This window comes from Bolinopsis microptera, chromosome 8 (genome assembly GCF_026151205.1).
Source record: "Bolinopsis microptera isolate Bmic1 chromosome 8, MBARI_Bmic_1.0, whole genome shotgun sequence".
NCBI lineage: Eukaryota > Metazoa > Ctenophora > Tentaculata > Lobata > Bolinopsidae > Bolinopsis > Bolinopsis microptera.
Genome location: NC_087079.1, coordinates 9,743,063 through 9,813,061, shown reverse-complemented (window position 1 = coordinate 9,813,061; position 69,999 = coordinate 9,743,063). Strand labels below are relative to the sequence as shown.

At 37.4% G+C, this 69,999-nt stretch overlaps 7 protein-coding genes across 12 annotated transcripts in view; 3 read left to right on the top strand and 4 right to left on the bottom strand.

The window, feature by feature from the left end:
• The window catches only part of LOC134819837 (uncharacterized), a 9,327-nt gene extending 307 nt beyond the window's left edge, over positions 1-9,020 (top strand). Inside the window, exons 1-6 of one of the 2 annotated variants that reach the window (XM_063829985.1) lie at positions 1-2,956; positions 3,925-3,995; positions 4,196-4,267; positions 7,472-7,666; positions 8,417-8,569; positions 8,749-9,020. The exon at positions 1-2,956 is cut by the window's left edge and continues 307 nt beyond it. In XM_063829985.1, coding sequence (XP_063686055.1) covers positions 2,806-2,956; positions 3,925-3,995; positions 4,196-4,267; positions 7,472-7,666; positions 8,417-8,569; positions 8,749-8,820 — 714 coding nt within the window. In that variant the 5' untranslated portion in view covers positions 1-2,805 and the 3' untranslated portion in view covers positions 8,821-9,020. Of the gene's footprint in view, positions 2,957-3,347; positions 3,649-3,924; positions 3,996-4,195; positions 4,268-7,471; positions 7,667-8,416; positions 8,570-8,748 lie in introns of those variants that run through there. The other variant, XM_063829986.1, reaches the window with a different exon arrangement.
• Positions 8,819-13,333, bottom strand: LOC134819836 (shaker-related potassium channel tsha2-like). The gene is made up of 5 exons (XM_063829984.1): positions 12,890-13,333; positions 11,110-11,166; positions 10,595-10,851; positions 10,322-10,445; positions 8,819-10,167 (listed from the first exon to the last, which is right to left on the bottom strand). The coding sequence occupies exons 1-5, from the start codon at positions 13,204-13,206 to the stop codon at positions 9,357-9,359; spliced, it is 1,566 nt and encodes a 521-aa protein (XP_063686054.1). The 5' UTR covers positions 13,207-13,333; the 3' UTR covers positions 8,819-9,356.
• A 1,054-nt stretch (positions 13,334-14,387) lies between these two features.
• Positions 14,388-26,921, bottom strand: LOC134819501 (uncharacterized). 3 transcript variants are annotated; one of them, XM_063829460.1, is made up of 24 exons: positions 26,755-26,921; positions 26,357-26,470; positions 25,907-26,020; positions 25,618-25,782; positions 25,274-25,432; positions 24,900-24,981; positions 23,190-23,297; positions 22,332-22,450; positions 22,097-22,215; positions 21,647-21,779; positions 21,076-21,197; positions 20,818-20,926; positions 20,508-20,629; positions 20,254-20,386; positions 19,973-20,091; positions 19,747-19,864; positions 19,532-19,639; positions 19,237-19,371; positions 18,929-19,059; positions 18,695-18,818; positions 18,361-18,456; positions 18,066-18,185; positions 15,638-15,759; positions 14,388-15,147 (listed from the first exon to the last, which is right to left on the bottom strand). In XM_063829460.1, the coding sequence occupies exons 1-24, from the start codon at positions 26,855-26,857 to the stop codon at positions 14,971-14,973; spliced, it is 2,952 nt and encodes a 983-aa protein (XP_063685530.1). In that variant the 5' UTR covers positions 26,858-26,921; the 3' UTR covers positions 14,388-14,970. The 3 variants fall into 3 exon arrangements, with proteins under 3 accessions (XP_063685530.1, XP_063685529.1, XP_063685531.1); XM_063829459.1 differs by lacking the exon at positions 26,755-26,921 and having other exon boundaries at positions 26,357-26,640; XM_063829461.1 differs by lacking the exons at positions 25,618-25,782; positions 25,907-26,020; positions 26,357-26,470; positions 26,755-26,921 and having other exon boundaries at positions 25,248-25,339.
• Positions 26,922-32,259: 5,338 nt separating this feature from the next.
• On the bottom strand, positions 32,260-63,903 carry LOC134819981 (bromodomain-containing protein 1-like). Of its 2 annotated transcripts, none has more exons than XM_063830141.1 (25): positions 63,745-63,903; positions 63,394-63,621; positions 63,102-63,217; positions 62,846-62,956; positions 62,512-62,663; positions 62,099-62,335; positions 61,788-61,927; positions 61,468-61,596; positions 61,205-61,333; positions 59,284-59,433; positions 58,973-59,101; positions 58,576-58,784; positions 58,245-58,407; positions 57,958-58,042; positions 53,951-54,112; positions 51,070-51,140; positions 50,707-50,849; positions 50,331-50,437; positions 49,375-49,493; positions 48,939-49,095; positions 42,278-42,333; positions 34,090-34,158; positions 33,721-33,857; positions 33,164-33,313; positions 32,260-32,952 (listed from the first exon to the last, which is right to left on the bottom strand). In XM_063830141.1, the coding sequence occupies exons 1-24, from the start codon at positions 63,769-63,771 to the stop codon at positions 33,235-33,237; spliced, it is 3,105 nt and encodes a 1,034-aa protein (XP_063686211.1). In that variant the 5' UTR covers positions 63,772-63,903; the 3' UTR covers positions 32,260-32,952; positions 33,164-33,234. The 2 variants fall into 2 exon arrangements, with proteins under 2 accessions (XP_063686211.1, XP_063686212.1); XM_063830142.1 differs by having other exon boundaries at positions 32,273-32,952; positions 48,981-49,095.
• Positions 40,192-42,169, top strand: LOC134819983 (uncharacterized). The gene is made up of 3 exons (XM_063830143.1): positions 40,192-40,706; positions 40,914-40,974; positions 41,117-42,169. The coding sequence occupies exons 1-3, from the start codon at positions 40,299-40,301 to the stop codon at positions 42,019-42,021; spliced, it is 1,374 nt and encodes a 457-aa protein (XP_063686213.1). The 5' UTR covers positions 40,192-40,298; the 3' UTR covers positions 42,022-42,169.
• On the top strand, positions 45,808-48,560 carry LOC134819984 (uncharacterized). The gene is made up of 4 exons (XM_063830144.1): positions 45,808-46,011; positions 46,164-46,323; positions 46,474-46,627; positions 48,124-48,560. The coding sequence occupies exons 1-4, from the start codon at positions 45,834-45,836 to the stop codon at positions 48,520-48,522; spliced, it is 891 nt and encodes a 296-aa protein (XP_063686214.1). The 5' UTR covers positions 45,808-45,833; the 3' UTR covers positions 48,523-48,560.
• Positions 63,904-65,347: 1,444 nt separating the features above from the next.
• Positions 65,348-67,890, bottom strand: LOC134819283 (juvenile hormone epoxide hydrolase-like). Of its 2 annotated transcripts, none has more exons than XM_063829130.1 (6): positions 67,765-67,890; positions 67,519-67,621; positions 67,102-67,311; positions 66,811-66,961; positions 66,427-66,573; positions 65,348-65,697 (listed from the first exon to the last, which is right to left on the bottom strand). In XM_063829130.1, the coding sequence occupies exons 1-6, from the start codon at positions 67,792-67,794 to the stop codon at positions 65,601-65,603; spliced, it is 738 nt and encodes a 245-aa protein (XP_063685200.1). In that variant the 5' UTR covers positions 67,795-67,890; the 3' UTR covers positions 65,348-65,600. The 2 variants fall into 2 exon arrangements, with proteins under 2 accessions (XP_063685200.1, XP_063685199.1); XM_063829129.1 differs by having other exon boundaries at positions 67,111-67,311; positions 67,765-67,885.
• Between the last annotated feature and the right edge of the window lie 2,109 nt (positions 67,891-69,999).

Below are 69,999 nucleotides of genomic sequence, written 5' to 3'. Positions count from 1 at the left end.
CGAAGTAGTAGAAATAAGATTAAACATTAAAGTGAGACTTTGATCTTCGGACTCCTTTTAGTTCGAATACATTTAAAACATTCCGAAAGACGAAAGTTGGTTCGCTCAGTCCTAAATTCCACATTATATTGTCAACGCTGCTGTCTGTAATCTGATAAGACAAAATTCCTGAACTGATTTGATCTGAAAATATCCGGGATCAGCTTGCCTGGATTTTAATTTTCGCACATTATATTTTCTAAGTACATACTTGCTCGGCCGAAAGTAAAACGGAAGTTCATATTAAAAAAATGCAATATATTAGCTATTAAATAAGTATTTCCTTAGTTAATATGAAAGCCAGTCTGGGTATAGTTTTTACAAGTTATATAGTTTTTACAAGTGGTATACGTAATTCCCTCCCTTATTAATCAACGATCTACAAATCAAAGGTCGAAATTAATTAAATACCATAGATTCAAAGTAAACACGGATATTACCATATTTCTTAATCTAATGTATCTATACAAGTGCAGGGTGGCATCTCGCTATGGTTAATGTTATATTTCAGTATTTTATGTTGAATGATATTTAATTTTCCTGAAGTTTATTTGCATATTATTTGTTGATTATTCCTGTTGTCAAGGAGTAATTAATGGGTAGATGAGTAAGAGTCAGATTACTAAAACTGACTAACATCTAGTCTTAGGACACGAGTATACTAATTATAACCATCTTTAATGACAATTTTCAATATTACTTGAGTTATATTTTATCATGTTCAGCTGAGCAAGTGAGAATAACACGGTTATAACAAGTGAAAGGCTTAGTTGAGGTTCACAAACTTCAGATTCTGCATTGGTGACTTAAACTAGTTTTATGCATGCAACTGTCATCTTCCCTCAAGCTTTTTCCTAATAAAAATAATTTAAAGTTAAGTAAAAAGTAAAAATATGAGACATTAGCTATAACTTTATAGAAACTAAAACAACTGAAATAGTGTAAAACCAAACCAATGCCCACTACTAATACAAGGTACAAAATGTAGGGCATAAACATAACAGAGTGAAACGGGCCAAATAAGAATAACAATAAAGCTCTTCACCCCAGCATCTAGCATGATGTAATACCACGTTACAGTGTAACGTTACACCGGACTTGCCAAAACGAAGGTACCAGCAGTAATCTAATCGTCAAGCAAGTAGTCCAGTGTATCAATCATAGTAAATTTATCTTTAAAGCCATGCTTCTGCGACATATGTCGGTATCTACTACTTAATAATTTCTTTTTAAATCCTAAATTAACGAAAGAGTTAAGCATTATCTCAACCAATCTTTTAAAACCATTAAAATTATTGCAAATCCTAAAAAATCTAACGAGTTGAGAACCAAATACTCCAATGAGTACATGTTACTACAATAAGGAGAATACTGAACGATTTTGAACGGAAAATCGTCCCGTTTAATCATAAACTCTAACTATAAAGTGCCCCTCTTCTATAGATATATCCAAATCTAAAACAGGAGCCTTGGTATATAACGTGTTAATAGGTAGACAACACCTGATCGATTAAAAATTTCAAAACTGGATTGGTTTTAACTCTCTCTCTTACATCTGTTAATCATCTGCGGTTATGAACTGTGAATGCTTCGTCTTCACAGCAGAAATGAATTTTATAAACATTTTGTAATTACTCACCATGACAAACCACAAAGTTGAGTCGTGCGACTTTTCCACATTTTTCAACTTTTTCACGTAAATTGTTTTAAAATATTTAATTTGGTGTGAATTTTAATAGATGGTATTTAACTGTTATTCAAAAGTATGAAATTTGAATTTGAAGTACAAAGTCAGATTCTCAATCAATCATATCGATATAGTTTTTTAAGTAACTTATCGTTTTAGTTGACTAAACTTTTAATCTGTCAATTATCAGACTAGGCATTCAAGAGCAATCATAAAAGTATGAGTTATAAAGTTTCTGTAACTATTATTTCGCGGTCAACTAAGATGATCATTGATCCTTGATTCAGACTTCTTTGCCGGCAGTGATATGTAAACATCACGTTTCCAGAATCAATCGAGAAATCATCTGATCATGATGAATCATCTCCGACTGTTCTAATCATTTAATTGGGCTCCTCATGCTTATTATTTGTGTGCCCTTTGAAAGATTGCCGTCGTGATTCTGCATGCTCAGCAACGTAAATATAACGGAACGATCACTGTTTTACAGCAGACATGATCATCAATACCATGCTCGCCTGCATGCTTGAAGTAGTTTTACTGATTTGTAAAAACAACGCGTATAAGTCACAAACATGTGCCCCACAACGCCAGTCAAGCACACGGAGAGAGAGCAGTAACTCCCACATTACCTCTTTGTACAACGCAATCAAGTTATGTGTCTTGTGTCTTGTGTACACATGATGTTTATTATTAGTCCGCTAGTTGAAGGTAGCTCTCGCTCTTAGCTTGGTCTCTGCAGTGTTGTAGTAGTTCTCTTCTTTGTGTGCTCTTTAGCTCCGCTCTGACATCTGTATTTGTGTTATTTGAGCCGAGCAAATTATCGGCTTTTTACTTTTTGTAAGGGTGGGTAATTTTGGTAACCTGATAATGAAATTTACTGTGATACAGTATTAGTTGCCATGGTAACATATTGATAGTAATGTAACAGAGACGTGATCTCTATGTATTCTTTGAACAGTATATTTCGTATTTCTCGTTGTTTTGTCCTGATTTGCTAAATTATTTGTAGCATGTAGAAATTTAGTGATGACAGTGTACAGTAACTAATTCCACAATGTAGACTGACGAACTACTGAATGGGATTATTTGGGCGGAAGGGGTTTGGCAGCAAAGCCGATGGGCAAGATAAAAAGGGCGGGGGCCTCAGTTGGCTGGAGGCTATTGCGGAGGCAAAAATTAAAAACGCCAAGATGAACGATCTCAAGAATATTTACCATGATAATCAGAGTGAGTTTTATAAAATTATGTGGTTTTAAAATGCTTCTTTTTAGCTGGTGGTTTTGAATAAAACCATTGTCAGCGATAAACGACCTTAATAAAGCAGTATACGTTTTAATATATTATATGCATTTTGATATAATATATAATATATATCATTATATATGCATGCTCTTCCTTCATTCGTTCTCCCACTGTTTTTGAATAAAACCATCGTCAATTGTTGCCTGACCTTACAAAGTTAAAACATAAGTTTTAATATGCATGCTGTCAACTCTGAGAAGCACACTGTTACTCGTGGTTAATGAAACCTAATATTCCAACCTCTTCTACTTCGTCGACGAATTGCAGTGATAAGTTAAATCACGAGATTTAACTCTAAACTATAAAATAATCATGCACTTATCGAACTTTTCGAATGCTGCAATTTGTGAATTGTGATATCATAGCCATCAGTGGCCTTTATAAACATTTCGTGAGTTCTCCAATCTGACAAAAGTAGTTAAAATCGGTCCCCAGCTCGCACTTAGCATGTAAGAATTTTATGAATGTCACTACTTGCACTACGGTATCTCCACTTTCTTTGCTGTTGACTTACTTTGTTGAGTACGGGGTAATGGAACTGGAACGCCACACTAAGTTTGTATCGCCTCCCCGCTGCAAGTTTTTAGAGCTCCAGAAGATTGTGAACTTACACAAAAGTACTTGTTCTTCTGTGTAGTACTTTTACTTGTACTTGTTCTTCTGTGTGGTTGTGGTTGTTGTTAAATTAGTTCGCTTATATCCTTCGGTGCTTTGTCTGTCTTTTTAATATTGTCCGTTTGAGAAGCAGCGTTCCTAATTTAATTTGGAGAACAATTGTGAAGGATATTTGATTGTTGATAGGGAGTGTGCTGTATTTTTAACATGCTCAGCTCACATGATTTTATCTGTTTCATCTATAATTCCAGGAGCTCACATTATTTTATCTGTTTCAGATTCAGGGGCGCATATGGTGTGGCAGCACTTAAGAGATCAAAGTGGCAACAAGATGGAAACTTCGTCCAAAGTATGACATTTGTTACTTAGAAACCAGCATATCATCAATTTTAACGTTTCGCATTTAAAGACAGAAAAACTGCAATTAATTTTCTGAAACGTTTAATTCAAGAACAAAACGTTTCGATTAACTCTACGATTTATTGTAAAAGTGGTTTGTTTTTAACTTGCTTAACCACTATTAGTGGTACTGTACTACTACTTGCTCAGAACAAGCCGCACCACGAACATTATGTTCAGAGGGCTCTAAAGAAGGCGGCACAAAACGAGAACTTTAATTCGGTACGTTCTATTTAATATCCTTACATTACATAGTTACAGTCCCTCGTAAATATCGACTATCGATGTCAGGTTTTCTTTGCTTTAACTTTTTAATAGTTCTTTGTTTTTACATGTTACAGAGCTTTTAGGTACTTGATAGTTGATGGGTTTCATGTTCTTCGTCACTGTGCTGGATCCTTGTACGGTAAAAGAGTGGGGAAGTTATACTGCAAAAATTTCAAAAATGCTACATAATATAATAATCAATAGGTACTACTACTAGGTAGGCACGATGATAAGCTAACACATACGTGGTATTCACTATTCAGTTGACAGATATCTATAGTGCGTGCTTCGTTAGCTGACTCATTACTTAGTTGATATCATAATGAGATAATGATCTCGTACAAATTGTTATGATCTAGATAATATCTAGAGTCTAACTTTTGTTGATGCTTTGTCGATTAACGATTTTATTTTGTAAATGATGACTTTTTCGTGAAATTAATCGCGCTATCAAAAGTTACTAGTGAATACTGGTGTGTTGATCAAGAACAGTATTATTAGTACGTATGCTTAGACTTATCAAATACTTGTTTAGCACCGACTTAAAATAATAACCCCTAGCTGCTGTGAAATACCGAGTCTTCAGTGTGGATTGACTTTCCCTGACGAGAACGAAAGAGTCCCTAAACTCTCAGATCGAAAAGCTTAAGAAACTGTTTGATTTTGAGATTAAGCCCTAATGGGTAATTTCGTCGCTTGGTGGGATATTGGAGTTCCCATTCTGACATGGGCTCTCCTTTGTCTCCTCCTTGTTGTTCCACCTTACTACCGGTTCATTCCATTAATTTTCTGGCTAACTCCCGCTATACTCGGACCTCATAGATCAACGTGGTTTATTAACCTCCTGCGAAGGATATCTCAACGTAAGAAGTTTCAAGTTTTCAGGAATACCTCTCTGCCGGAGTCACCCTGCATCCTTGCTATTCACCCCCACGGCCGCTACCCCATGTCCTTATTTCCAACATTTCAGGCACATCCCCACGTTTTCGGAGAGGACAACTTCGTGATGGCTCAGAGTTCTTTCGGGAAGTATGTCCCAACTGTGGGTTATACGACCATGCTTGCTGGCAGAGTTATCGACGCTACATCAAAAGAGATCACCAAGTCGTTGAAGGAGGGTAAACACGTTGGTATAATACCCGGAGGAGCTCGAGAAATGACTGTTTGTAATCCTCGGGAGGCGGTTATTTCCCTCGTTCCTCATACCGGCTTCTTGAGGGTTGTCTGGAAGATTACAAACAAGGGCCAGGGGAGGGTTCGTGTTGTTCCGGTGTAGTTCCAGCATTTGTGTTTGGTATGTACGACAGCTATTGGACTCCATTTTCAGGAATAGATAGGGCAGTGTACGAGGCAACTGGTTTGAATATTCCGTTGTGGTTACCCACGTGGGATACTATATTAGGGGAAGGAACATGTTTGGTAGTGAGGAAAAATCCCTTGCACCCAAAAAATTACTCAAATTTGGATGAATTTGTCGCTGGTTACTTTGACGCCCTAGAAGAGTTGTTCTATGAACATCAATCACTTTTCCCAGCATACAAAAACCGTGAACTCTGTTTCGTCTTCAAACCATCAACCACAAGACCTCACTCAAGGAGAAACGTCGATCGAAGCAAGATGGTCACCTATCTCAAAACTACGTTTCTGCTTATTTTTATCTGGATTTTTCTGTCTCAAGACCGTTTGGCAAAATTTTCAACCGGCGAATCATTTTCATCACTCGAAATTCAACTGATAATCCATATTTCTGCTACTCTGGCTTGGACAGTTGCCTCTGGAAACCTAACTATAATGGGGTTCCACCGTTACCATCGTGTAATCGGGTATACAGCATTGCTGTCAATGATCGTTGTATCTGGTACTGCAGTCTATTTGGTTATTCAGAACTTTCAGACATCAGTAATGGAACACCTTGGCTTTTTTCGGACACTTCACGTTATCTTACATTCAGTTTCAAACCTTGATATCGCTATTATTGTGCCGGTTTTTATAGGGCACGGATTATCAGCTGCTCGTTGTAAAGACAGTAAAACTCACTCAAATATCATGTCCACAGCACATTTTCTCGTCGCCGTGAATATATTACCTCGTGTGTTAGCAGTTATCCTTAGATGGACATTTCCCTTTCAGTGGATGGATGGGGACATGTCGTTTTCACTTGCTTGTCTCATCCAAGGTATAAATGGGATAAAATCAATCAGAGGGTGTCGAGATGAAGGTCTCCGCAAGTTTCTTATCGAGGCAAATACAGTGTCCCTCTGCCTGTGTTTCTTAGTTTTGGTATGCGAATGGTATTTTGGATTTCCTGAGAACTACAGTTTTCTAGCACCTGTTATGGCTTTAGTTTTAGGATATTTTTTATAGAATTTTCATTTTGTCAGGGAGTAAAATGTAGAACTTTCTCGGATCTAATAATTACCAAATTAGTTAACTGAGTAGACACTCGATAATTTTAGAATTAACGGAGATGTTTTATTATCTTATTGCACATAAACTGCCCATGTTTTTACTGGCCCTCAATATCTGTGCTCTGGTGAGCATCAGATCTTTTTTTCGTTTTTCAGTACATTGGAATTTCAGGATAATTGGGTAAGCTCGTTTAAGCAAAAGTAATAAATGTATAATATTATTTTAAACATCGTCGCTATTTTTAAAACCATTAAAATCAATTCTTCCTATCCCTGTGTTTAATTAACCTAGTACATTGAGTCATCTACAACTTTTTCTATACCTATAAAGTCCGGTTAGAGAGAAAATTTTACCTCTCATCTTCCGGCGCGATTGCTAATAAAAGTTTACTTCCGCCTTTAGCCTATCCAACCTTTTCACTACTGTTAAAATCATTTATTATACTATCTCTTCTTCTTAGCAAAATAAAGAACTTAAGGAATTACCCACATGCACATTTATAAGTAAAAGGTAGAGTGCAAATCACAACTACAGCTAGATTTGTAATCAAATGACTATGGAAGATTGAGCTTGCTCTCTGACTCGTGGGTTGAAAACATCGTGTACAGTACTTCGTGAGTAGTACAGTACTTCACAACGATAATCCGCCTCCCCAACCAAATCTTAAATATGGAAGATAATATATCTTAAAAACAATTTAGGAAATAAAATGATATGAAAGTTTCCTGTCGTAAAAAATGTCAATTTCAGAGAGACAGCAACTTCATATCTACAAGCAGCCGGGATCAAGTTTTATTGATGTACAGAGCAGCTCAGAAAAACAAAACAAAAGCAGGTCAGATGCTGGTTGGGAAAGGGAGAAAAGAAAACTTGAACTATTATCCAGGGATGCTGAATAGTGCATTTAATGATCATAGCAGCGATACAGTCATCACTGATTACGAGGTTTGCAATCCTATATTATAATATTGTCAAAGGACCGTGGATAAATCTAAAATTTCATCTTTATTTTTGACCGCTGCTGGAGGTGGGTTGGGGTCTTCATAGAAAATTTAATTTATTTTCGTCAAACATTGATGAGTCCTTGTTTTGTTTTTATTTTATTTTCACGCCTGGGCACCTTGTCTGTCGCAGATATAATAATATAGAAGTTAGTTTACGTAACGCGCGTTGCATATTTTGTCGTATCATGGCGCAATACCACATTGTATCTATGGCAACAGGCGATGACGCGCCAAATATGGATTTCGATTAGCCATGTGCTTGCAGTTTGGTATGCACTATGCAATTGCAAGTCACAAGTGCAGCATTTAACTCTACCAAACTTTAGTCAGACTGGCATCTGTTACACCTAAAATTTTTTTTCATTGTTCACTGTCCGCCACTGGTGCGTGTTTCGAAGTTCCTACCTACCTATTGAACCTATTGAGACAGTTGTCTGTGAAGTCGGAGATTTTCAAAAGATCATTGTGTATTCTGATTTGTTTATCATTTCCGGTTATTCAAAGTTACTGATGACTGAGATGATTCTCACAAATCTCACAATAGGACACAACTCATTGTCTGACTGTTTCTAACTATGAACAAATGAGTACTTTAAAAATATTCCCACGTACGTTAAATCAAATCAGCCCTTAAAAGAATGTGTCTGGTTTATCTTAGGCTTGATTTCTTTATAACTATAGTCTACACCAGGCGGAAGATGGAGATGAAAATAGTAGGCGGACACCAAGTGAGTCCAGCACGGCAGCGTATCAGAAGATCCACGTGGAGCCCCTGGCTAAGTCCTCCAGAGACGTTTCCAGAAGTTCGCACTCGTGGCAACCTCTATCCATGACTGCTTTACAGGTAGTTTCCAGACAGGGAAGGTTGAGTATGTGTTTGTCTTTTAAACACGCCCAATTCGTTCTAACAAATGGTGGAATTATGCATCTGTATTGTTTAATTCTGATTTCGTCAAGGAATTCCGGACAACCAATTAGATTGACGTCGGAATGTGTCCAGTTGTTAACGCTGTTTTTCTGCAGGAATATTCCCCGCAAATAACTGTGACTACAAAAGCCGTGACAGAACAAGAAAAAATGTGGAGAGTTCTTTGAACAGACTACAAAGGCGTATATTTACTACAATACATACCGAGGGTGAAAATACAGATTTTTTATTAAAGATTTCCCTAGATCTTTACAGATATTCTAAATCGAGATTAAAGTAAAAACAAGATTAAACTTAAGAAGATATGCTGAATTTTTATTATATGATAAAGTTGTTTTGTATATTATTTCTATTTTTGTCATTGTTATTCGTTAGTTTGATGTCTCAAAAATTGCATTTCAATCATTTGAACTTCAATACCTGCTGGTTTCCGGACTTATTGAGACGTTCCTAGGTCGCACTCTTTTCTCCACAGCCTTGACTTTGGTTTACCACCCTAGCTCAAATAGCATATAGTCTCTTCAAGACTTCTCTCGGTCAAACTCAATACTGAACTTGGTCACAATGATCGTCATGGGTAGGGCCAGACAGATAATTCCCAGACAAAGAACCACAGAACCGGCGAACTTACCGGCAGTTGTCACCGGATACATATCACCGAACCCAACCGTCGTCACGGAGACCAGGACCCACCAACACGACATCAAGATGGAAGAGAAGGGGTGTTGGGACGGGACCCTTCTGGTGGCATCTGATCCTCTGGTACGTCATGTTCTAGATAGAACATTATCGAGCCGAATGTAATGACGAAAAGGAAGATGGATACAAACAAAACGAGGAGCTCGTGTCGTGCCTTCACCACCGCCTTCAGAATCACCATCATACTTTCTGAGTGACGCACAAACTTGAATACTCTCACTACCCGTATAAGTCTCAAGGCTCGGAGAAAATCGTAATTATTATCAGATTCGTTAGCTGTCGCCAATTGAATGAGCTCTATGTAGAACGGTGCAACAGAAAATATGTCCAGCAAGTTCATAAAATCCTTCCAGTACTCAATAAACTGTGGCCATGATACCATTCTTAGCATTATATCTACGGTAAACCATCCGATAGTCATTGCATCTAATGCAAAAAGCCAAAAGTTTATCCCATAACTGTCGCTTAAATGCCCTAACGTTAATTGAAATTTGTCTTTAAGAGTTTCTTCAGATTCCAAGATGAACAATACCGTCGCCAACGCAATCATGGTTATATCCGTCGCATGATATAAAGATGAGCAGATCGAGTTCGGGGGATTAATCAGAAATTTGTGGATCTTTAACCTACTGCTATGTGGGCAGCAGAGACAGGAACTTTCCTTCATCCTGTTTTCTCTTATCTCGATCACCGTATCACGGGACCTCTTCAGACCGTAAAAATCTTTCTCAGAATGGTAGATATGTAGGTCTATGTACGGTGGAGGGCATTCAATCCCAGTTTGATAAAACTGAAGGATGGACTCGAAACACGCCCTGTAGGATAATAAAATAATAACGCTTATAATTGTTTTGCTGACTGGTTATCAGTTTCTTAATTAAAGCAAGGATACACATAGTTTAGCGCAAATATTATGCCTTGAAACCCGAATTGCTGAACAAAAAGTGATATTCCTATTCGAATAGTTACCTGTGTCTATCGAGATAGTAAGCGTCCAGTTTTTGTGAATAAAGTGCTTGTCGTAGTTTTGCATTTCCTAGTAACGAATTGGGAAATCTACTTAGAGTTTCTTCTGTGGTTACGTAACGGAAACCTGCAGATAATTTTCGGTGACGTTATACATTTTATCTTTAGTATCTTAATTCTTAAGTCTAGTTTAATAAGGTTACATATTATGCCAATATATCAGATTGCAAAGGTTTTAAATGCTGTGTTACTGTAAAAGTGTCAAATGGTTCCTACCAGAACAATTGATGAAAATGAGGTCTCCATCAGGAACATTTCCGTTCATTGACAGGAGTTCTGTACACATTTCATCTTCCGTCTCGTTCTCATCAAGCCCCGGGTCCTCGGGTAAAGTATCCAGGTTGAAGTCGAGCGGGTTTATAGTTCGAGGTGGTGTATTTTGGTTGTTTACGACTGGTTCGGGAATGGGCTCAAATGGTGCAGTGTGACTATGAGCACCAACGATGCTTGATCTTTTTATACTTGTTTTACGTCTGGTAGATTAACAGTCATTAGAATTTTACTTGTGGCTGGTAGAATGGTGTTATTTGAAAAAAAATTTCAAAATACAAATTAAAGTTGGAAGTACACTTAGTTGTCATCTATTTGACTTCCCGTGCATATTTATAGTATAGACTTCAGAATAACACTTGGTCGGAAAATCCTAAAATCCCTTCCCCCCCCCCCCCCCCCCCCCCCCTTCCAGTTCATTCTGATACGCAGTAAAACTACAAAAACTCCCCATTTCTTACGTGCTTGAGAGTTCTAGTTCCGCTAGGACTTTAGAGGGTATGTGATTCTTTTGTCTCCTGAAAGTGAAAATAGTAACCGTTTAAGATCGAAACCTGAACAAATGGATGTTTTGATTTGGAAAGAATTAGACCAGCTTTTTTTAAAGACCTAAGACTGTCTCTTAAGATTGTAAGACCCAAGTTGACCGGTGACTTTTTTAATGGAACATGATCTCATAGTGATATAATTATTGGATGTGTGGTGCTTATGCTGCAACGAACTCATCAAATTGCTATAGTCAGCAGATTATTCCTTATTCTTTGAGTGTGAGTTTAAGAATGTACATAAAATAATGCACTCGGAGATTTTGAATACTATGAACAATTTTACTTTCACTCAAAGAATCTAAATGATATTAATAAAGCCAAATGTTATTGATAAAATGTGATATCAGTTAAGGAATAAACGATGAATCTAGTGACGAACGAGCAGCACGCTCTGCAGACTGAAACTCGTCAGACTTTAATCCAGCATACTTGGCAAGTACTGATGGACAATGGTAGAGTCCACATAAACACGTTAGCAATATATTTATAGCAAGTATGCGGAAGATGCAACGGGGGTTGAAATCTATAGTCTAGAATCTAGTCTAGACTTAAATTCTATAGTACGTTTAAAGTACGTACTCGTCCATTATTGCAGGTGAACTATCATACAATGCACGGATCAGGCCATGACAGATCGGCAATGCAAGCAAACTAATTTGCCACCGTCTAAAGAAGAGACTTTATTTCATAAACTTGGCACATATAAACCATAGACACCAGACTCCCAGTCTCCGTAATTATAACTCTTGCAGAATTGCTTCTCAGCAGTCCAAACGGAGCCGTTTCTTCCAAATCACCCCCACATAACATTAAAAGGACCGTTGACAAATTACTTAAGCCAATCTAGGCGAGGTGGTTTGGAAAAGCTCACACTGGTTTAATTTCTACGCACTAGCCAAGAGTAACTGTAAAGGTGGGAGGGGGTTTCTAAATGATAACGCTAGTGTAATTTTATCACTATAGCTATGAGTGAAACTGAAAAACTGAATACTAATACTATACGGAGCTTAGGGAGGCAGGATGGGGTTAAAAATTGGTCAAAAAGTGATTACGTATTATGTACTTAATTGCAATAAATTTCAATCACGTGACATGACCATATTATATGAAATTGGGCCACATTTTCAGCAATTATTCGGGTTTATGTCGGTGCGTGGTTATGTATAATTTTAGATTTTAAACAATACATTAATGTTACCTACAAATAAATAAGAAGGTAGCCACACTCACATGACAGCAAGCGTACACTTGGACTTGGAGTGATTTATCATTTTTCTATTGATGAACTAGCAATTTAAAAAGTGCTGAACTTAAGAAACATGACATACCACTAATCTGACACACCACGGATCACCGATGGCACCATTTCAATGATCTCATTAAGCAGCTAATAGTAATAGTCATAGCGCCATTTAAGTGACTAACATCGGTCACGCGCAGTTTTTAGTATTGATTAATACACTGTGCCACTGTCATTTTGAGATTTCCGGTTCGGGATTTAATTCCAGGCAGATTTTGAATATGGTAAATACACTTTCGAGAAATGAGTCTTGTACTGCGGATTGAACTTACTACGGATGGGTGAAATAATTGTGGAATAGATTTTCACTAACTCTCTTGCAGAAGTTATGAAAATGTGTTATATCGAGCTTTTTAAGGCTACTTTTTACCATAATTATTTAATCATACTCACAAAGAATGAACATGTCCCCGTCTCATCAGACTCCCAAAAGCTGTGTGGCCCACTGCCGCCATACTGATCCTTTTCTTCACTTTTTTACCGAATGACGCGGACGTGGGTACTGAAATGGTTGCTGGCCCTGGATTGGATGCTTGAGCACGGCCAGTTGTAAAAGATCCCAGGGAAGAAGCCGCGGAGCTCGGGCTATTTAGCGAGAGCGCATAAGCTTGAGCTCGTTCCTCTTCCACTTCCTGGCGGGCAATCGTGTTCCTGATACTGTGCCTGACTCGGGGCAGCTTGGTGGCACTGAGGTGGCTGAGCGCCATCATGAAATGCAAAAAAGTATCTTCACTTCCAGTTGACCAAGACGAAAATAACTACAGGATCAATTATAAACTGGTGTAATGTTGAGCAACAGGCACAGGCTAATGGTGTAGAAGAATGCGCCGGTTGTCTGAGCATGATAAAAGGCTGCGTTGGGTAGGCGAGAGTTGGAGGCACGTGTCCACAGACCCGCTCCATCTCTTGAAAGAGATTCTTGCTATTTCAGCTGTTTTTAAATGGCATAATATACGCCTTCTTCAATCGCTCTTCGGAATGAGCGAGTGTTTTGTTTATCAATAAACTCTATCATTGTTGAATTACGTGCACAATTAGCATGGGAAGCCTTGTGTGCTGTAATGACAAGGGGTTTGGAGATCCTACTGCATTTTCAACACATCTACACCGACACTTTTTTAAAGGATCATGAAAACTATGATGTAGCTTTTGTGATGCAAATTGGAGTCATTATAACATCAAGCACCACACCTGGTGCAGAGCAGTAAAATCTTCAATAAAGCTGCTGTCAGATCGATTACTTATTTTTTATTCCGGGCTTTTCGAGTCATTTTTCTTAAGAAAATCAGGGAACATTAAATAAAATGCCGCAGATGCTTTTTTAATGGACAAGTTTATAATCGAGATTCAAGAAGCTGGTTACCGCCTATGAAGTTTTACAATTGACATGTGTCTTTATCATGTCAGTCGCAATTGAAAGGTTGACTGAAAAGTCTGTTGAAATGGCAACTTAACAATAGCATGCCTAATCACGTACTGTGGTGTTAGACATAATGTTGATATTTCATCATTAATTAACCGACTTTTTAACCAACATTTAAATTTCAATAGACAGATGGAGACACATATTATACACGAGAGTCCCTTAATTCACTGGAAAGTTGCCAAGTATTTTTAAGTAGTTTCTAAGTGCCTCATTGTAGCCAGGAGAACCACGAACAGCTGAAGTTTCCAATCAAATCATCCTCAGAATAATTCAATTTCCCAAATGAATAACTCAATTTCCCAAATGAAAACATACAACTAACAGACTGGATAATGGTTTTAAAGCAGCATGATGTGCATTAACTCGCTGGTATACAATTGTCATGAGACCAGTAATTTAGGAATTTGATTTGGTGGTTAGGACCGGTAGGGTTCTCAGCTTACATCCAAAGTAAAACCGTTGAATAGATCTTGAAGCAAAGCTGGAGAAAACTGGTAGTGGTAGATACAAATCTAATGATAAATAAGAGTTTAGCTAATTAGATCAATTGGAAAAAATGTAAATTTATTATTACTGGAATAGGGTCATTATTGAATCAACTACGTAATCTTCAGACATTTCTTCACACATAAACTAATTGTATGAATGGTCAACATTTTTAGATTGATTTCTACCATTAAAAGATTGTATCAGCAACAGCTTAAACTTCTTCAATGCCTTCAATCTCCAAACTCAAAAGTTCACATCAAATATTTTACAGTACAAAATTCAAATATTTAACTACATAAATTAAACTCTACAATTCGAATCAGTGATTATCAAACATCCACAAACCAAGCTGTCAGTACAATCGTGATTGTTTTCATCTCAACGTCTCATTGCACTGAGGGTTGTGTCCTCACGGACCATTAGAGTCCATTGATGAACCATTAGAGTCCATCAATTGAGAAACTTTCTTATTTTACTTGTCCCAAATTAATCATATTGGACATTTCAGGCAACCAAGCATAACTTGGACGTATCACAAATAACGGAAATTTAAGAAGAATTAAGACCAGAGAAGTAGGCTGAGTAGAGTGATTATCAGGAAAGAAGATGCAGTAAAACGGTCTGCTGCTCCTTTTGATTCTTCCGTTGGTTCCGGTTTTATAATACAAGTTGGAACCACTAGTCCGTCACCAATCTTCCCCTTATCGCACGTCTGTACGCCTTTACTTGAATCTGACTGTAATTTATTTGTGTTGAAGATACTTTTAAATGCCAGTTTCTTCGATTAACCATATTAAAAACACCAATTTGCGGACCAGAAACTATCAATTTTTCAATTTGGAAGCATGTGTATTGTGTAGTCTGTGTAGTCTGTGTAGTCTGTGTAGTCTGTGTAGTCTGTGTAGTCTGTGTAGTCTGTGTAGTCTGTGTAGTCTGTGTAGTCTGTGTAGTCTGTGTAGTCTGTGTAGTCTGTGTAGTCTGTGTAGTCTGTGTAGTCTGTGTAGTCTGTAGTAGACGTTACTATACTTAGCAGCAGACGCTACATCCTCTGGATCAGGTTGGACTGTGTCCTAGTCTAATAAGTCTATGGTATAGATATAATAGGTAGAGCTTCATACATAGCCTAGATTAAACCAATAATCATAGAGCCTACATTATTGAAGTAATAAATATATGAAACTTGTAGTTGTAAGTAAAGGTATAATAGTATAATGGATCACCCTTACCAGTTCATAGCCCTCGTTACAGGCGAAAGTAATTTCCTGTCCCTCGCTGTACGGAGCACCTCCTGATCTCGTAGCAATGGGGGTTATTGTACCATTAAAACCCTTTATCTCCATACAACCACCTGTTAAAAGTTTTATAAGACTTCTGAAAGCTTCTTAAACTGTTATTAACGAAATGCAGAGATTCCCCTTAATTTTAAACACTTACAATTTTTTCTTCCATTTAAAGCTAAGTGCTAACCGTGGTCGGCTGACATGAATCAGTAGTTCTGGATTCAAGCCAAATCTCAGAAATTACGAAACTTGTCAAGCTGTCATGCTCATTAGAAAGATTTTGAAAATTCAGTCTTTCTGTAAGTACTGTTTTGCAGCACGTTTCTTAGCAATGAAGCGGACACTTAGTGGAAAAATGTAACGGTCAACATTACCGTTTAGCAGATTTTCTAACAAATCTGTCATTTTAATTCACTTTTAAGCATTTTCGCTGTTTCCTAACTTGTACGGTTCAAACTATGACCTCATGAAGTCATGACGAAAAATCTAACATTTCTAATATATTGGAACCTTCAACCTGCGAATTGATAAAATAAAAGGTTTGCCCACGTCATTCTATGTAAAACGATGCTCCAAAGGACGGTGGGACACTGTAACCATGCGAACCAGCCTTTAAGAAGCCAGTGCTTATTATCAAATTTCTTTGTTTTCCAGTTAACCATGGAGATAGATTGCCAACTGTGAGTTACACAAATTTAATAATTTATCAAATCAGGAACCCGTAAGTTACATAAATTTCGTGAATTTGAATTTTATTGACTGCAGTAGTTCACATGACAATAAAGAGCCAGCAGGCTTCCCATAATTTACTTAGTGAATGACTTGATGTGGTAAGCACTAAACAACCGTATTGGTGCTCCGACGTCAGAATATGTAGCAAGTCAACTCACTACGGTGGTGGTGTAAATGGCTAAGGAGCTGTGTTTTGCACCAACAATATGTATTGTTCAGTGTTCACCCAAGAAATGTAATACTAATTACAATTTTAGGTTTTTTAAGGGTGCCTAATATTTAGCGGAGCTAAAAGAGGTGCAGTTTAACTGGAACTTCAATAGAAACGAGTAGACATTCAAATTGCTGGTGATCAGATTCCAACACAATGGAGCCGTTGGAACTACAACGGAGAAGTTTTACGTTCGATGGATTCATCACAGAATAAAAACAGATTTGATCCGATGGATCCATTCATAAATTGATTGGATTAATCAAATTTTGACGAGAAAACTAAAACGATACTGCTCGATATGAAGTGGTAGTACTGTTTGACCGTCTTAGTAATGAGAAAACAGTTTATTTTATCAAGTCTATCCGGTATGAGTATGAACTATGATGGACGAACATGTTTTGAGCCATATTTTGTTCACATTTCACGAGACTCACTCGAACGATTGTTCACATTCTCAAGCTGCTTACTGTAACAGTACATTACTGCCCGGGTACTTACTGTAACAGTACATTGCTGTCCGGGTACTTACTGTAACAGTACATTGCTGTCCGGGTACTTACTGTAACAGTACATTGCTGTCCGGGTACTTACTGTAACAGTGCTGTGCTGTCCGGGTACTTACTGTAACAGTACATTGCTGCCCGGGTACTTACTGTAACATTACATTGCTGTCCGGGTACTTACTGTAACATTAAATTACTGTCCGGGTACTTACTGTAACATTACATTGCTGTCCGGGTACTTACTGTAACATTAAATTGCTGTCCGGGTACTTACTGTAACAGTACATTGCTGTCTGGGTACTTACTGTAACAGTACATTACTGCCCGGGTACTTACTGTAACAGTACATTGCTGTCCGGGTACTTACTGTAACATTAAATTGCTGTCCGGGTACTTACTGTAACAGTACATTGCTGTCTGGGTACTTACTGTAACAGTACATTACTGCCCGGGTACTTACTGTAACAGTACATTGCTGTCCGGGTACTTACTGTAACAGTACATTACTGTCCGGGTACTTAATGTAACAGGACATTACTGCCCGGGTACTTACTGTAACAGTACATTGCTGTCCGGGTACTTACTGTAACAGTACATTGCTGTCCGGGTACTTACTGTAACAGTACATTACTGTCCGGGTACTTAATGTAACAGGACATTACTGCCCGGGTACTTACTGTAACAGTACATTGCTGTCCGGGTACTTACTGTAACAGTACATTACTGTCCGGGTACTTAATGTAACAGGACATTACTGCCCGGGTACTTACTGTAACAGTACATTACTGCCCGGGTACTTACTGTAACAGTACATTGCTGTCCGGGTACTTACTGTAACAGTACATTACTGTCCGGGTACTTAATGTAACAGGACATTACTGCCCGGGTACTTACTGTAACAGTACATTGCTGTCCGGGTACTTACTGTAACAGTACTGTGCTGGCAGTTTAGAGTTAACGAGGGTGTCATTTTCAGCTGGTTTTTCACAAGTTATTGTGATCTCATCTCCGTGCTCTTTTATCGTGTCTAGATCGAACACATACCCTGGTTAAAATACAAATATTTAAAAACTTAGTATGAAGTTCATAAATCCGAGAAGTTCTTTAAAAACTCCGGCAACACACCGTTTATCCAAAACATCAATACTAATATAAATGATTTATAATTTAATTTGTACTAGACAAATAGGTCTATAAAACCCGTCTGTAATCATCAGTACCTTCATTGCAAGTGAAGGTGTATACCTCCCCGACTGCTATATTCCCTGTCATTTGGAACGAGCCTCCCTCTGTAGCCGGTGCTTCACACACTGGTTCTGCGGAATGTGGTTACATTATAATGTCAGAAACTTTTCAAAGCTTTAATCAAGAGAATTTGAGAGTTCAATTCAGTCCAATTGGCAAGTGTGTGTTCGCTGAAATTACTTGAGAGTAAGACGTATTGACTATTGTGTTTTTTTCACTCTACGTCATTATTCCTGATCAAACATAAACAATTAATTTACCTAGTTACAAATTTTTTAAAATTTATTAAAATTTATTAAAAAAATTTACCTAGTTGACAGACTGGTACAGCGTCATCAAGGTAACCTTTGAGATCGAAAACCATCGTGTTATTGGTAATACAGCTTAAAAATCTTGGTCCCAAAATAACCAGAGATGTATTTGTACAGTATGCCTGAAAAGAGTAAACCAGACTCAATTTTAAAGACACAATGAATACTGAACAATTTTCTTTAAAGTCAAGAGTCCGAGATAAGAAATACTAAAACATATCACGTGACTTACCTCAACGTGATTAACTCCAGGAATAGCTTTTTCAGCCCTATCGTCACCTTTATTCTTCGTCTCATCAACATACTGGAAGTCATATCCTTCATCACCTCCAATGACAACAGCTTCTGGCCAGTTACAGGTGCCTTATAGAAATTATGATTAGAGAAATGTTTTGAATGTAATTGTGTGGGACGGTTTTAAATTATATTGTAAACCCGGTATACTAGACCTCTAATAATATGTGTACACTGTACCCACTAATGATAATCTAGTCAAAATGCCGGACATCAATTGCTTCATATTTCAGTCCTTTTATTAACCTAGGCATCGAGGACATCCATTTGCACCGTCAGCGCAACTGAACATGCCATTCTCTTTACACACGAAAGAGAAAGTTTCCGGAGCATCAGCTGACATGGCATAGTTATCCTTGCACTCTATGTCACCCACGGCGACTGAAAGTGAAGGGGGTTAATGATACTGTCTCTATACTGATCAGTCTATACTCTCCTTGGACCTTTCCCTAAGAGTCTATGAAAGGTTCAGTTAACATCGATGATCGATATCTATAGAAACCAAAAAGTTTTAGACATTTGTAAAAAGCTTTTCACATACCAACGAGTTCTTGGTTTAGATTTATGTTACCATCCATTGGAACCAACTTTACTCCATTTTCTTCCGGAATAACCAACGTATCTTCAGTGTGAGGGGCTATGCACTGAGCTGAAATTTTCAGTTTTGATAATATTCGATGAAGTTATTCCTCAATTATTTCTTCTAAACTTTAATGTTCAATTTATTCATATTTACCTATGTTTTATATAACTAACCTACACATTTAGGACACGTAGTACATTCAAATAACCCGTCTTCATTTGACTTCCCACAATCGATCTCGTAAGAATCTGGTGCATCATCTGCTACCCCCATATTCTCCTCGCAGACTACCTGATCATTATTTCGTTTGATAAGAGTGTTTAAGATCGGGAAAAGTAAAATTCGAGTTAATTGTTTCGGTAAAACGTATATGGTCCATCGTTAGTGCTAAATTCTTACATTTTCTTTGGTGAGAGCGTGTGATGCCCCTTTTTTGAACGCCTCCATGGTGAGTTGTTTGAACACACCGTCAGCGCCGTCCGCAAACTTAGTACTGTCGGGGTTCGCAGGACACATAGCTGCAAAACAAAAGGTGGGACTATATAATTGTGAGAGTTTGTTAATCATAATGAATTATTTTATAACTCAACTCACACCACTTCAAAATAGCAAGATGTACGGCTGAGGAAAACGCTGTGTGAGTCACAGAACAGATTATGCGATAAAGAAATCATACTAACGGTAGCACTTAGGACATGCATCTCCGCAGCTAAGTAGCCCCATATTCGGATCAGCCGCCCCAGGGTCGCTACAAGTCACAGTGTATTTTTCTAGGGCACCCTCCTCTAAATCGTGTCCATCTTCACATATCACCTGAATGAGGTGAATAAGACTGCAGGGGTTCTAAAACTTAAAATTTATAGGTGGATATTAAGATGTCGGCTCGAAATACTACTGAAATTTTCAGCCCCACGCGCATAGAACTTTTTGTCACCTTTTCAGCTTTAAAGGTAACTTGTTGCCCTTTTATCATCTCTTCTATTTCCAGCTGTTTAAAGACAGGATCCTCTCCTGCCACGAACATGTTGGCATTATCCGGGTTTGCTGGACACTTCACTGAAAGATAATAGACTATAGTAATCGTTTACGGTATAGTGAATGTACTATACAATTCTCTAGGATACAAAATATCTCGGATATCCACTTCGTTATGGAGACTGGAGAGAGGTCAGCTAAAGCTAAGATAATGATAGTGTCGAATAACTTAAACAAATCAAGCATAATTGTTTCCTAGCACGACTCACCATAACATTTAGGGCAGGTTTCACAAGACAGTAATCCCACAGCATTACAGGTAATGTCAAAGCTGGTCGGGGCATCTGGAGCTAAAGAATAGTTGTCTTCGCATATCACCTAAACAGAGAAAATGGATTGTCCATTTGATTTGGACTCTGAATTAGGGTATCTGTGTTTGATTTCTACAATTCCTACGATTAGTTCATACTTTTAATTATACGTTTAATAGGAGTTCACCCCAAACATGATGGAAGAATTCCACTTACATTGGCGCTGGTTAAAGTGTGAGATTTTCCTTTAGTAAGAGCAGGCATTGTCAGTGTTTTGAATACTGAGTCAGTATCGGCAACAAACTTATCAACACTTTCGGGATTTTCTATACACATTGCTGTAAAAATTCGTTCATTAGTCTTTGGTGAGCATTTACCCTATACAGCTTTGAAGCTACAAAGATATTTGAGGGCTACAACAAATATAAGCAATCAGCACTGTTGAATGTTGATAGGACCTAGTGACCTAGGCGTTAATGTGACCTAGGCGTTAATGTGACCTAGGAGTTAATGTGACCTAGGCGTTAATGTGACCTAGGAGTTAATGTGACCTAGGAGTTAATGTGACCTAGGAGTTAATGTGACCTAGGAGTTAATATGACCTAGGCGTTAATGTGACCTAGGAGTTAATGTGACCTAGGAGTTAATGTGACCTAGGAGTTTATGTGACCTAGAAGTTAATGTGACCTAGGAGTTAATGTGACCTAGGCGTTAATGTGACCTAGGAGTTAATGTGACCTAGGAGTTAATGTGACCTAGGCGTTAACGACGATTTAAAATTACCCACCATAACAAACAGGACAATCAGTGCAAGATAACAGTCCAGAATCTGGATTTGCAGTCGTGTCAGCTCCTAAACAGCTTATCTCAAAGTTCTCTGGAGCGTCCTCTACTAATGAGTGCCCATCTGCACACTTAACCTGCAATTATAAAATGTAGTCTGAGAATTGAGATCTGATGGCGAATATAAATCCTTATGGAGGACATAAGTTCCAATTCAGTGGATTCATCGGCATCATTTTCTGCATTTACTCCAACGACGATGAAATTGATGGTCCTATCAATCATTATCATCCAATAATGCTATTCAAGGCAACAAAACCTTTTTAACAATGAATGATTTCATTTGGCTCTATCAGTTTATACTACTGAATGGATTAATTTGGTCAGTTTTTGACGTCAGGAAGTAAAACATTATAAAGCGACAACCAACATGTAACCAACAAATGATACTGACCGTATTTTTAGGGACGATGAAATTTTCTCCTTTTCTTAAAGATGGCATGTACAGCACACTGAAGACTGGTGACCCCACAGAAAATAGGTCTGCATTTTTAGGGTTTGCTGGACACTTAGCTGCGGGTTTTTTATCGATGTTATCAACATTTAGCAGGTTTACAACCTAACTAATTACAATTTTATATTGAATATAATATTATAATTTCGCTTGAACCTTTCTGCCAGTCGCTTACCATAGCAGTTGAGGGCGGTATCAGGTGCATCTTTAGTGTACGCGAAGAATTCGTTGGCCCCGGCTTCAGCTCCTACTGCTGAGCAATAACCATAAACTGTTTCTTCGTCAATACCGTCCCTGAATATTGAAACAGTTAGTTACTGTGAAGCACATCGATCTCCCCCTTAATTCTTTACTGTCGGTAAAAAGTCAAAACATTATAAAGTTATAAATTTGATTCAAAATAAATACTAAAATACAGTAAAACCTCTATATACCGGACCTCACGGGGGAACGATAAATGCCTGGTATAGAAAAATCTGGTATAGAGATTAGAGAGTTTCACATGATCCCAATCACCAGTATCTGTAGCCTCTCAAATAACCTGTCAAACGTCTTATATACCCAATTAGAGCCTTGTATGCATGTACTGTGTCGTTTCAATTTATGATTGCGTGCGTGAGTGTGTGAGTGTATGTGTAGGGCGCTCACTTTACCTCTCCGTTTGGACAGAGAGGCTACGTCCGGAAAGTGACTACCATAGTGTCCCGTTCATCTAGTGATGATCCGGAAAACCATGTAGGAGCATCGGCCATCGGCTAGGCCGGAACAGCTTCTCGGGAAGATTCGTTTAATTACAAATCGTATTGTGATTGTAAACAGCTCGATATGTACTCGAATAACTGCCAAATTCGATATTGGCTTTTTAGTTTTACTATTACAGCTTTTCATTTAGAAGTGAAACAAAGCATTCGTGTTATAAAGCTATGGTGTGGACAATCTATACCTGTAATTGAAATTAAAATGTGAACCATAGCATTTCAAAACGTAAGGCCAGCCTTAAATCTGAAATTGGATATTTGAACCAGATACTTACTCGAAATTGTAGCCATCATCACACCGCAACCTGTAGTGTATATCTTCGCTTTGCTTGATGTTCATCAGCCGCTTCTCTCGGCTCGGTTCTGAGTCTGGTATATCAACACTGCAAACGAACCAGTTTATGATGAATATCATAGAACTGCGATTGCAAAAAAGATATACAGATGAGTAAAATTTGAAACCCTAATAAAGATCTATGATTAAAATAGTCTTACCACCCCATTTTTTTATAGTATGCGAAGTATTAGCTAGGTCACGTTAGCAGGTCACGTAATAACTATTTACTATAAGTATATACTAAATTATACAGGAACTCACTACGTCACGTTAATTAATTGTTGATCTTATTATTTATTCCATATCAAAATCACTTAGCTCACGTCACGTTACTATCTATTAATACTTTACAAGTTGACACCAAACCTGGTGCTAACATCTAGTAAGACGGTCAAATGTGATAAATGCTCAGTACAAATTCCAAAATCTCGCCAGAATCTAATATGCAACATGTGCAGGCAAATTAAACACTACAAGTGTAGCTACCTTAGCAAAAATGACGTTGAAAACATATCAAAAACTCCAGGATGAAGATGGTCTTGTTTTGAGTGTATATCGGGGGAACTACTGAACATTATTACTGTTAATTCACAGTCAAACTTTTTTAATCCTTACGACCGTAACAAATTGATAAATAATATAGGTGAACAGAGAAGGAGTTCCGGGGAAAACAATAAACTTTTGGATGAACTATCGGATAAACTAATTAGGTGCACAAAGATGGGACACCTCCTCAGCAACTACTCGATCCTAACTATACACAGCATAATCTTAGTATTATCTAATTCACTCATTTTCATGAATACAATATTCTATTTCCCTAATCACCTCCTCTCGTCGCAAAAACTATGCGCAAAAATGTGCCGTCTCGAAACTCAGAAGTAATCACTGAAGCTAACTATGAATGGTTCAATGACTGCAATACTGCCACACATAGAAATTCAATATTCTTCAACGGCCCACTACTATTTGTAGACGCATCGCTAGACGAAGCATTCAATTCAGTGTCATGCCAATTGCTGAAGAGTGAAGGCGTTCAAATCACAATGCAAAAGAAAAATACTGAAGCTGCAGAAGGTGGATGATAATGTAAATGAGTGGTCCACGAGTAAATTTCTCATCCACGAAATCAGCGGCCTCCGTAGGTCCACTAGAAACAGAAATTCTTAATCTTTTTTTGCTGCTAATCGGGGCTAAATCCAACGTCCAGAATATTGAGTTTTTAAATTTGTTTTTTATCACTTTTATACCAAGCCAAATCAATGCTGTGTTTTAGTTTATAATCTGTAAATTTTTTAAATAATCTGTTTGTCGTACAGTGAAATTAATTTGAAACTCAAACCCATTTGTAAATGTGATATGTGAACAACATTTTTGCTTGACTTTTTTTACATTTTCTATAATCTGCTGCGTGCCATTAAATAACGAATTCAAAATTTATTTTCCATTATAATTCGCAGTTTGTTGCCATTTTATCACATTTGACCACAGTTTTTCTATTTAGTTTTGATATATTTTCTAGTAGTTATGTTTTCAGGAGTGCCCATTGGGGTCTTTATTTTTAACTTATTGTGATGTAAAACACTAATTAGTCCATGAGAGACAATCCCCTTACGAGGGGCTTTCAATCAATAGTGTGAATATTCACCTGTACACTTTGACGTAAAGTTTCGTATTTGACTTGGTAGGTTGCTCATCAACCTTCTGACATACCGTCGCTATTTCTTCAGCTGTAATAGAGATTTATATCAAGAGTTTAAATTCCCAAATAGTCAGACTGAGCAGGTTGAGCTGTAGTAAGACACAGTACTGAGGTGTTAAAACATTTTCATTACTATAGAGATTTATATTTAGCATTTAAAGTTGTGATCATTAAGAATAAGATACATTCTTCTCAAGTTTGAAGTTATGCATGTTCTTGAAGTTTAAACAACGTCAGCTTCGTAAGAGAAAGTTAAATATAGATTTACCTGAAATACATTCCATATAGATTTACCTGGAATACATTCCATATAGATTTACCTGGAATACATTCCATGTAGATTTTCATTTTTTCGACCTCATCTTCAATGATATCTTCTCCCCACAATGGATCAGTGGCGTCCACTTTATCACCAAATACCATAAGCGAGTTATAGCCAACCATTGTGCGTTCTTTGTTGTTGTCGTTGCAACCAATATCTGTAATGTAGCGGGTAGTAACTAGTAATGACATAAACTTATAATTAATTATTTGTAGATCCGCGATATAGTGTCAAATATAAAGACAGGTGGTGATTCAAACGCTACCCTACTATATATTATAGATTTCATTTGTAAAGAGGATCCAAAAGGCGACGAACTTTTTATCTTTTATAATTTCTCACCTATATACATTGAAGGGCTTCGAGGATTACATTGAGTCAAGCCACTCGCTCCGTTAAAATCACCGTTTGATCCCTCCCAACAACCGATTTGATCGCTTTGCACGGCATATTTGTTGTTAACGTCAGCAGTTATCTGTTTTATAAAATCTAGTTGACTCTGACTCCCTGGGGATATTATTGTAAAACGATTTGAGCCAAATTGAGGCAAAAAGTTAATTAGTCAATCAGTTGATTAACAAATTAGTAAATTAATTTTTAATTAGTTAATCAAAAAAGCGTATTGACGAACATGGATAATTAACACATGTAGGGAGAGTTTCTGGAGACAAGGCTCCAGACCCATCATCTTTTGGTGAACAGGTGTACACTGGATCTATTCCAATTACCTTATCTTCTCCCCTCTCTGAGAAATTGGTATGTTATCTTATACTGCCGCTCTACACCGAGCTAAATGATAAATCATAGATTCTTTGTATACAATCTACAGACTTTAGTTATAATTCTTATGTTCCTTCTGCTGCACTTTGACATACAAATTAAACTGTATACACGTGGCAAAGTTATAAAGGATTCCAAAGACATAAACCTAACAGATTAAATTGTTTAGTCTTTGATGAATCAATGATTTGGGTACACTTAGGACAGAAACAGAACTTAGGACATAACAGAAATAAAAGATAAGATAGATAAATAAGAAAATTATTTTTGAAAAAGTGCTAGAAGAAATGATTGTTTATACCCATTTGGAAGTTATTATTGCAGATAACGGTATAGGTTTCGTATAATTCAATCTCTTCGACATCAGGGATCACTGAACCGTCTTTTATCGTCGGTTTAGGGCACTTTATTGCCGCTACTCGGGAAGGGGTCGCGTTAAAAATTAAAACAATGAAGGTTGGTTTCAATCGTGAAACTATGAAATTACAGCTTTGCTTGTTGAAATTATGGCCAAAATGGACCATGATTTACAAAGGTAGCTAATGTTTTTTGTTGTCAGTGCAAAACTACTTTTAAGAGTGATTTTTGTACGTCACTCCTTTAACTTATAGGAGTGACTTACTTATTACTAAGTCCTTAAGCTTGAAGGAGTTATTTACTGACCCATGCTACTTAAGTAAGGAGTGTCTTGTTACTTACCGTATTTGAGGACCAAACTGTCGGGCGGTTCTATTTCGTTGCTTTCTGAAAAACTGCTCACGACTAATGTCAGCAGTATCGCAATCACATACTTATTTAACATATTATCTGAGGATTTTTAAGATTAACAATAAAATTAACAAGAAATTTGGGTCAGAGATTCTTAGCTGTGAGCTATTTTTACGGGCTCCGTTCATAAAAGGTGAATGAAATACATTATAATACTGCTGGAAGTATTAGTTGAGTGCAAGCACCCAAATAAATAACAAACAACAAAGGTCCGGCGTGATGTCAACAATTTGAAGTTCGTGTTCTTCTGGACACAACTTTCCATCAGCCTTATTACCAGTGGAAAAATGAAAAAGTTTCGGCCGATAGGTGGAAAAATACCATGAAAAAGAAAGCAAATTGTACACTGAATAATTTGTAAGCATTGACTAGGATCTATGTTTAACATAGAGTCGGAGATACACGAATAATGGGTGTTTGGTGTGTGTTCGGCTGGATGGTGCAAGGAGACTAGGTACTCAGAAAAACGTGTAACAAATAATGACGCCTACGCGATTGAGAATTGCACCTGAATTTAGCACAGTAAAGTTACAGGACCTATTAACTTACCAGCGAGAAGGCTGGGATTTAAAGGGATTGTTTTTTTATCATACTAAAGAACTTGAAAATAAAATAAAAAACTTGGAAATTTTAAGTTGAAAGTAAAACCGCTTGAGACACAAGGTTTAAAAACTGAGAAAAGCGAGTGGGAGTAAGGTTTCTCGATTAGAACCACAATTTTCAGCATCACATGCGAACAATGTCAATAGAATACGTGACTCAGATTGGTTGCTACGGGCAACCACTCCGTGCACCACGTCCACGTGACTCGAGTTTGCATATGAGCATATATTCAATTCGATTATCGACTTTAGTCCAATTATGAAAGGTAGCGAAAAATCGTGGAACTGTATTATTTTCAGCTATACAATTAAGGAAATAAAGTGGTTTTAAATTTGTTGTTGGTGTTGGTGTCGAGAGTAAATTCTACTGCTAGGTTACCAACCTTACTCACGCGTTAATGTTAGTTTCACGTACTAACCTGCTACTAAGAGTAATAAATCAGAAATCGGAATCTACTCTCAGAAGAAAATATCCATTCTTTATATTTATAACTTGCTAGCGAGGCCAATGATATGAACTCTGCTATTTGTGCGTTAAAAACAGATTAGGCATCAACTAAAAACAGGGTCGGTTTCATTAAGACTCTTTGTGTTTCACCGACGGAGAGACTTTAGAAAAGAGACTGATTTGATCGTACTGTAGCCACATGAAATTGGAAGGCAAACCTGGCAGGAGGAGAGCAGCAGAACAGTCGCTAAACTTATTAACCTGCTGTAACTAACCTAGTTTTAGCACCGAGTCAGATGGGTAGGACACAATGATACGATCATGGTTTCTGTTTCTTCTTGATGAGTTGCACTTGCATAATAACAAACTGGCGATGACAGGCTTTTTGGCCGATGATATCAAATTTATTGGAGTAAGACGCTCTAACATGGCCTTTTTGAGTATTGATTATAATAAGAAAGAGAGGTGGCAGATTTATTTATGAACCCCTAAAAAGCACTCGAACATAATTTTTCGCACTTGAAAGTAATAGATGCTGAACTGAAATTATTCTACAAATCAAATGGAGCCTCAGATATTAAAATTTTCGTATAGTATACTGAGATGGTAATCATACAAAACAGGCAGCAGCTGCACAGTGTTTATAGTTGGTAATTTTCTATTTCATGGTGGCCAGTATCATACTGATAGTTAGAGTCTTTTAGATTTCGTTCTGGTGATTATACCGAAATCCTGGAGGGGGTTCTTGAAACTTATAAAATCATACCGATAAATATAAAGTCACCAGCCCTCAAGGACTATTGTCAGCTCTGATCAATTATTGCTGCACTCTTAGAAGCTGATCGGCTGTACGTCCTAGGATGGAACTTTTCGTTGTGTGTGTAACACCACGCACGTTGCACTTCAAGTTTAATAAAGTAATATCTGTAAGCACTGAAAAGTAGTAATAAGTTACATGGGACAAGTCCGATCAGTAGAATACATAACTGTGTTACACGTAATGCAAAACAAAAGCTGAAGCAGCGTCAATCATATCAGCATGTGCACTGCTCGCACTGTAGAACTAAACAACTCAAGCTATGAAGTTTAAGCAAGTGAGGTCCTTCATCCCAGAAGGAAAGATATAATTAAATAATACAGTCGTGTACATCTAGTAGACGTCTCGGGACGGCCGGAACGTATTACATGCACGTATAAACATGCTCCGGCTTCGGGGAATGAACTAATGAGTTGAAGGTAGGAAATGAACTTATTTTCATGGTAACTGCATAGATAATAGATTAACCAATTATTAATTTAACGATGATTATTAATGCACGAATGTAACATGAGAGTTTGTAACATTGTAGTATAACAAATACCCTTTCAGTTATTCGTATAATTTAACTCTTTATTTAGGTCCATCTATAGCTGAGCATGCAAACAGCACAAATTTGAACGGCTCAAATATTCCGTTGAACGGCTCAAATATTCCGTTATCTTCCAACAAGATTTCGAAGCAGAATAAGAGGAGTTCCAGGCCTGCAATTGAGTGGATCACCGGGTCATTACACTGCATGATTAATGAATATCCTCACTAATTGGTCTAAATTTATTTTTCATCCCAGTTTAACTTCAAAATGCTTCCGAATGCGAGTTGGCATTTGAGAATTGTAATAATTGTACGAATCATGGTAGTACTATGGGACTGGAGACTACAGATCGAGCAGAATTGAAATGACTGATAAAGGTTAGTCACGAACAATAAAAAGAAATATGAGAAGAATATATTTTATTGAATAACAGTGGCCTTGGTGATTTGATAATACAAATATATTATAAATTATAAAAATTGAGATCACACAACCCAACAACCCGTACAATCGAGCTACCCTGGCAAGGAACCATGACAGTAATAAATTGAGTAAAATGTAATTCCAGCTGTCAAGGGCCAGTGGGCTCATGTGGTAATTTTACCTGAAGTTTAGGTAGCACGTGAGTTTAACTGAGTTACACAGCCTGATCGTAATGGCACAGACCGTTATACCCTGGTTCGTTAAACATAAATGTATTTGCTATCATGGGAGAACCCAGACGCGGTTATTAATTTACACATACCCTGATCACTGCTGGTTATCACTGCTGGTTATTACGGATTCTTCATCAATATTGAGCCTGGCTTAAAACGTTTGTTATGAATTTTGTGGGTTTGAGGTCCCACATTACTGTTCGAGTAAAATTGCATTTTCACTATGACTGCTTATGACCATTGACCATTAATTTATGTGATAGCTCCCAGAAGAGAAAAAAGATTAACTAAAATATAAAATGATAAAGATGTACAACGGGAAAAATTTGAACTCCGTCCAAATAAATTCAAGCTCAGACTTGAGATACTGATAGGAAAAGCCCTCCCACAAAGTTTTATTGGTTTTACATTGTTAGCAGTGCCCACTCTAAATCTATAAATCATAGATTCTGATCAATAATCAAATCATACTTGAATAATTCACTTAGGTTTGCTCCCATTCGATTCCCACGATTGATTCCACTAATTTCCGCCCTTTGTGCCCCAGAATTCCATCACATGCTCAGGTGTAATTAAAGTTAGCATTAAAAAGAATTCAACACTAATAATGAATCGTAGTTAAAGTGAGAGAGAGGACCACTAGAATTGGGAGTTGTAAATCATGCTCAGATTTAATGTTAGTGAAACTTGAAGAGTTGTGGACTGTGAAGCTCAAATTTACACCACATTTTCTTGAGAAATGTCAGATAAACTGATCAAATAGGAAATCATGGAGTCAATAAGCTTAGAGCAGCTAGCTTGAATATATTCATACTTTAATGTTAGTACTGATCGGCCAACCAGTTAACCCTTCACTGTCAACTTCAATTTTACTGATAAAAAGTATTGTCAAAAGCGCGGTTATTTTTCATGACCGTATATTAAATTCAATAACCATAAATTCTACAAAGTTAAAAGTATACTTCAAAAGCCTGTCCAAATTAGGAATCGAACAGAAATCAGGACCGGATTGCTCTTTCAGATCCGTTTTGGTAATGGGGCATTCCAAGTGGTTCTTACTCCAAAACCTTTATCCGGAACCAAATAGATTGCGTGACGTCACTAGTCGCGTGCTCTTATAAAAACATGGACAGCCGAAAAGTTTCGTATTAATGACTATGAATAAATTGAATAATCCGTTATTCGGTATTTCACGGCTCCTTAAAGGTGAGTTACAGTCCCATTCCGAGCTCCCTCCAAAGATAAACGTTTAAAATACATACGCACTGTCCATAAACTTCGGGACATTAAAATAAGCACCAGACCAACGGAATTTATCAAACTAAATAGCAGTCGTTACTTAAGCAATTAAAGATATGCTTCCCCGAAACTCTATCATGCGAAATTCGCGTGAGGCGTTTATCCAATAGCGTAGGAGGAAAAAGTTTGGTTGTTACCATGACAACCCGCCCAACGGCCCCAAACGTCAGTACTACCTGTAGCAGGATGTGAAATTGTACCCCGTTATAACCAGTGCGGCATTTTGTCGGCGTTTAACAGCGTTTAAATACTACATAGCCCAGAGTGATATCTATCACACACCTAAACATGAGATCACAAAAATAAAATGGAGTGCTCTTACACAGATTACTGAACGTGACTTGGTTGAATTTCACAAGCTAGGGGCCGGCCCCGCGTGGTTCCCGAGTCTCAGGGCACTTGGTGTGTCGAACAAGGTCTGAAGTGGGGAGTTAGTGTGTCCTGCAGAGACACTGCTCTATTTGAAAGTCGCACGACTAGGTTCCCCTTACTCGTGACTTGTTGCTCCGTAGTGTAATTCTGAAGCATGGCCAGGATCTCTCAGTACGTGTGTATGGGATTTTCTGGAGTGTAGGGGAGCACAGGAATAGAAACTGTATACTCCAATCAAAGAACGGATTCCTATTCGTGGCACGGTGTACCTTATACTAAGTCTAAACGCAGATTTATACGAATAATCTTACCGGCCGCATTTCATTAAGTTACAAAAGCGAAGCTAGAGCCTAGAGGGGCAGAGAAGATCTCCCAATGAAGCAGAGGCCAATATGAGACAGCTACAGTTCGAGGCCATTAGTAAGTTGATTTGAGTCACCTGACTCGTAATATAAGATATGACCGGCCAATTGGGTAGGATAAGGAGTTTTATTGGCTCGTTTTTCCGAGTCCACGCTGCACTGAAGTGTCAGGAGCTGTCAATGGTGCTGGTTTTATTGAAAACTGTAAAGCTGTAACGTGTAAAATGGAGACAATTGGACGCTTACAGACGCTTTATACTCACACTAAAACTTTATTTACACAGATTTGGACTTCATATAATTTACTTGGAGAGGATTTAGCTGTTTTTGGGTTGGGATGTCAAAATAAAAACGATTTTGTTATCAAAACCAATATAATGATAATGAGTGGTATAAATAAATGATCAATGATTACATTAATATCAATGTGAAATGGAATCCACCATGTTAAATATTTTAATAAAATCGTGATGTCTTTTAAATTCAAAACAAAATAAATAAGTCAGCTGTAAATAAGTTCATCCCACTCATTCAGAGAATAACTATTTTAGTAATTTTTAAAGAAAGTAAATTTAAAGACTGTCGATTTAAAGACTGTCTTCTGCAACAGCTATATCCACATGAATTTAGATGATTTGAGCGATTATAGAACTGTTCTTGCTTAAAGTCTGAAATCGACACCAATAAGAATTTAGAAATAATGCAGAAATGACGGAAATAATCGTGAATAAAGCACGAGAAATTACTGATAGAATATAAAACCAAGGCATTATCAACGTCAGCAAATAGATCTTTCGTTATCCTAAAGTCTGCAGAATGTTCCGTATGAACTACTATCCACGATAGATCAAATCTCCAATATTCTCTTAAAGTTCAATTGCGTACTAAAAATGTGAGTGTTTTTTTAAAACTGAAGCCAGATGACCCAATATCCTCTCTTGTATCTTTGATAGAGGTAGATGAATTAGATTTGGGATCTGCAACGAATTCACTCAAACTCCTTCGTCCTTTCAAAATACTCCTGCTCTGTTATTTCACCTGCGAGGTATTACGTTTCAGTCACCACTCTTATTCATCACAAAGAATTGTACAAAAAAACATCATTATCTGGAAAAATATGACATGAGTGCCAAAGCCGCAGCTGCCACTCGTCCAAAAGTAAATGCTAGTTTGAAATTATTCATTTCGCTTAAAATCCTAACATTTTTATAAACAAACCCCTCGATCTCCCGACAGGAAATGTTCTTACCGTTAACCATCTGAAGATGAAGAGAAGCTCGCTTGAATGCCCCAGTCACACTCTTCTTGGCTGCTCCCTTTTTACATTCTAGAACTTTGGCGGCATCTATTTCCTGATCCACACCCAACGGCTGTAGCTTCCCGGTGTGGTAACCACTGCCTGGTGTAGAATTGTCAGATTAGCTATCTATCAGCTACAAAAGTTAGATATTGTTTTTGTGACATGGTTTAGTTTACAGTTAATTAGATTGATCTCTCATATCTCCATCATACGTCATTAGGATACAGAGTGTAAGTTGTAACCCTTTTTATAATCTAGAGCCAACATGCAACGTTACGCCACTGGTGATCAGTTGCTTGACGTGTTTATTCTGGTGATCCTTTAAAAAGAGGAAGATCTCCATTTTATAGTTACTTCTTTACTTCATTGTCAACTTCTTATTTACTTCATTGTCAACTTCTTATTTACTCCTTGATTATTTCATTGAATTCCTTGTTGATTATTAAAACTTCTTTCATTTGGTTAGAGTAACCGGAAATAACTACAAAATGTATCTTAGTTCTTACCAAGTGCGGCGAGTGTCAAAGAATAGCACCAGGAAAGTGTTAGGTTTACTGGAGCGCTGTTTTAGCACTTCTGGAGGAGGAACTGGTATCGGGATACCACAATGCGTGAAACCTGGTACTGTGCTGGGGTCTACTATCTGAAATTGGATGATTTGTTGGAGTTTGTGATCTAATCAGATGTGTGAGCCAGCTTTTGTATTGTGTGATCTAGCTCACACGCTACATCTCGACACCACAGCTGATACAAATTTAAATAAAATCCTGATTGATGTTTGATCATAACTTGACCTACTTTATTTATAATGTGACAAATGAAGACATGGTCATATCATCTTATTAAGAACTTGTGAACTCGAACACAAAGCTTACCAGAGCAGGGTAGGCTGGATAACCTGCACACTTCGCCCAAACGAGATCCATCTGTTTTAAGTTGCAGCTCTGAAAGTAAACTCCGATAAAAAACATTTATTAAATAGAGTAACCCAGATCTTTGTGGTAATGGTCTTTCATACAACCTTGTTCTTATGCAGTGAATCTAATGGTCATTTCTATACTCTAAGCAGTTTCATTTTGCAAGATGGTAGCCGGCGCTGAAACTGTTATGTCAACAAACTCCGACCTAGTGACTCTATAATAGTACTAATTATAGTACCCTATTATAATAGTACTATATACTATGACTAGGTGGTATTAGGTCATGATACGATGAGGGAAAGTATTGACTGACTCCGAAAAACAAATATGTGAAAGTTATTAAGAGTTTACGGGTACAAAACCGACATACATAAAACTTTGAAGGAGAGCCAAGTTTGAGCTAGAATAGGAAACAATTGCACTGCCACACTTGAAATTTGTATCTGATGAGGGCGGTAGTAAACTGACCACAGCTATACTTAATAAACCATATCATTTCCAATTTATTACTAAACTCTTTGAACTTATTTTCGATTTTTCACGTTTTGAGTACGCCTTGACTCTGAGAGTTGATCAGTACGATTAGTAAGTTTTTCGTAGTATAGATAACTGCTGACGGGTGTTATAGGCATGGCAGGGAAAATTAGTTTGCAACTCATTTAAACAGTTGGTCACTGAGTTCAGTTCACCGAAGTACTTTATTATTGTATTTGATAAATAATTAATGTTGGTGGGGAATTATTTATTATATATTTGTCACATAGTGCGATGATATTTTGTAGACATGTGTGAAGATGTGATGTCATAATTTTTACCTTACTTTTTTACTTTTTACTTTACTAATATTAAGGAAATCAGTAAAGTTTTATTGTTAATAAAATTGAATGAAACAAGAATGTTTGCCACAATTCACGTTACTCTTCCTACCCCTGGCTGAACTAGTTTTGCGTCAAATACCTTACTCGGGAATATTATAACCGGGATAAAGTGGTGGGTTTTGGAAGATTCCGCCATATTTTTCCCGGTCAAAAATTTTACCAGTCATAAAAAAACCCGCCGACTCAGATAATGGGGTTCCAAGGGGGTGGTGATCATCATATTTTACCTGAAGTCTCATATATGCTAGAGAAGACTTTTGAAGCAGTGGATGGAGGGCTGTAACTTTATTGGCGGTTGCTACCATAATTTCGGTATAAAAACCACAATTTGGTTATAGAGATCAGATTTCAGGGTGGACCACATCCCGCTAGAAGTGAGTAAACTGTGCCACTATTTCATGGTCCACGGTGGATTGATTACTGGAGCAGTTGAAAATGCAAAGCCAAGACGTTCCCCAATACCAAGCGGTGGGCAGGAAATTAAGCTCCGGCTGACCTTCAGAGCAGTAGCCCCATTAGCGGACAAAATGAAAGTCTTGTTAAGACAACAATACAACTTCGAATTTGACGGTCAGCAGCAGGGGGATATCAATAATGATAATGGAGGTGACATTAGCGATAATGAGAATGAGAATACGCTTTAATGAAGATTTGACTTATTATTGCTTAGATTTATTTTCCTTTAAATAGACGTGTATTTTTTTCTATTTCTGAGTAATATCAATAACTGTAAATTGAAATAACTTCTTTAACAAGTAACAAAAACAGAAATTTCGGTTGAAAATTTGTTGACCTCTGAAAAAAAACTTGAAAGGTCGGCCACCGGTAAATACATGACCGGGATAATTTGGCGGGTTTTGGGAAATTCCGCCATATTTTTCCCGGTCATTAATTTTCCCAGTCATAAATTAACCCGCTATAATATTCCCGAGTAAGGTGAGTTGATGAATCCAGATTTTTGGAACATTTTTGGAACATTTTTGGAACATGTGCCAAAATTGTGCCAAAAGTGTGCCATGCATTTATTTGCCCTAATGAGCTCTAAATAGTGCCAAAAATAATTGTAAATGATGGATATATTTGCAAGCTAGGTCTAAGGGCCATCGAAAGTAGCATAACATTACCCAGGTTCATGGAATGAACGAAAATGAACAAAAATGAATATTGTCCTAAAAATGCTCAGAACGGTTTAAAATTGGTCGGAAAGTGTTTATATTAGTCCTAGGACCACTCAAACCAAGTTTGGGAATCACTGCATGTCTAGAACCGATGTTACCAATGTTCCAAAATGTTCCAATTTTGTCACAATAATCCTCCTGAGAATCCAGATTTTTGGAACATGGGCACATCGAAGTATTGGCTGTATTTAAGTGCTGGGAAGCCTCAATTCGGTTTTCTAAGATGGATATAGGTAAAAACTAGGCCTAAGAGCCATCAAAACTCAAATAACATTACCCAGGTTCATGGAATGAACGAAAATGAACAAAAATGAATATTGTCCTAAAAATGCTCAGAACGGTTTAAAATTGGTCGGAAAGTATTAATATTAGTCCTAGGACCACTCAAACCAAGTTTGGGAATCACTGCATGTCTAGAACCGATGTTACCAATGTTCCAAAATGTTCCAATTTTGGCACAATAATCCTCCTGAGAATCCAGATTTTTGGAACCTGGGCACGTCGAAGTATTGGCTGTATTTAAGTGCTGGGAAGCCTCAATTCGGTTTCCTAAGATGGATATCGGTAAAAACTAGGCCTAAGAGCCATCAAAACTCAAATAACATTACCCAGGTTCATGGAATGAACGAAAATGAACAAAAATGAATATTGTCCTAAAAATACTCAGAACGGTTTAAAATTGGTCGGAAAGTGTTTATATTAGTCCTAGGACCACTCAAACCAAGTTTGGGAATCACTGCATGTCTAGAACCGATGTTACCAATGTTCCTAAATGTTCCAATTTTGTCACAATAATTCTCCCAAGAATCCAGATTTTTGGAACATGGGCACATCGAAGTATTGGCTGTATTTAAGTGCTGGGAAGCCTCAGTTCGGTTTTCTAAGATGGATATAGCCGTAAGCTAGGCCTAGGAGCCATCAAAGTCGTATAAAATTACCCATGGAATGACCAGAAATGAACGAAAATGAACATTCTTCTCAAAGTGCTCAGAATGGTTTAAAATTGGTCGGAAAGTGTTTATATTGGGCCTAGGACCACTCAAACCAAGTTTGGGAATCACTGCATGTCTAGAACCGATGTTACCAATGTTCCAAAATGTTCCAATTTTGTCACAATAATCCTCCTGAGAATCCAGATTTTTGGAACATGGGCACATCGAAGTATTGGCTGTATTTAAGTGCTGGGAAGCCTCAATTCGTTTTTTAAAGATGAATATAGGTTAAAACTAGGCCTAAGAGCCATCAAAAGTCAAATAATATTACCCAGGTTCATGGAATGAACGAAAATGAACAAAAATGGATATTGTCCTAAAAATTCTCAGAACGGTTTAAAATTGGTCGGAAAGTGTTTATATTGGTCCTAGGACCACTCAAACCAAGTTTGGGAATCACTGCATGTCTAGAACCGATGTTACCAATGTTCCAAAATGTTCCAATTCGAGTGGTCTTAGGACCAATACAAACACTTTCCGACCAATTTTAAACCGCTCTGAGCAATTCCAAAGAGTTTACGAAAGAGTCATAAGGCCAATCAACAGACTATTCATTTACTGTACTGTTAAGATGGTTCGGTATTCTGCACCCCTCGTATCAGTTCTGGGCATGCAGTGATTCCATAAACAGTCAGACAGTCACACAATGTACACCCTATATTTAGATCACATCAGTTTCATTTGTATCACATCACTTCGTGTAATAGATGTGTGGAAGCAAATAAAGATGTGATCTGAATAAGGTGATCCGAGCGTAGCAAGGTTATCCGATCTTATTTGGTGTGATCGGATGTAGAGGCGTAAGATCAGATCAGGTCATCAGCAATAGGATTAACTTAGCAAGCTTGTTAATGAATAAGAAGAGAATAAATAGATAATTAAGTTATACAAATCATTTTCCCTCTCTGTTAACCACAACAACTACAACGACAATGAATCCCTTCACTAAATTGATGAGCCTACCTCTTTATCTACCAGTTCAAAGAAGCACCAGCAGTCCACCTCACTCAACCAACCCCTTCACCAGCAACCTTCATCCCTCAACCAACTCATTCACCACCAGCCTACCTAACGCAACCAACCCCTTCACCAGCAACCTACCTCGCTCAACCAACCCTTTCACCCGCAACCTTCATCCCTCAACGAACAAATACAGCTAATGATGTCAAAAATTTATATCAATATATTGGGGGATTATTAAAACCAAAATAGTTGCCCAATAAAATAATTTCTGCCTTCTCTTGGAGGTACGTGTGCTAATTGTACATAATTCTGAATGCAACTTTAAGACTCTGTTGGACGAAAATATTGACTTTTGCCACCATTTTCTTACCATTCTGAGCGCTTTAAGGAAAATTTTCATTTTTGTTCATTTTCGTTCATTCCATGAACCTGGGTAATGTTATTTGAGTTTTGATGGCTCTTAGGCCTAGTTTTTACCTATATCCATCTTAGAAAACCGAATTGAGGCTTCCCAGCACTTAAATACAGCCAATACTTCGATGTGCCCATGTTCCAAAAATCTGGATTCTCAGGATGATTATTGTGCCAAAATTGGAACATTTTGGAACATTGGTAACATCGGTTCTAGACATGCAGAGATTCCCAAACTTGGTTTGAGTGGTCCTAGGACTAATATAAACACTTTCCGACCAATTTTAAACCATTCTGAGCATTTTTAGGACAATATTCATTTTTGTTCATTTTCGTTCATTCCATGAGCCTGGGTAAAGTTATTTGAGTTTTGATGGCTCTTAAGCCTAGTTTTTACCTATATCCATCTTAAAAAACCGAATTGAGGCTTCCCAGCACTTAAATACAGCCAATACTTCGATGTGCCCATGTTCCAAAAATCTGGATTCTCAGGAGGATTATTGTGACAAAATTGGAACATTTTGGAACATAGGTAACATCGGTTCTAGACATGCAGTGATTCCCAAACTTGGTTTGAGTGGTCCTAGGACCAATATAAACACTTTCCGACCAATTTTAAACCGTTCTAGGGGCTTTAAGGAAAATTTTCATTTTTGTTCATTTTCGTTCATTCCATGAACCTGGGTAATGTTATTTGACTTTTGATGGCTCTTAGACCTAGTTTTTACCTATATCCATCTTAGAAAACCGAATTGAGGCTTCCCAGCACTTAAATACAGCCAATACTTCGATGTGCCCATGTTCCAAAAATCTGGATTCTCAGGAGGATTATTGTGCCAAAATTGGAACATTTTGGAACATTGGTAACATCGGTTCTAGACATGCAGTGATTCCCAAACTTGGTTTGAGTGGTCCTAGGACTAATATAAACACTTTCCGACCCATTTTAAACCATTCTGAGCACTTTGAGAAGAATGTTCATTTTCGTTCATTTCTGGTCATTCCATGGGTAATTTTATACGACTTTTGATGGCTCCTAGGCCTAGCTTACGGCTATATCCATCTTAGAAAACCGAACTGAGCCTTCCCAGCACTCAAATACGGCCAATACTGCGATGTGCCCATGTTCCAAATTTATGGATTCATCTACTGAGTAAGGTAGATCCATCGATCAATAAATAACAGAGCGCGCGCGCGGGAAACATGAGGCGTGAATGTGACTGTATAGAATTACGCGCGCGTTACAGAAATGAACACATTACGCCGTGACCGACCTTTATTTGCCAGATGACAAGTGCCTTAATCACTTTGTTTCCAACGAATTTTGGCGAATCCTTTACGAATTAACTAAGCCACATGCATATATATACTCATGACATGACACGGGGCAAACCTGGACAATCTGTGGTTATATTAAAATTATCTATGGTTGAATCGAGTTAGCTTCAAAGCTTACCAGCGTGAGATCCTAATTGAGTTTTTAGGAGAAAATCCGATAACTCTGAAGTTCTTGTTTACTTATCTTTAAGCCTCGGAATCTTACAAAGAAGCCGCTAGTTTCCTCTTAACCGCGAAGACACAGCCAACTAAATAAACATTACAATTCAAGAAACGGAAGCTGATTCATTATCCGATTCCTCACTTACGTTTGCAAGTCGTACTTTCCTATTTTCTGTACGATAGTTATTGAACTTACAGTATATCACACTGCTGCAACCCACACCTAAGGTTGCTAACCTGTCATGGAATCACAAATATTGGATCAACACAATCTACCAGCACCTCCAACAAACTCCTCGGCTATAGACCCCATGGTGGTGTTGCCAGTGACGGATCAAACGATGTTGATAATTGACCCCTTCGAATTTCATTCTCAACCGAACATTACTCCACAGAATACAACTCTTCTAGGTTTTGAAGAAAGCCCTAATAGTGGTTCAAATAAGGATATGAACTACAACAAATTGTACATAACTCGAACTGTTATGATTCCTGCGTTGGTTCTTGTGGTTTTATCTTCTCTCTTCTTGATCTACATAATCATCAGTAAATTAAGAGAAGTTATGAAGCTTTACTTATCAGTTGTACTGTATGCTGTCTCTATCTTATACTTTGCATCACAGGTCGCTACCATGCTCCTTTATAATAAGGTTTTTTATAGATTCACATGTTTTAACCGTATGAAGTTTTTATAATGATCTAGTTATCCATCTGTAAATCTGCATAAAAAGTTCAGCCATTTCATTTTATAAATTGCGTATTTTAAACCTTGATATAATTCGAAATAGCTCTTTTGCATGCATTTATTTCTCCTAGTGGTTGACTTATGAAATAATTGACGAAATTAACTATTTCAGAAAGACGAGCGGGAATGTAAAACAATACACAGTCTAGTAATGGAATCTTTACAACTATGCGGTAAATACTACTTAATCAAAACTAATACATGAAATGTTATAGAACTATTGCACGTTCCGGTTGATTCCATATTACACCCTGGACCCATAAAACAATTAACTAATCATCGATCAATTATATAATTAACTTATCAATACCCCAGGACTAATACTCCCAGCAATGTCAATCCTGACGATGACAATTACCAGAGTTTTATTCCTAACATCTCCATTTCACTGGAGAGAGACTCTCTGCTACAAAAACCAGATATTAGGGTTCCTAGGAACCATCGCCATCACACTGATCATCAGTTTCTCACCCCTCTACGGACTATGTGATATGCGGTTGTACCAAGGCCAGCGGTTCTGTGTTTTTGTGAAGAGTTGGAGCAGTAAGGATGTGGCGTGTGTAGCGCTAACTGTGGGGGCTGGGTTACTCCTCCCTAAATTAGCTGTGTTAGTGTTGTATGGTGTGATTTACGGGATTGTAACCAGGGCCAGAGCTTCTCAAAAAGTACTTACTAAATCAGCTGACTCGACATCTACCACTGTGTCAACAAAGAAGAGGAAGCTCAAAACAGAACGTCAAACGTTTCCTTGGTCGATAGTAATAATACTTCTCCTGGACACCATATCAGCTCTTCCCTGGGTCTTATTTGTGGGAGCTCCAGAGGTCCTCCTCGTAACTCCTAAACCTTTCAAACATCCACCACATGTTCACAAGGTTCCAGTTGATATAGCACTGGCTTCTGAAGCTCCTTTTGAGGCTCCTTACACTGGTCCAACACTACTACCATCTAAAGTCTCTGGTCTACTTCAGCCCACTACGGACCAAATGGATCACCAACGAACCCCAGAAGTTCAAGATGCAAATCAGGATGAAAACAAAAAGTTTCAGCCACAGGGACAAGCCACAAAGTTGTTTATACTGGACCTTTTATACACAGCGCTACTGCTTGGAACAGCTTGTAGTCCTGCTGCTTACCTACTTACCACTACTACTGTCAGAAACAAAGCTGCTCAGTGTTTCAGATCTGTCAGAAACAAAGCTGTGCAATGTTTCAAATGAAACTGAAGATATCCATTTTCTAATATGGCAGATTTTTAATGTGGCAGATTTTCTAATGTGAAGGATTTTCTAATGAGGTGATTTTATTTTTCGCGTTGATCTCCGATTATAACGATTACAAGATCATAATTATCTAATTCTATCATTTATGTCAGTAGTTTTTTACTTTTCATTAGGTAGACATAAAATCAAAAACTTTCGCTAGTAAATCTATTAATTAATTTACTGAATAACTAAATCAAGTTATCCAACTTACCACTCCTTCGTCAGAAAATGTATCGTCGCACGCTGAGGACGTCGTAGAGCGGCTACCTGAAGACATTTGCATTGTTAATTAGGAACCTAATATATTTGAAGACTTTTTACATCAGATCTAGACCACTTCCTTATCGACTAGAATGATAATTTATTGTAACTATAATACCATCTTAATATATTCTCTCTTCACTAGATAGACGATGACATAAGAGGATTATAATATCCTAATGATTATAATAGTCAAGACTCGAGATAACATGGTTAGAAGTACATTAATCTAATAATTCCATGTCAAGGAGACTAGCTGTCGATGTAAAAACTACCTCATTTCATGAGATAAGATGGAATGGTAATAATAATGCAATCGCATGGGGCACACCACATCTCCCTGCTTCATGTGTTAAATTCCTTTACACACACTGTTAACATGCCCCTCAAGTTGTATGAATCACGTACTTATTCACTGTTTAGCGTACTGCGTACCACAACCGAATACCTTCATTTGATAATTTGTTTACGAACGTTTTTGAGAAATTTTTCATGAAAGAAGGTTTATAGAGCTATCTGTGGAAGAAACGTACGTCAGTTTTACAACTTAGAATTTTAATGTCATAAGACCTGTTCGTGTTTTGTTCCAAATGTACAATGCAAATTTACGTCAAAGCTCAAATGAAATCATTGTAAAATTAAAGAGATAGTTTGGCGACAGGTGGGGTAATGCTAAATCTCTGAGTGATATGAAACTCACCGCCGGCTCCTCAACTCCATTTCAACAGTACTAGTGCTGTAAATTTCGGCAGGATCCAATCTGCGTATCCGATTTCTTGGGAGTCGTTAAATATACAAACTAATTCTTAGCTGAAGACGAGCCGTATTTTTACTTCAAACATTTTTCAGATGTTTTGATATTATCTCCGTTTCCAATTTCTCTGTTTTGTCGTTAGATTTTAAATTACTACAGTTATTTCTCTCCTTTAATTTGTATTATTTTTCTGTTCTATTTTTGTAGCTTTGCACAAGCTTCTCATGTTTACTCTCTTGAACGTAGCACTGCATCTTAAGAATTGACCAGGTCGGCGGGCTACTTCCCAGATAAAGACTGCCGCATACGCCCAGGTAATGCCTGACTACAGAAATACTCCCACTCTGATCTAATACGCTGATCTAATAGTGGATACAACAAGTCTCTCTCTCTCTCTCTCTCTCTCTCTCTCTCTCTCTCTCTCTCTCTCTCTCTCTCTCTCTCTCTCTCTCTCTCTCTCTCTCTCTCTCTCTCTCTCTCTCTCTCTCTCTCTCTCTCTCTCTCTCTCTCTCTCTCTCTCTCTCTCTCTCTCTCTCTCTCTCTCTCTCTCTCTCTCTCTCTCTCTCTCTCTCTCTCTCTCTCTCTCTCTCTCTCTCTCTCTCTCTCTCTCTCTCTCTCTCTCTCTCTCTCTCTCTCTCTCTCTCTCTCTCTCTCTCTCTCTCTCTCTCTCTCTCTCTCTCTCTCTCTCTCTCTCTCTCTCTCTCTCTCTCTCTCTCTCTCTCTCTCTCTCTCTCTCTCTCTCTCTCTCTCTCTCTCTCTCTCTCTCTCTCTCTCTCTCTCTCTCTCTCTCTCTCTCTCTCTCTCTCTCTCTCTCTCTCTCTCTCTCTCTCTCTCTCTCTCTCTCTCTCTCTCTCTCTCTCTCTCTCTCTCTCTCTCTCTCTCTCTCTCTCTCTCTCTCTCTCTCTCTCTCTCTCTCTCTCTCTCTCTCTCTCTCTCTCTCTCTCTCTCTCTCTCTCTCTCTCTCTCTCTCTCTCTCTCTCTCTCTCTCTCTCTCTCTCTCTCTCTCTCTCTCTCTCTCTCTCTCTCTTCTATCGTTGAGGTTTTGGGTTGTGCAATGATAACCCAAAATCAATCAGTCTATATTATATTTTAGCAAGCAGTTGATATCGAATTATATGAGAACAAAGAAAAAAATTGTCATGTGATTTAGAGGCGTGCCTGTCAGCTATCTTGTCACGTGACCGAAACTTTGAACTTTTTGCTGAGAAATAGAGTGATAAAAAGGAATTTGCTCCAATATCAGACGTCAGATCTTCCCAAAGATCAGTGCAGTGTGGATATAATTAATTGCACAAAATTGTCCAAAGATCACGTACAACCTTTGAGGATAGAAAGTTCCGTAGTATAATCAACATTTAGTGCCAACCGTGCGTGGACTGTGCGTCAAGTGATGGTTCGTCAACCATATTATGTCAGGTGTTCACTATTAATGTGATGTGTGTCGACAGTGTGACGACAGTGCATGCGGTGTTAGTCAGCAGATTACTCAATATTCTCAATATATTTCTATATTCATCCTGCATTTTGTTAGAATTGGAAAAAATATTCATTGAGGGATACTCGAAGAGGATTCTGTCCCATGACAACAGTCCGTGCTACAATATTCCTCGTCAAAGTTGCGCGAGATCGACCGCAGGAACTGGTTTATTGTAGTCATGCATCAGTCATTTTTTATTGATTCTGTTGTTCTTTTCTCTAAGTGAGTTACCGGCTAATTAAACTCTTCTCAGTCAATATAAAACACTAAATTATACCGTGATTTGGGTCTCACATAGTGATATTCTAAACCTGTGTTCCATTTATTATTTAATATACAATTTTTTATGTTCTAGGAAATTCTATAGTACACTCGGAAAGCTGTGACACTAAAATATTTACAATGGTTAAACTTTGATGAGGTTCGTATCATTTGACATAATACCATTTGACATTATGATATCATATTTTGTTCGGCAGTCATGCGTATCTAATTTGATATATTCCTGGTTACCCATTTGCATCAAAGTGTCTGCAGATATAAGATATCAAGATTTTACCAGTTAGATTTGTGACGCTTCTTAATTATCGTTTTGGTATCTTGTCCGGTTACCTCCACCCACAATTATTATTGGAATGTCGCAAGATTCGTAGATATTTAACAGAAAATGGTAAGATCCGTCCACCTGTGCTACTGTCGCCAGAGTCTCACTACACCTGAGACCAGGACTAGATAACAGGTTTCCAAATGTTGAGATGATTCAAGCGTCAAGTTTTAACTTTTGAAGCATAGGGAGCTCGACGGGGCCGACATCATTTGCGTAAGCTGCTCTTTCTGATCTTGGTAGTTTTTTGTGACTAAGAAAAGGCGTACAAATATAATTTTAACCGTGACTAAAAGACTAAAGAACAGAACCAAAGCTCTAACTCTCTAAGTGCCTTTCACATGTTGTATTTATATATGAGACCACCGATTATATGTATAATTTAGTAATCTTGTAATTACTAAATTGTTGTGCTGGATTTAAGTTATTGTCATTGTTCAATGTTCACTCGCCAGTCTACTCAATCCTTCCCTCCTATTTTCTCATGAGAGTCTGAGACGAACGAACTTGTCAACGTAGTTTGAAAATACATTGCACCCAACGATTTACAAGTAAACTGTAAAACTATAACTTAGTTTTTCGTTAGTTGATTTAATATCCTAACATTGTTTCTTTGTTTAGCGTATCAACAAGATGAATCAATGATAAAAGACGAATCATACACGTGAAGTATGAACGAAGTAGATATAACGATAGCAGTGCTGTGTTTCCTATGTGTAGTGATCGGTATCCCAGCTAACACTATCTCCCTGAACTTCTTCCTGAAGAAGACCAGCAACATCTCCACCTGTATCTACATTGCTATCACTTCTACTGATCTCCTTACTTGTATCATGGTCTTCCCAGTAGGTAACTAAACGCTTTTATTCTAATTTGTAACCTTTCATATTTAAATTTATTCAGGAGGTAATTTGATTCTCAAACATGTCAACAACAAGACGTGTCGACTAACGATTTCAGCTGCTATAAAAGTATAACCCACTGTATTTCCCACATGACAGGACTGTCACTGTCAGCTGATAGACGAGATATGATGTTTAGCAACAGCGTGTTCTGCTCTCTTTGGGGCATTATCTGGGAGTTTATCCCTTACTACACAGCTTTCCTTGTCTTCTCGCTTAGTATTCTCCGTACTCTAGCCCTTCTCAAGCCTTTTTACAGGTATTAGATATTAATACAATTATCTGACGTCTTAAGATATACTCTATTCACACTTTTCCCGGCTTTTCCCAATATCATAAAGTTTAGCTTATACTTTACAAGAAATTAGTCCTAAAAACTTACGATTGTTCATTATAAACAATACTCTAGGATAAAAAACAAGATAGTTGTGAGCGTTCTGATAGGATACGCAGTATTTTTAATGACCCGACAAGTGGTGGGTGTTATACTGGGGTACAGTGATTATAAGTACCAGAACAGTACTACTTACTGCTGGAACCACGCCACAGACCCTCACTTCCTGGTAGGTCATTATGAAGTATGAACTTTAGCTTTGTTATAACAATTGATTGAGGTTTTCTAAAATAAATAGCCCATCTACACTGTACACTATGGAGATTAATATCTAACAAGTTGGGGGGAATGCAACGTCAATTAATGTCAATTAATGTCAATTAATGTCAATTAATGTCAATGTCAGTTTTGCAAAATTTTGGAATACTGACATTAATTGACACGATATTTTTCGACCAGAGATTATGTAGTTCTACCATATTTTAGCACTCTAGAACGTTTATATCATCAATTTATTCACTACTATCACATATGGAAATGTGAAATGTGAAACAAATTCAGATCATTAAACAATAAAACTAAAATAATACGGTTTTCCGAAATTTAATTTTCTTAAATGGGCGTGGCCATCCAAGGGCGTGGTTCTCAACATCATCAGAACTTAAAACCCACATTAAACGAAATGCCTTCATGACATTTATATTTGAATAACGAATCTTAAACAGCTAACATTACTCCTTCATACAAAAAAAGCCGATTCTAGATATTTTACCTGTATAAGAAATCAATAAAATATGGGCGTGGCCGGTGGCCGGTGGGGACCGAAGATGGAAGAGTTGGAAGCTGACATTTTTTTGGTGGTCTTTGAACCTAAGGATCAACAGATAATAACATACTCATAATTATTCAAGGACATTTTGTTTTTTTGAACCGATCTAACTTACATAGACGTGAATACCTTACAAGACATATTTATAACGTACGAAATGTGGCGGTTTTCCGAACATTTCGCCATATTTTCGGACCGCCAAAATTTCGGTCGTCGTAATAGAATCCGTCGCATTATCTTTTAGCTTATTTCAATGACTGTGCCTTCACTGCTTTATTTTGTTTCTAAAAAGTAATATCAAGTAAAATAAATAAATAAATTCTGGCATCTTGGGACAAATTATCACCACACCAATGACGAATTGAATGTCAAGCAATACAGTTTAAATTTGCATTAAAATACATGTATGTGCTAACATGAAAGTCTTACAGTCTTAATACAGACTAAGTTTGAACATGATTTTACCGAATTTCAGAAATTTCCTTACTGCTTACTGTCACAAAAAATGATGAAAAATACCCTTATTTTCTGTGACGTCCGAAATGTGACGGTTTTTGTTCAATTTCGCCATATTTTCGGACCGCCAAAATATCGGTCGTCGCAAATTGGTCCGCCACAAAAAACTCTTGTAAGGTATCTTGAATATTTATCGAATATCGATAATCTCAAATTTCAAGACAAATTAATGTCAATTAATGTCAATTAATGTCAATTAATGTCAATTAATGTCAATTAATGTCAATTAATGTCAATTAATGTCAATTAATGTCAATTAATGTCAATTAATGTCAATGTCAGTTTGGGGTTTTTATGGAATACTGACATTAATTGACGTTGCATCACCCCCAACAAGTTACAAATTCATGTAGCACGGATCTTATTAAACTCCTTATCAGGTATCAGATGCGGTATTTTCATGTCTACAACTAGCATTCCCCATCCTTCCTATCACAGTAAGCTGCATCACATCCTCTCTAGTCATCTTCCTCAAAGACTCCACAGACTCCAACAAGTCCACCCAGGAGATGAGGAGAAAAGCAACAATCACAATCATCCTCTTCACTCTTGTCTACATCCTCTTCCATGTGCCGGTGTTTCTTAACTATACCAGATTTATAATTAGTATGTATGTAACCGGACGTTTTGGGCAGGGTGTGTTTTATGAGAAGTATATTTGGTTGATGACGTATGTGATGACGGTTGCACTTAATTCACTTTTTAATCCGCTTATTTATTTGTTGAGGATGAGTAGGTTTAGGTTGGAGGCTTTTAAGATTTTTCCCTCTAGCATCTGATCAATCGTTTTAAAGTTGTGAATCATGTAGACGAATTATCTTAACATGCTAAAGTTGACAGACATGATTTTACTTTTTAAAACTTTATAATACGAAAAAATGTAATTATTTGTCAAAAATTGCGGAAATTTTCATAACTCCAATAAATGTCTGTGTCATGATTCATGAACATTGAACAGGTGAACACGAACAGGATCGTTTTAAAGTTGTGAATGTAGACGAATTATCTTAACATGCTAAAGTTGACAGACATGATTTTACTTTTTATAATACGAAAAAATGTAATTATTTGTCAAAAATTGCGGAAACTTTCATAACTCCAATAAATGTCTGTGTCATGATTCATGAACATTGAACAGGTGAACACGAACAGGATCGTTTAAAAAACAGCCAGCTGAATAAAACAACAAGCTCACTAGGATATTGTTTCCGGGTGGAATTCTTGCCAGTTTCAGAACCTGTGTCTGGTGTAGCAGTTCTCTTCCTCTTCCTGGCTAGTTGGGGACTATCATCAGGGAGGTCTAGTTGTCTGGGTTTGGGAGTCCGGGATGAGGTACGGACACTGCTGCTCACCTGCCGAGTTTGTTAGTTTTTGTTTGCTTTTATTTTAGAGTTGGCTTTTAGCAGGCACAGAGCCAATGCTGTAGCTTTATTTTCTACTATTTACTAGAATGTCATCTTTTACACTTTTACATTTATTTTGAGAGATTATCTAGTAATACTTCAATTGAAATAAAAGATAATCAAGATGAAATAACAAAGGAAAGGAACCACCGCGGGTACCCGGTAATAGGTATTCTAGCAGTTCCACAACAGCTCAAAACAACAGCCTCACTGTACCTAACCACATACCGGTGTTTTAGAAGCGTTATCTTTAGAGAGCTCCGGGTCTTCTCTCTCGGGGTCCGTTTCCTCTTTTGTCTCGTCTAGGTCTGTGTCTTGAGAGGACTGTGAGTCTGTGTCGGAGGGGGCTGAGGGACGAGGTTATAAAAAATCAGAGATTTGTGTAATCTTTTGATAAACCTCCAGTTTGGAGGGATTATAAGGCAGGGATTATCGTCACAGTTCATGGTTACTTCAGAATACCGGGGCAGGAATTTAATCCACTATGAAAACATTTGCAAAGTTATTTTACATCATTCCATGGTGTTTCTCTCTTGTCTTATAAACGAGTCTGTACCTTACACAGTGCACAGTCACTTTTAAACGTTATAATCGTTGCAAAACAATAGCTCAGTGGTCAAGACTCAGAGTGTTGGCCCGGAAAATGGATGTCCAACTTTACGATTATGTACACTGTACAGTTATAATACCGTCTCTTTTATTGTTCACTACTTAGGTGGTATTTTGGGCAGGGGAGGTCCCCAGAAGCTTCTACGTGGGTGCAAACAATAGAAGAGACAGTATTATAACTACATAATCGTAAAGTTGGACAAAGATTATCTTACTCCATTTTCTGGGCCAACACCTTGAGTCTTGACCCCTGAGCTATTGTTTTACTTTTGCTTTATACAGCAATTTTTGTGTAGCACATGGTATACATCCAACATTTAATTTTTGATAGCTGTTCTTACAAAACCATAAAAATGGAAACTGACACGTCTAGTTTTACTTTAAATTATAGTTTACGTTGTCGTGTGCCATGAACCTGTCGGCCATTGAATGGACGTCTAGTTATTCAGTGAACATTCCCCCCTAAAATCAACTGCTATCTGGAAATCACATAGTATTCGGGGTACCCCCGGCTCCCCCCCCCCCCCCCCCCCCCCCCCCCCCGGCCCCACGTTAATCATAATATAAAAACTTACAATTTGAGCTATCATACTCTTCGGTTAACCGTTCGGGTTCCCTGTTGCGTCTCTGCTGAACAAACCAACTGTAGATTAGCTCTCTGTTTGTATTGGTTAACGAGCACCTGGGGACGAGGCTGGTTGATCGTTTGTATCAGTTAACAGTCATTATTATGATCATTTGTATCAGTTATCTATCATTATCATGAAAATGTAATTTGCTATATAATTACTCAGTAGTCAGTATTGTGTATAATTATAAAGCCACCTTTGAATAGAGAGCAATTAAGCAATAAATCAACTTGTGACTTGACACAGATTTAGGAGGGTTCTCGACATAATTATAAATCGCCACGTCATTATAAAGTAAATTTCTTATAGTACTATAGGTTACTTGTTATTCAAGAATGCAGACAGCTGCCCGCCGTCCATGCAGATATCACTTCCCATCTTCCTTTCAGAGATATTGTGTCGCTTCAAGAAACGGAGTATTTTCTTTCCCAGGGATTCCTGATTCGTTTGCAGCATTTCGCTTATCTATGAGTTGTAGTTTAATAAATATTTTAAATAGTTTAATAAATATTTGGCGATCAGAATTTGAAAATTAACAAGAAAAATGTATCTCTTCGGTTGTTTAATTTTTCTTAATTTCAGCCATACCACGGTATTCTTCTATTTTATTGAAATATTTTATCAATCCAAGAGTAGCCAATTTTATGTACAGTACAATAAAATTGTTTTTGTTGCTCAAACTAACCTCCTTTTCAATTTCTATGTGCAAGTGATTGCGGTTTCTTCTTGCAGTTGTATTTCCAGAAGCACTTCCACCTAAAGAAAAAGAAATTGTTACTTGAACCCTCAGGCCTCCTCTCTTCCACTTTAGAAATTAAAGTTGTCGTTATTTTTCTGATGATGGTTAAAGAACGGTAATGGTACATGTAACTTGACTAGAAGTGGAAACCTTCAGGTCAAGAATCAAGATCAGGTCAAGATCAGACTAAGAATTTAACCAGAAAGCCAGAACTGTAAAATAATTTTTTTAAATAAATAACTTCAGAGACTCCTGCAAGGTACACTCTGGTGAAAACGGTTTTACTTTCATTCACAAACAGTCCTGTATCTTGATACAATTCACTTAATACTTATGAACGTTACCATATCGTGACCCGTCCATAAGTTGATTTGGTGCAATTTATGAGACATATGAGAAACTTAATAATATAATATTAAGTCAAAGATAATATGACTAGATAAGTTAACACTGATATATTATGCAAATTTTGAATAATGAATTTTATGCTTAACCTAAGATAAAAGCTCTGATCGCTCAGAGTCAAAAGTTCAGCTTTGATCTTAGGTTAAGCATAAATTCATTATTCAAAATCTGCATAATATATCAGTGAGCAGAGTATTACTCTGGTCTCTGACTTTGAGTTTAACTAGTCTTAAGTCAGACCACATACCATTTATTTTAATTTATTCACAGTTGACATGTCTATTCGAATTTAACGAACAATTGTGATATTTCCTTCGTGCGTTCATAAAATATAAAATGAAAACATTTTTGGTCTTGAAGTATTACTATTAACAATATAGGAGGTGACAAGCGTAAAGTCAACCAAGGACTATTTTTAATCAACAATGCAGAACCATCATTAGATCATGATCAATTACAGTTGCAACTGAAACCTAGTTATTAAAGTCCTTTAGGATGCTACTAGCAATCTATAAGATCTTTGGCGCTATAATTAGTTCTTCATAAATTATGAGCTGAATTATAATTATAGCTGTAGATTGATAACTATATTAAGGTTACCACACTACTCCCTACTACATTTTCCCTTTATACCTGGGTTAGTTTATGGCTACGGTGCAATTAAAGTTGTTACAACTGTCACTTCTCCTGGCCTACAATGCTTTTCAAGTGTAAGTAGTATAGCTACAGTTCTGCTTTACTTTGATCAAAACTTCTTAAATCTGCTGCCCGCACCAACTTGATAGTTGATACCTCACAACAAACGATAAGACAAGGTTTTATTAACCGGTTGATAAAAATCACGACTAAAAATAGGCCCTATTCTTCAGAGATTGTTACAGAAGACGCTCCAGCAGCAGGGAAGGAGGAGGGTTAACTACCGCACATATTCCCATATTCGTAGGAGCATTCGTAGGATTGTGCGTGTTGTACTGTCTTTTTCAATGGTGCAAGAAGAAGATCAACGAGGAAGATGCGCCCGATGATGTGGTAGTGGCTAACGAGAACGTCGTGACTACTCAACAATGAGTGTGAGGTCACGTGACTACTCAACAATGAGTGTGAGGTCACGTGACTACTCAACAATGAGTGTGAGGTCACGTGACTACTCAACAATGAGTGTGAGGTCACGTGACTACTCAACAATGAGTGTGAAGTCACGTGACTACTCAACAATGAGTGTGAAGTCACGTGACTACTCAACAATGAGTGTGAGTATCACGTTACAACTCAAAAATTAGTGTGAGGTCACGTGACTACTCAACAATGAGTGTGAGGTCACGTGACTACTCAAAAATGAGTGTGAGGTCACGTGACTACTCAACAATGAGTGTGAGGTCACGTGACTACTCAACAATGAGTGTGAGGTCACGTGACTACTCAACAATAAGTGTGAGGTCACGTGACTACTCAACAATGAGTGTGAGGTCACGTGACTACTCAACAATGAGTGTGAGGTCACGTGACTACTCAACAATGAGTGTGAGGTCACGTGACTACTCAACAATGAGTGTGATGTCACGTGACTACTCAACAATAAGTGTGAGGTCACGTGACTACTCAACAATGAGTGTGAGGTCACGTGACTACTCAACAATGAGTGTGAGGTCACGTGACTACTCAACAATGAGTGTGAGGTCACGTGACTACTCAACAATGAGTGTGAGGTCACGTGACTACTCAACAATGAGTGTGAGGTCACGTGACTACTCAACAATAAGTGTGAGGTCACGTGACTACTCAACAATGAGTGTCACGTTACATTGACTCCGTGGGAAAATAACATCTTAGCAACTATTACTGTGCGTATCTTGATTTGTTAAAGAGAACTGTGTCCTGCTGTACTGTATATATTATTGTACATTAAGCTCAGATGTTTAATCTGAGTTCTGATTTTTTCCACGACATTACTTTGCTTTTAATTAAACAATACCTATATTGATTTGATTATACTTCAATTTCTTGGCCAAGAATGATTGAGTTTATAATCATTATTGCAATAATTGCTGGTATAGTCTAAATTTAAGTAATACTGCTGTCTGCTGCTATATTATATTATCAGGTCAAAAATATTAATAAAAACAGACCCGAATCCTGATAAGACTATCCTTGGCATACACCTACCATACCCATAATATTTTATCAACAGCGACGACCTCTAAGAAGATAACAAAATCCCTCATCGATTATCATGAAAAATTGTCGACAGGATCCCAAATTCTCATAATTTCAAAATTGTTGAAAAATCTCAAATTTGCGTCTTGAATTATTTCAAAAAATCCCAAATTCTTATCTATAACAAGATCCTAAATTCTCGTCTTTAATTATTGACAAAATGCCAAATTCTCATCCTAATTACTGACAAGATCTACAAATCCCTTACCAGCCGGATCTGTTGGAGCAGCAGCTGGAGTAGAAGGTTGAGAGCCCCCCTCCCCCTCAAGACCATCCTCCTTCTTTACAAAGAACTCACTTATCTTACTTTGCTTATCTTTAGTTGCATCCTCCCCGCTGGGACCTCCCTCCTCTGGCTCTGACTTTGGATCTGGGGTTATTTTAGTTCATTACTTATTACTGTTATGGAGTTATTTTTATTTTAATTGACCCTGTGATAAAACTCGTGATCAATCCATAGCTCATCTGGGACCTCCGGGAGGTGAAGCAAACTTTGATGCCGTCACGATATTACCCAATTAAATAGACGAAATAAATTTTAGAACACTCGTAACTCTTGTAACTCCTGTTATCTAGAAATCTAGAAATTTTAGGAGTTCAGTTTGCTCCTCCGACTGTGTGTGAATAATGTGATGTAGTTCAACAAAATTTAATTTTGATTTCACAACCACGGCCTGTTTGTGCGACAGTTCAACGTCAGAACTGCTTGTACAGTTCATTGGCTGAACTGTGAACATTAATAAGAATTTGCAGTTTTTACCTTTTTACCAGGTTATACAGTTAAATTTGGGTGGTGTAATTACGATGTAAATTTAAACTTACAATGTCGAAATTGTAATAAAATTTTGTGAAACGTTAATTTTGTGTAATAAATGAGCTGAACGGGTTAAATTTTGTGTGTGGGCTGTTTGTTTTTCTAACGAGGAAGTGTTTATAAGACTGTTACCGGATAATGGGTTGACTTGCTAGGGTCAAGTGGCCCCTGGCCCTTATGAGGTCGTTTACCAGCTCCATATTGCTCGGGTCCATGGGCTACAGCGTAATAACGTTGAAATGGCGCGATTATTATGGTTAATAATTTCTGCATGCACTTACTTATTGTACAAACTCTGCCACCGATCTAAGATAAAACAGGGGGAGTGGACACGAAGGCGGAGGACACGAGGGCGGAGGAAACGAGAGCGGAGAACATGAGAGCGGAGGAAACGAGGGAGGTGATTTCCTAAAAGAGTGGAAATCACATGATACTCACTTTACAAAGTAGATGTTTAGGAGATTTGATAGTTTAAGGGATCTAAGATAAAGCATGGGGGACTGGACACGAGGACGGAGGATACAAGGGGAGGGGGTACTTACCTAAAAGGATGGAAACGAGCACGAATCACATGATAATAACTGTACAAAGCTGGTGTTTATGAAGATTTAATGACTCAAAGGGGAGTGCGTGTACCTGGCCAAAAATTACTTTTTGGACAATTTTTAACCCCTCTCCCCATCCGTAATCAGTTTTACACATAGCTATCGTGTCAAAATTACACTAGCGTAATCATTTGGAAACCCCCCTCCCCCCTCGGCTGATTACATAATATGTGAACGACCCCTTAGTATACAAACTGTGCTACGGATCTAAGATATAGCAGGGGGAGTGGACACAAGGGCTGTACTCTCCTAAACGGGTGGAAATCACTTGATACTCACTTCACAAAATAGGTGTTTATGAAGATTTGATAGTTTAAGGGATCTAAGATAAAGCATAGGGGACAGAACACGAGGTTGGAGGACACGAGCACGGTACTTTCCTAAACGGGTGGAAATCACACGATGGTCGCTTTACAAAGTAGGTGAGGAGTGCGTTGGACCGATCAGTGCATGTGTTTAAGGCATCTCTCGTCTGTAGCCACATTCCGTTGTTGCTCTTTCCTTTCGTTTGTTGTTGTTTATGCAAACCCTATGCAAAGCATCTCGACAGCACGCACATAGTAAATCAGCTCATTTGACGACCAAATAAAGATTCTGAACAGATTTTCAGAGGAGAAGTTGAGGAAAAATGAGAATCATCTTGATGGTCGTCTTGGTAGCTTGCCAGTTTATTGCAGTTGCCGCTCAAATTCCACACATTCTACCATGGTCACCAGATCAACTATCACCACTGAAAGTCACACAGTCAAAGACTTTAAAGGAGTTTAAGGAAACCTTTGCGATTGACAGGAATCTTAAGACAGAGTCAGTCACCGTGCCAGTCAACGGGGAAGTCTGGTTCAAAGTGGAGTACGGGAAAAGTCACTTCATTCACAAAATTGTGATCTACCAGGTTTTCATGTCTGACTTTTACTTAAACAACAATTGGTGTTTAAGGACCCCTAGCTACTACACATCTTGTAAAGATACTCATGGAAATGTAGATGTGTCAGTGTACCTAGGAGAAGAACACCAGAAGTCCTGTGGAACCCTCCAACTATCATACAAACTAGAGCAGGCAGATCAGACCTACACCTTTTTCTGTGATGTTGAAGGGGATTCTATAAGACTCTCAAAGGAAAGTAAACAGATTTCTATCTACGAGATAGTTGTGACCAGCTCACAAGGTGAGTAGTTAGATCTCAAGGCTCTACCCCGACTCTTCCCCATCCCTGACTCTTCCCTATCCCTGACTCTTCCCTATCCCTGACTCTTCCCTATCCCTCAATCCCTGGCTTTTATCCTCGATCAAACCCAAACCCTAACCTAGAAACCTTTACTTGGTCTCCAATCACGGACCAAATCTTACTTACTACCTTACTCGGGATTATTACGACGGGTTTATTAACGACCGGTTAAAATATGGTTCGGGAAAAATATGGCAAAATTGCTCAAAACCCACCACATTTTCCCGGTCGCCATTTTACCGGTGTCCAACCTTTCAATTTTAGATTCAAAAATTTTGTCTCAGATGTAAATTTCCTTATTAGAGATAAGCAGGTTCAGAAATTTTCGCATTGCTAAAACTTGTGAAACAAGTCGAATTATCAATAATTGTTGAAAGTAGACTCTAGCAAATTCGTTGTTTTGAATTAGCATTACATGTTTACGTGTATCAAATAACCATTATGACTCAATTTGTAGAAAATCTTCGAAAGAATGCATCGTTCACATTGTTTAGAATTATGAATAAATGACTGATGAAACTGATTCATGTTATTGACCGTTTTAATTAATTCGAGTTTTAATTTAACTGTTACTTTTACTTTGAGTCCTATTTCATTATGTAGAGATAGTCAATACCTAAGAAATTAAAAATTGGCCTATTTAAATCAACTTTGACAATAAGGATATATGACAAGAATTGGGCAAAAAGGTGAATTTTTTGCAATTTTAGCCAAATGAAGTCGAAAAACCTACAGCAAGTGTCCCAATAGTCTTCTTTAGTGAATATAAGACAACCATTAAAATATGAGCACCCATACCCCTTGGGAACCCTAAAAGCTGAGTCGGCGGGTTTATTAACAACCGGTGAAAATGTGGTTCGGCAAAAATATGGCGAAATTACCCTAAACCCGCCACTTTATCCCGGTCATAATAATCCCGAGTAAGGTATATACTTTAACTCAGATATAAAAAACAGAGTAATCAAACTTTTCATCATTTAATACGTCATGGTGGAACAATTACTGATTATTATATATTATCTTTCATGACGTTTTATTCCGTCAGATTTGGCTCATTCAGATCAGAATTCTTCAAATGAATGCTATTACAATAATACCATTCACTAGTTACGTAATTACACTTTAATCGAAATTTAAACACGATTTCGTTTACCTTGGTACACTTAAGAGTTTTACTATGATACCTTTCTTTACTGGTGCTATATAATATGCTCCTAAAATGCTGCATTATAATATGATACCGTCGTTACTGCCTCTGTAACAAAAACCATATTCCGTGATTACTGGTCAATTGACGCTAGTTTAAATTTACCTGCGTAGTGCGTTCCCGTTCTTCCAGGTGCAGTGTTTTGGTGTTTCTAGTTTAATTTCAATCCCACTGCACCATCTTTACCTCTTTAATTGGGTAATATCGTGACGTCATCAAAATTTGCTTCACCTCTCCAGCGGTCCAGATGAGCTATGGATTGATCACGTGTTTGATCACGAGTAAACTTTAAGCTTTTAAAGTAAACAAATTTGCTTCGCCTCCCCACACGAATCCACGTCAATAAAAAGGAAAATATCATACTTTCTGCTGAGGACATGGAATCAGCAGTGCTCAAACGTTCTTCTTCGTTCATTCGCTGTTTTATCTTCCGTATCTCTCTACGTAGCTGAAGTAAACAATACGATAAATACCAATTAGTAACTATTATTAACTATTAACTAATTAGTCTTAAATAAGCCAAATCAGAGAAGATATTTATAACAGTTAAAATACCTGACGGCTGACAAGACTTATAAAAACTTAAAAACCTATAAAAACTTATAAAAACTTTTAAAAACTTGTAAAAACTTGTAAAAACTTATAAAAACCTGCTTCAAACGAGATGTTCGGGTGCTCCAATTAGTGATAGCCTTGGCTTCCTCCACTTTATTCTTCACGTCCACTAGCTGCTCCTCTAGCGTCTTCTCTTCTTGTTTCAGTAGTAAAAGTGTGTTCCAGTCTATGGGAGTGTTCTCTATTGTTTGCTTGCACCTGTGTTGGTGATTGAGATATTATTTACTTGAAGCGTTAAAAACAGGCCCCTGTCAACTCTCAAACTTATTCATAAAAATTAACAAATCAATGGCTACATAACTCTTCCTCATTATAATTTTATAATCTTACAAGATTAACGAATCGGTAACAAACCAGATGGCAAACCTATTCATGATGGTACGACATGTGTCTTTCAGCTTCTCGGCATATTTGTAAATATTAGACCCAGTTGCATTGAACAACAGACAGTTTGATATTATCAACATGAAATCAGCTTTGAACTGGTCAAAAGAGGAGTATTCCATGTTTTCTACTTTAGATCTGATTGTTCCGAGGTCCATAGGTTGCTTTATTTCATCAAGATAACCTTGCACCTGGGAGAATATTTACAGTACTATTAACTAGAGGTTAAGCTGCGACAATATTCCACCAGCTACAATTATAGTTCAGATGTAAATTGTAAAAAGGTTATTTAAGCCAGTTATTTATTGGCAAGTAACCGGCTACTAACCAGCCACTAACCAGCTATCGACTGGCTATTAATACCCGATTACGAATATACCTCGTCAACATTGACAGGTTCGTGGAAGAGTTCCTCGGTGTCCCTGGCAAACAGCAGGTCAACAGTTCTGTTGAGAATGTACGAGAGAGGACACAACTCCATCTCCATCAAGTGCTGCGCTACTTTCAACTGTTTGGAGTGGGTTATTTTATTTAAACGGTGATTTGTTGATTAATTATTGTGCAGAAAGTAAAGTATTTCATTAAAAAAACAAGTTCCGTTGCCCATCAGGTTTGGTTAACCCCACGCTTTTTTGGCAGAAACCCCAAACACAAAAAAAGCAACCATAACAACAAAACCATATCCCTAACCTGTTCCTTTTTCCGTTTCTCCCGTTTCCTTATAAGCTCCACAAGGAGTCTGGCTCTCTCCAGATCGTGTCGTAACCGCTGACATTTTACCAGCTGGTCCTTGTCAACGCTCTCCTCGTCGGCCATGGTGTGGGTCCGAGTGTGACTTACCTGAGATTTTAGGAAGTTATTACGATTCTCTGTGTGAACTGGAATTTGTTTTCACCCGGGAAGTTACCCTTTTTATTGGTAAGTCGTGACTTAATTTCCAAGTATCATTCATTGATAACACAGCTGTAGACATAAGGAACAACTTTGAAGTTTTTGGCCGAATACTCGTATATATAATCGACTAAGAATTATAAACCGGAGAAGAAGGTTGAAGACTGAAGTTGGCACTTATTAAATTATTTAGAAGTTCATTTCAGTGTTAAATTACTCAATTTGTAGAACTGAGTGGAAAGCAACTGTCAAAGGAGGACCACAAGCCTCACTATCACTCTGGAGACAGAAGATATTAATAATGGAAGTAAAACTGTCAACAGTAAATTAGCTCACCCCTCATTGACGGACATTAGGCGGACTGTAACGTAATAATATCTGATATTGCCCACGAGAAGGTTTGACAGTTTGACAGTTTGACAGTTTGACTTCATAAATGATAGAGTTAAGGGAGCTCATTAATGCACCTGTTAATTGAAATGAGATGGAAGTATTGTTATTTGAACGGATGAGCGCACTGTTGACACGGTTCTGACACCTACATGACAGCCACAAAAGAGTTACTTACAAGTTTACGAATTTCCAATACTGAGTTGGTTCTGCTAAACATCAAAGTGAGCTGTGGTTAGCTTTAGTTTCTCAGTTCGTCCGGTTTGTTTACATGGGTGTTTAAAGTCTACAACGGACAAAATATGGTTTTAACTAAGTCAGCTGTATGTTTCAAAGTGCTGTTAATCCTTCAGTCATCCCTCCAAACCCTATCATCACAACCTTCCTCTAACCATGTCTCCTACAAGAAAATATCATCTCTAGGACGAGCTTCTCAGAGTGATGACTACGCGTATTGGTACAGCGCGGATAAAGCTATTGATGGAAGAACATACCCTTACCCAGAGGATGCTGTCAGTAACTCTGTTTCTATGACCATGTCATCAGCAAAGAGAGCTTGGTGGAAGCTGGAATTTAAAGCGGAGGTTTTTATCCTGAGGGTTGATATCTACAACAGACAGACAAGAAATGGGGCAGCTGATCGGTATGGTCAAGATGGGGAGATTGACGGAGCAATCCTTGCTTTTAGCTCTTCTCCTTACTCTTCAATAGAATATTCTCAAGGCAAGACTGTCTACTCTTTTAACAACATCATCACTGTCAGCAACCTCGTCACGATATACGGCGGAGCACAAACAGGGAGACTACAGTTAGCAGAAGTAGAGGTGTATGGTGGTGAGCGGTTCTGTACCGGACTTACTATTACCTGGGTTCATGACAATGGGCTGGTCACTAAGGTCCGGTTTCCGGTTATCTCAGGACAGGAGGTAAAGGTGGAATGTAAACTAAGGAGCATGACTAACACAGGGGCTGTACACGTGGTATGCGATCACGGAACTAGGTTCGAGTACCCGGCAGAACCACGCTGTGTGGCTAAAAAACAAGATGATAAATTTGATCCGCTCTTCGATCCTTCTACTTCAAGTGAGTGAAATATTTACATCTAACCAGAATTCGCTGTACATTTAAATTATTGTATGTATTCAATTATGTGGGATGTTATGACAAAACAGCGTCGGGAAAACTGTTTTGTCATGAATTCTTACATTTTACTGTATTCTAACTCGACTTAGTACAACTATTTTGCTTACTAACTAATCAACATACTAACGTTCAGACTTGCTAGCTAAATAACTTAACTTTCCTAACTAATCATCTAATTTATTATTACCTGTAATCTACGTAGCAGGGGTACACCATTTCTAGCTTGACGTTTCAGCGTCCAGTACGCTTTCAGCCTCTCAAAGAACTCTCCCTTATCATCAATGTCCACCAAGTTCAGAATCTCATCCATTTTATCCTGGCAGGTAAATGATTCAGCTGGAGAAACTACTAAACTGGTTTATAATTTAAGCTTTTCGATAAGACATTATGAAAGTCTGACTTTTTTATGATGGTGAAAATTCTTTCTTTGAAATACTAAGAATTCCTTACCTCATTGATGTAAGGAATGTTAACGATGGGGGCGTTTGCTCCTGTTTCACAAGAGAACTTCTTTTTCAACTTCTGTTGCAGTTTCTTGTCGAGAAGAATACTTTTACGTTTCACCTTCTTGCCTTCTTCCTGGGGTAAGAAGAATATGAGATGCTGAATATAAGAATATAAGATAGCCATCATCATAGTTCATACAAGGTGTTTGTAAAAATATGTCCTTTTTGAATTATTTTGGCACAACATATCATAGTTTAAGCACGCTGTAAAGCTGTAACGACAATATTAAACACAATAACATCAAAAAAAAAGATAAGACATACAGCATCAGACTCATCATTAACCCGACTAATAAGGGGCGTGACGTCACTGTCAGCGGGGGTGTGGATGTCACAGAACGCTACGTTCTTCACCGTGCTGTTACCTGATTCGTCTTGGTAGGTTTCTATCTTCATGTGCAAACCTGGCGGCAATGAATGCAGTTTTTAGCACCCGAATTTCTAAAGTGTTTGAGAATGAAATAGTAATATTATGGTAATATTGCTCCACAGCTAAATTAGAATTCTCAAATAAATATCAAGTTATCATTGTCAGATTACAATAGTGAACATTACTAGTTAATTAATAAACCCACCAGCCTGTTGAGCACAAGTAACATGAAATGCAGTGTAACAGTTAGTCCTGACGCACTGAATACACGCACCCTCACGCCGCCTACAAATGTAACACGTCAGCTTCCATCTTGCTGCAGGGATCTCGTTGATAGAGTCTATAGGTTCCAAGAAGACTGGGTTACTGAAGTGCACTTCCGGGACCCACAGCGCGCACAGCACGTGCACCCATCTGTTACATTCCGTCTGTTTGAATGCTCCTGTGTAAAGATATGTGTTGTCAAGTTTTACAGCAAATTACAATATTTTTTCTTATAATGATTTCCACATAAGAATGTTGTGTTTAAATTGAGTTATTGCAAAAACTATGTACAGAATAAACATAAAAATGTTATAATATAATACGATCCGATGTGTGCACGGATGTTCTGTTAACCTGCTTTTGAAGGACAGAGAACACAGTCGACAGGTTTAGAAGGACTGTTCAGACACCTTCTACACAACCACTGTCCTTCAGGGATAAAGGGAACTCCATAACAGTCCTGATGTACTGCCAAGTTACACATGTCACAGAACAGTATCACATTACTGAGAGGTGGTAGTGTTGTTTGTTGAAGGTTTGAAATTTTTTAGACCAAAAATTTAGTTTTAAGCGTACACACCAGAGTGCTTGAGGTGATTAATTTCCCACTAGACTCCCTGGAGTACTGTGAATACGATGAGAAAAAAACTTGTTCCAGAATAATTATTTGAAATTTATGATGACAGACCTGTTGCTACATTCACCGTCGTTACAGATACAACATACAGCATCTTCATCAATTAGTGGGTCGTAAACACTTCCTGAAGTCTGAGACTCAAAGTAGCTCTCTTTTTCAAACCTGAATAAAACTAATTTAGACAATTCAATAAAACTGATACTTTTAAAATCACACAATTTAAAATAAAGTTAATTTCTACTGTAAGGTTGCCCATAGAAAATGATTTTAATTTAATGGAATTTAAGAATTTTACAAAAAGCCCAACCTGTCCATGAGTTGTTCAAATATCTCACAGGGCACTTTTGAGTGACTTTGTTCTTGCCTTCTCTCATTCATGATGTCCAACCAAGCATAATCTTCCTCGTCCATGTCATACTCAATCTGATGACATGTTATTCAGTGGAGTGGCATACAAAATAACAATAAAAATATGTCACCTACATTAAACAAGATCATAAACGGAAGGTTGCCTACCGTACCCTTATCTTTTTAAAAGAATCTGTAATCTGTATCTCCTTTAATACTGAGATCATACTAAGCTGCAACAAAACATTTACCTCTTGATCAAGCTCTTCCAAGCTCTTTTCAATATATCTGAAATAACTTGCAGCTCTTTTAGGGGCTAGAGTTTTGTTGTATGACTGCTTCACTTGAAACTGGGGCTTGGGTAATGAACTGGGGATTGGAAGTCGAGGAAACTCCTTGACATCGCTCTTTTTGCATTTTACAGGAAGAGCCTCATTGATGTCAAGCAATCGAATCTGGCCTCTAATACATATCTCGACCTGAAAATGAACAGTTTTTATTCTAAAATCTAAAACCAGAATATTTACAATTTCCACCGACCACCATACCACTTATGTTTTATTTCAAAAAATAGACTATTGCACAGGCCTGTAGCAACTTACCATATTTTGAGAAACTCCATATGGCATCCCGCCAGTTGGGTTGGGAGAGAAGTATGCAGAATTGAAGTTTTTAACCTCCTTTGAGGCTGCTTTGCTCTTTTTATCCTTCAGCTTGACGACTTGTATTTACATTCAACTACAAAGTGTTGGAATAAATGTTACTTTTTGGATACAAAATTTAAAAAAAGTTAATTCCAACAACAGGGCAAACATTAGCATTGGGAAGTGTTGTATATTGTCCATTGCTTTAAACCTGGTCTTTAAAAGAATTTATAAACACACAGCAGATTTATAAAAACATATGATGGTTATAATTGGCCATGGATGACAATATCATGACCTATGACTGATCATGACTATTGGCCTATGCCCGATTTCTTACGTCTGACTTCATCTATCGTGCTAAGTAAACATTCCCTGGTCCTCCTACATGAGCCTCTGTTTGACTCAATTTAAAATTGTATGCTCAATATAAACTTTGTAGCTGTTTACCAGCAATATTGTTGAAAACAACAGCCAACGCTTACTTGTGATATGGGCTGTTAGCCAGTAAATACCTGGTTACCATTTTGCCTATAAAAACATAGATTATAACCAGTAAATAAAAAAGCGGAACACTTTATCTTACTTATAATTCAAAGAATTTTATATGTTTGTAGTTAGGCAAAAACCAAAAGTAAAAAGTTAGGCAAAAACCAAAAGGTTGCATATCAACGGTGTTGTAATGTAAACGTGCACGTTCAATGATTGTTAGAACGGCATTTTGATCGGTTTTGTGATAATATAAAGTGTTTTTAACATTAAAATCAGATGTATCTTCGGTTGGGAAGTATTTTTTTATGCGATCAAAACTTTCTTTCAAAGAATACCATACTACTACATACAACATACTAGCTTCCTCCCTGTTACCACGGGCTTTCTAGTAATAATAATAAATTGAAGTTTAAGAACACCAATATTAAGATAAACTTATACTCAGCAGTGTTTAATCTAGTCATCCCAGAAACATTCATGATAAAATATAGTCCGACTGGTAACATTGTTGATTTTAATGTTGTGACATTGCATAATTTATTGTAAATATAATATGAGTTTCAGAATTATGTAATGTAACGTGATGGCAATATTGTAAACGGGTATATCCTGTCCAAACCCAGGATACACTATATGAAGAGTTCGTTTTAACTTTGTTAGAAAAGCATAATTAATATACTTGAAAATATATCGTTCATACTAAAATCAGAGAGTGAAGCTTAAAATTAAAGAACTAACACTAAATAAAGGCTAAAATTAGTCATTGATTTTTTTTCATCAGCTGATGTGATGGTAGTAGGCGCAGCTTAACTGTAAAACTTATCTGTAAAACTACAATGATTATATTTTGAAAAACAAGAAATTTCCACACAATGGTTCATTAATTTAAGAATAAAATTCACAAAACTAATAATATATCACAAACTAACTATCAATCATGACTGACGATCTTCTCAATTAGTAGCATATACTGATAATATATACTTGAAAATATATCATTCATGCTGAGACAATTTGCATAAGAAGGTTTTTAGAAATTCTTTGAAGGATTCCAGGGATTCAGCTGATGTGATGATAGAAGGCTCATAGGTAATCTGTAAAACTTATAATATGTAAAATTTCAATGACTATTATAATACAAAAATATAAAAACAAACAGTAAATTTGCACACAATGTCAATGGTTTATTTTTAAAAATGAAAATCACAAAACAAAACTAATAATTTATATCATAAACTAACTATCAATCATGATCATGACTGACGATTTTCTCAATAAGGTAAGGATATTAATAATCTAAAGTCAGTCCAAGAGAGCTCTGTTTATTGAATTGTCTGGATAAAAGAGGTCAGATCCCCAACAACAGCCTCTGTATTATCAATGTTGGAGAAGTGTCCTCCGTGGTTATGGTAGTTGTACCTAGGGTTGGAAGTGTTAACAATTCGATTTAAACATAATACAAATTTTGTCTAAAGTCTTCAAAACTAGCTAAATTTTTTCCGTTCACACCCTTTTGTAAAAAGGCAATAGTGAAAGGTTACGAATGAAGGTTTTTGCAGAAAAACGTGGATTTTGGAGATTGGGGTAGGTAGGTCTGATATGAGTATGTCGTGTTCCTTCCTTCCGTTCGTTACCATGCAACGAAAAATCCGCGCGCGTGCAGGAGGATTGCTCGCGGAGATGTGATGTATAGATGCGGAGATGTGATGTATACATAGCCTTTGGTCAATGAATGTGTGGCGCGAGTGTATTTTAATGTATGCTATGTTATGTAAAATTGTAGGTTATTTAAAGCCCAATTTGTACGTGGCACGCGTAGTGTATTGATGTGTACACAAGTATAGTTTACTTTTGCTACAGTTTCTTGAATTGCAGATACAAGTTAAGTTCTACGGCAATTGAATTGAATTTCAAGTGTTTCCGTATTTATAATGCATAATTTATCAATATTATTATTATGAGGTGAGCTGATTGGAGCTTATACTTAAAGTTATAGTGAATGGAAATCTAGCGTCTGCCAAAACGAAACAACGGGCGCAATTCTTGTTTGATTCCAAGTCAGGTTGAATTAAATCAAGATATTTGAGAAGCTTCAAAAATATTTACGTTTAAATAATTAATAATTATGTGGAAAAATATTATACTAACTGTTTTATGTTGTTGAAGGTGGCCCTGGTTGCAAATTTAGTCAAATGCATAACCTCGTTAGGGAAATTAGAGATTGCAACAGGAACATTCGGAATAAACAAGTTCGAAAATAGTTCTGTATCGTTTGTGTAGAATTCGTGGTAAATCCTGCAATATTTACTTAGAGTTATCTGATAGTTAAATTAAACAAAATTATATTTTCCGTCATAAAATCAGAATATCTTAAGATAAATGAGCAGTACCTCATTAAACATCAATGATGCCAAAAATATAACCAAATTAGCACATATTTTGTCGATGCCAAACTTTTGCACACCATCTCTCTATATTGCTAAGATAGTTCCACATACATTATACATATTCGTTCACATATTTCATTTTCACCTCATTGAAGCTTGTGCACTTTTTACAGACCAAATGATGCTTATCATGGCACAGATATTGTCAATTCCAAAGCATTTTATTCCAGCTTCCATGTTTTCCATAGCATTCTTAGTTGTATCCCTTGAACTGCTAACCATAGCATATGTAGATCCTGACAAGAGTTCAAATTACTAAGAATTCAAAATGTTTATAGGTTTGGAAGATTTTTCACTTCAAAATAACATTCGAAGTTAAAATACTATAGAAAAATTCGAAAAGAATCTAGATGGTAATATAATTGTCGGAGGTTACCTATCCAACCAATAAGTCCGACTGGTGAGTCGACCATGCCGTATCCGTAGGAGTCTGGTAGTACAGACTGCACGTGAAAATATGCCATATCGTAATACATTCTTTGACCAAATGTGGAGAGAGGGTGCATAACTCCTTTCTCTTTTTCAGTGGTGTACACCAAAGAAGGAAACACAGCTCCAACCATGGTTTGAAGTATTAGTCTCCAACCTGAAACATTGGAAAGTTATTCATTTTAAAATCCATAACCGAGTAAGATTTTAATCGCTAATTGGTAACTCAAGACAGCCAGGCCCGCTTAGGCATTAAACTTAAATAAAAATGATGATCTTCGTGATAAAACATTAGATTTCAACAGGTCAAAAACAATCTCAAAACTAAAAAAAGGGATAAAAATACTGCATCCATAGTCCATACCAAATTTCATTTGATTCATAGTAGTATGAAGTCCAATAACGCTTTCAGGATACATGTAAGTCATCAGAGACCCAATGATAGCTCCCCAATCCCCCCCGTGAATCTGAAGAATTATAATAATGGTTTCTGAATAATCTGCTGTTGGTAGATAGTTCATAGTTGTTATCAGTGGCCATAAATACAAGCATGAAATAACAGATAATTTAACCAGTAATAACAAATTAACTTGTATATCAAAAAACTTACAACAAATCGTTTGTATCCTAGCTGAAGCATGAGTTTGTGGTAAGCACAAGCAATGACAGCAGGGCTAACACCGGTCACATTTGGCGGTTCTGTAAACCCAAGACCAGGGAGACTCGGTATCACTATACGGTAGTGTAACCTGAGAAAAATGTCTTTAACGTTTGACAGATACCTTTTTAGAGAATTCTATTATGAAATTAGGATTCAGTTAACATGGATGGTCTTTGTACGGATGAATACATAAATATTATTTAAGCATTTAATGAACTTTGAAAGTCTTATAACTCATTGCTTAAATTTCCAAGGACTGAGTGCTTTAAACTGTAACCAGGGATAATCCCCAACTAGTCCCCAAAAGTTATGTTCAAACCTTTTTCAACAAGCATTGGGATTGATTTATGAAACTCCCAAACTGTACTTGGCCAGCCATGAAGTAACACAATAGGAGTGGACTTCTTCTCCTCGCTTCCAACCATGTGTATAAAGTGCAAGGTGATATCTCCTGAGAGTGGAGAAGTGACAGCCTGGTTATATTAGGAAAACAAATATTATGTATGATTTTAAAACCAGCCACAACTATTCAATGAATGCTCTACATATAATATTAGTTCTATTGTTATTTGAAAAGCAACAGAGACACGTATATTTTCCTTATAAATTGATATACCTATCACTGTTTTAAAGTGCTTAAACTGGCAAAGCACATTGTTCACCATGGAAAAATCAAATGAATTTGTCATGTGATCTGCCACAAGATTGACATAAGCAGCTGGAGTTCCGTAAGGACTATTCTCAGGTTCAATCAAGTTCGGAATAACAATCCTTTTCTTCAGTCGATCTGATAGATTATAACATTTATTGCTAATACTACTTAAAAACGATGGAAACATCTTTCGTTTCCATAGGCAACTTTCATAAAACTGCAAATTTGGTATATGATCATTATGACACAAGAAAAGAAAGCAACAATTTTATTTAGTATCAATTAAAGCAGACAAAAACATATTTTATAAATATAACTAGCACAAACTTTAGACCAGATATCTAAGGGGACTTGGAGTAGCAAGCGAGTGACCAGAAAATTATATATATATTTTTAACAAAAATACGTTCAATAGAATCCAGGGTACGCACCCACCATTGCCTCCTAAATTCTTGGTTGGATAGACATTTATGCAAACTTGGTCGTTTATATTCCAAGTCCCTTTTTTTAAAGAAGTAGTATTATTTATATTACTACTTTTAAATAATTGAATAATTCCATAGAAATGTACCTATCATCTCATTAAAGTCAGCCTCGAGTACTTTTGTTCGAGGATCGAACTCAATGACCTCGGATTCATCCCAGGAATTTGCTTTATCCTTCAAAGAATTTACATAGTTATGTAATCTGAGAGACGTATTTCGTTTTGCCAAAAAGACAATGAACACGATGATAAGAACCAACCCTGCTAAGAGAGTTGGACAGCAGAACAACATTTTGCCTAAAGAAAAAAAATCGTAAATAGTTGATATTCTACACAATTTGCATTTTACATTGTAATACTTTGCTTTACGGATGCATCCTCTCTTTGAACTATACTTATCTTGCAAGAGCTGCTAGCAGGCCCAAGTGGCTTATATGCATTTAAAATCACAACGGTGTACTGTTCACCATTGCTTTCCATATACCAATAAAACTTGTTAAAATGTTGCACCTTTTGGCCGTCCAGTAGTAAATTTAAACTTCAACTTTTGATAAATATCATTCAAACAATGTGTACATTCAATTAAATCAACTGACGCAATTGGCAGAACACAATTAAAAAATTTAAAAAAGAGAATCAAATATATACAAGTTTCAAAACACATTATCTACTCCATTATAGGGGCAGGCATGAGGTCAGTTGCGTAATGTTACCTGTGCCCCCCCCCCCCCCCCCCCCCCCCGCACAGCGGGGTCAGCGGGGCCCTTTGTTACGCCACTGGATGAGGTTGTATGAGACTTCTGATAGATGGATCTCATGTTTGGCATGGTGCCCAGCTTCTTTCCTCAGTACCCTTGTAGAGCAGTAAGAGTTGTCCTAAACATTTCAAATCTTATCCTCGTTCTTAACATGCCTCACTACATTCAGTTAAACAAAAATTCAATTTTATGCCATTTATTACAGAGTAAACAAGTTTACAATAAATCAATTTGATATTTAAAGGAATCCTAATTCGGGGGGGGGTCAACCTCATTTTACCTCATCCCAA

Coding starts and splice junctions, on each gene's coding strand:
- LOC134819983 (XM_063830143.1), top strand. CDS start 40,299: ATGGAATCACAAATATTGGATCAACACAATCTACCAGCACCTCCAACA. Junction 40,707..40,913: donor CCATGCTCCTTTATAATAAG/GTTTTTTATAGA, acceptor TAACTATTTCAG/AAAGACGAGCGGGAATGTAA. Junction 40,975..41,116: donor GGAATCTTTACAACTATGCG/GTAAATACTACT, acceptor TCAATACCCCAG/GACTAATACTCCCAGCAATG.
- LOC134819501 (XM_063829459.1), bottom strand. CDS start 26,579: ATGGTCCATTTTGGCCATAATTTCAACAAGCAAAGCTGTAATTTCATA. Junction 19,372..19,531: donor TCTAAACCAAGAACTCGTTG/GTATGTGAAAAG, acceptor CTTCACTTTCAG/TCGCCGTGGGTGACATAGAG. Junction 18,819..18,928: donor CTGGAGTTAATCACGTTGAG/GTAAGTCACGTG, acceptor TACTCTTTTCAG/GCATACTGTACAAATACATC.
- LOC134819836 (XM_063829984.1), bottom strand. CDS start 13,206: ATGATGGCGCTCAGCCACCTCAGTGCCACCAAGCTGCCCCGAGTCAGG. Junction 10,446..10,594: donor CATTTTCATCAATTGTTCTG/GTAGGAACCATT, acceptor AATTATCTGCAG/GTTTCCGTTACGTAACCACA. Junction 10,168..10,321: donor TACTATCTCGATAGACACAG/GTAACTATTCGA, acceptor ATTATCCTACAG/GGCGTGTTTCGAGTCCATCC.
- LOC134819283 (XM_063829130.1), bottom strand. CDS start 67,794: ATGCTTCAGCTAGGATACAAACGATTTGTT. Junction 67,622..67,764: donor TAGGATACAAACGATTTGTT/GTAAGTTTTTTG, acceptor ATAATTCTTCAG/ATTCACGGGGGGGATTGGGG. Junction 66,574..66,810: donor AGTGCACAAGCTTCAATGAG/GTGAAAATGAAA, acceptor TAAATATTGCAG/GATTTACCACGAATTCTACA.
- LOC134819981 (XM_063830141.1), bottom strand. CDS start 63,771: ATGCCATATGGAGTTTCTCAAAATATG. Junction 61,928..62,098: donor TACTTGTGCTCAACAGGCTG/GTGGGTTTATTA, acceptor CATTGCCGCCAG/GTTTGCACATGAAGATAGAA. Junction 51,141..53,950: donor TGCTCCAACAGATCCGGCTG/GTAAGGGATTTG, acceptor CTTTTTCTTTAG/GTGGAAGTGCTTCTGGAAAT.
- LOC134819984 (XM_063830144.1), top strand. CDS start 45,834: ATGAACGAAGTAGATATAACGATAGCAGTGCTGTGTTTCCTATGTGTA. Junction 46,012..46,163: donor TATCATGGTCTTCCCAGTAG/GTAACTAAACGC, acceptor CCCACATGACAG/GACTGTCACTGTCAGCTGAT. Junction 46,628..48,123: donor CCACAGACCCTCACTTCCTG/GTAGGTCATTAT, acceptor ACTCCTTATCAG/GTATCAGATGCGGTATTTTC.